This window comes from Mus musculus, chromosome X (assembly GCF_000001635.26).
Source record: "Mus musculus strain C57BL/6J chromosome X, GRCm38.p6 C57BL/6J".
NCBI lineage: Eukaryota > Metazoa > Chordata > Mammalia > Rodentia > Muridae > Mus > Mus musculus.
This window is the reverse complement of record NC_000086.7, coordinates 149,939,073-150,011,161: the sequence shown is the minus strand read 5'-3', so window position 1 is coordinate 150,011,161 and position 72,089 is coordinate 149,939,073. Positions and strand designations below refer to the sequence as shown.

General features: G+C 40.1%; 1 protein-coding gene across 2 annotated transcripts; it reads right to left on the bottom strand.

Annotated features, from left to right (window-relative positions):
- Window positions 1-26,179: 26,179 nt before the first annotated feature.
- Gm15091 (predicted gene 15091) lies at window positions 26,180-69,544 on the bottom strand. Of its 2 annotated transcripts, none has more exons than NM_001122735.1 (7): window positions 69,416-69,507; window positions 49,165-49,290; window positions 48,365-48,444; window positions 43,747-44,705; window positions 34,510-34,591; window positions 33,654-33,703; window positions 26,180-26,816 (listed from the first exon to the last, which is right to left on the bottom strand). In NM_001122735.1, the coding sequence occupies exons 1-7, from the start codon at window positions 69,429-69,431 to the stop codon at window positions 26,780-26,782; spliced, it is 1,350 nt and encodes a 449-aa protein (NP_001116207.1). In that variant the 5' UTR covers window positions 69,432-69,507; the 3' UTR covers window positions 26,180-26,779. The 2 variants fall into 2 exon arrangements, with proteins under 2 accessions (NP_001116207.1, XP_011246137.1); XM_011247835.2 differs by lacking the exon at window positions 26,180-26,816 and adding an exon at window positions 30,470-30,558 and having other exon boundaries at window positions 69,416-69,544.
- Window positions 69,545-72,089: the final 2,545 nt, after the last annotated feature.

The window sequence follows — 72,089 nt, the reverse complement described above, 5'->3', positions numbered from 1 at the left end:
AAGAAACTTTAGTAAAGCTCAAAGCACACATTGCGCCTCACACAATAATAGTGGGAGACTTCAACACACCACTTTCACCAATGGACAGATCATGGAAACAGAAACTAAACAGGGACACACTGAAACTAACAGAAGTGATGAAACAAATGGATCTGACAGATATCTACAGAACATTTTATCCTAAAACAAAAGGATATACCTTCTTCTCAGCACCTCATGGTACCTTCTCCAAAATTGACCACATAATAGGTCACAAATCAGGCCTCAACAGATTCAAAAATATTGAAATTGTCCCATGTATCCTATCAGATCACCATGCACTAAGGCTGATCTTCAATAACAAAATAAATAACAGAAAGCCAACATTCACATGGAAACTGAACAACACTCTTCTCAATGATACCTTGGTCAAGGAAGGAATAAAGAAAGAAATTAAAGACTTTTTAGAGTTTAATGAAAATGAAGCCACAACGTACCCAAACCTTTGGGACACAATGAAAGCATTTCTAAGAGGGAAACTCATAGCTCTGAGTGCCTCCAAGAAGAAACGGGAGAGAGCACATACTAGCAGCTTGACAACACATCTAAAAGCTCTAGAAAAAAAGGAAGCAAATTCACCCAAGAGGAGTAGACGGCAGGAAATAATCAAACTCAGGGGTGAAATCAACCAAGTGGAAACAAGAAGAACTATTCAAAGAATTAACCAAACGAGGAGTTGGTTCTTTGAGAAAAATCAACAAGATAGATAAACCATTAGCTAGACTCACTAGAGGGCACAGGGACAAAATCCTAATTAACAAAATCAGAAATGAAAAGGGAGACATAACAACAGATCCTGAAGAAATCCAAAACACCATCAGATCCTTCTACAAAAGGCTATACTCAACAAAACTGGAAAACCTGGACGAAATGGACAAATTTCTGGACAGATACCAGGTACCAAAGTTGATTCAGGATAAAGTTGACCTTCTAAACAGTCCCATATCCCCTAAAGAAATAGAAGCAGTTATTAATAGTCTCCCAGCCAAAAAAAGCCCAGGACCAGACGGGTTTAGTGCAGAGTTCTATCAGACCTTCAAAGAAGATCTAACTCCAGTTCTGCACAAACTTTTTCACAAGATAGAAGTAGAAGGTATTCTACCCAACTCATTTTATGAAGCCACTATTACTCTGATACCTAAACCACAGAAAGATCCAACAAAGATAGAGAACTTCAGACCAATTTCTCTTATGAACATCGATGCAAAAATCCTTAATAAAATTCTCGCTAACCGAATCCAAGAACACATTAAAGCAATCATCCATCCTGACCAAGTAGGTTTTATTCCAGGGATGCAGGGATGGTTTAATATACGAAAATCCATCAATGTAATCCATTATATAAACAAACTCAAAGACAAAAACCACATGATCATCTCGTTAGATGCAGAAAAAGCATTTGACAAGATCCAACACCCATTCATGATAAAAGTTCTGGAAAGATCAGGAATTCAAGGCCAATACCTAAACATGATAAAAGCAATCTACAGCAAACCAGTAGCCAACATCAAAGTAAATGGAGAGAAGCTGGAAGCAATCCCACTAAAATCAGGGACTAGACAAGGCTGCCCACTTTCTCCCTACCTTTTCAACATAGTACTTGAAGTATTAGCCAGAGCAATTCGACAACAAAAGGAGATCAAGGGGATACAAATTGGAAAAGAGGAAGTCAAAATATCACTTTTTGCAGATGATATGATAGTATATATAAGTGACCCAAAAATTCCAACAGAGAACTCCTAAACCTGATAAACAGCTTCGGTGAAGTAGCTGGATATAAAATTAACTCAAACAAGTCAATGGCCTTTCTCTACACAAAGAATAAACAGGCTGAGAAAGAAATTAGGGAAACAACACCCTTCTCAATAGCCACAAATAATATAAAATATCTCGGCGTGACTCTAACGAAGGAAGTGAAAGATCTGTATGATAAAAACTTCAAGTCCCTGAAGAAAGAAATTAAAGAAGATCTCAGAAGATGGAAAGATCTCCCATGCTCATGGATTGGCAGGACCAACATTGTAAAAATGGCTATCTTGCCAAAAGCAATCTACAGATTCAATGCAATCCCCATTAAAATTCCAACTCAATTCTTCAACGAATTAGAAGGAGCAATTTGCAATTTCATCTGGAATAACAAAAAACCGAGGATAGCAAAAACTCTTCTCAAGGATAAAAGAACCTCTGGTGGAATCACCATGCCTGACCTAAAGCTTTACTACAGAGCAATTGTGATAAAAACTGCATGGTACTGGTATAGAGACAGACAAGTGGACCAATGGAATAGAATTGAAGACCCAGAAATGAACCCACACACCTATGGTCACTTGATCTTCGACAAGGGAGCCAAAACCATCCAGTGGAAGAAAGACAGCATTTTCAACAATTGGTGCTGGCACAACTGGTTGTTATCATGTAGAAGAATGCGAATCGATCCATACTTATCTCCTTGTACTAAGGTCAAATCTAAGTGGATCAAGGAACTTCACATAAAACCAGAGACACTGAAACTTATAGAGGAGAAAGTGGGGAAAAGCCTTGAAGATATGGGCACAGGGGAAAAATTCCTGAACAGAACAGCAATGGCTTGTGCTGTAAGATCGAGAATTGACAAATGGGACCTAATGAAACTCCAAAGTTTCTGCAAGGCAAAAGACACTCTCTATAAGACAAAAAGACCACCAACAGACTGGGAAAGGATCTTTACCTATCCTAAATCAGATAGGGGACTAATATCCAACATATATAAAGAACTCAAGAAGGTGGACCTCAGAAAATCAAATAACCCCCTTAAAAAATGGGGCTCAGAACTGAACAAAGAATTCTCACCTGAGGAATACCGAATGGCAGAGAAGCACCTGAAAAAATGTTCAACATCCTTAATCATCAGGGAAATGCAAATCAAAACAACCCTGAGATTCCACCTCACACCAGTGAGAATGGCTAAGATCAAAAATTCAGGTGACAGCAGATGCTGGCGAGGATGTGGAGAAAGAGGAACACTCCTCCATTGTTGGTGGGATTGCAGGCTTGTACAACCACTCTGGAAATCAGTCTGGCGGTTCCTCAGAAAATTGGACATAGTACTACCGGAGGATCCAGCAATACCTCTCCTGGGCATATATCCAGAAGAAGCCCCAACTGGTAAGAAGGACACATGCTCCACTATGTTCATAGCAGCCTTATTTATAATAGCCAGATGCTGGAAAGAACCTAGATGCCCCTCAACAGAGGAATGGATACAGAAAATGTGGTACATCTACACAATGGAGTACTACTCAGCTATTAAAAAGAATGAATTTATGAAATTCCTAGCCAAATGGATGGACCTGGAGAGCATCATCCTGAGTGAGGTAACACAATCACAAAGGAACTCACACAATATGTACTCACTGATAAGTGGATACTAGCCCAAAACCTAGGATACCCACGATATAAGATACAATTTCCTAAACACATGAAACTCAAGAAAAATGAAGACTGAAGTGTGGACACTATGCCCCTCCTTAGAAGTGGGAACAAAACACTCATGGAAGGAGTTACAGAAACAAAGTATGGAGCTGAGATGAAAGGATGGACCATGTAGAGACTGCCATATCCAGGGATCTACCCCATAATCAGCTTCCAAATGCTGACACCATTGCATACACTAGCAAGATTTTACTGAAAGGACCCAGATGTAGCTGTCTCTTGTGAGACTATGCCGGGGCCTAGCAAACACAGAAGTGGATGCTCACAGTCAGCTAATGGATGGATCACAGGGCTCCCAATGGAGGAGCTAGAGAAAATACCCAAGGAGCTAAAGGGATCTTCAACCCTATAGGTGGAACAACATTATGAACTAACCAGTACCCCTGAGCTCTTGACTCTAGCTGCATATGTATCAAAAGATGGCCTAGTCGGCCATCACTGGAAAGAGAGGCCCATTGGACACGCAGACTTTGTGTGCCCCGGTACAGGGGAACGCCAGGGCCAAAGGGGGGGAGTGGGTGGGTAGGGGAGTGGGGGTGGGTGGGTAAGGGGGACTTTTGGTATAGCATTGGAAATGTAAATGAGCTAAATACCTAATAAAAAATGGAAAAAAAAAAGACACTTGCCACTACAAATGGTACTATATTGTAATGAGAATTGAACTCAGGGTTTCATGCACGCTAGCTAAGTACCCTACCAAATGAGCTACATCTACATTTAAGAATATTCTGTAATACAACTCCTTAAGATCAAATAAAATATTCCAAATTATTCTCTCACCACTGGTCATTAAAAATTTATATTTGAATGTAAACAAATACTTAATTCTAGGGAGAAAAACTATGTGAGTGGAAAAGAAATGCTATAAAGGTAGCAAAAAGTTGGCTTGGTACAATTGAAATAAATGGATCTGGTAATAACTTAGCTTTATTTTCATTCATTTCAGCTCTTAAACCAGAGAGGCAGATTAGTGAATCACTCAAAAGGAGACAGTAAACACTTTGACAAGTGTCTATGATAATCCATAAGAGTAAGTGACTAACATTATACGGACAGTACTAAAAAATCTAGCTTTAAACTAGTATATGTTGCTTAGCAAGCAAAATACCCCTATATTTGGCATTACCATGCCCTGCTAAAACACTTCTAAATGGTCAAAGTAACTGATATTAGGAAGAAAGTGCTAGCACAGAGAATATTATAAATGCAAAACTTGAATATAATTATAAACTAATCATATTTATGTAAGGAATATTTTCTGGGCTGGGATTGTAGCACAGTTGTCCAGTACATACTCAGCATGAAAAGGGCAATGGTTCTCATAAGAAATTATTTACATCAAATCAGGTACTACAAGATTCATAAACTTAAGGAACTAAATTCTAATTTTCTTATAATAGTGAAAACTATTGTGTATTTTATCCATGATATGTGTGGGTGTGTATTCTGTGGTGTGCATGCAGAAGTCAGAAGCCAACGTTGCATGAACCTACTTTCTCCACCAACTTCTACAAGGATCCCAGAGATCCAACTTAATTAGTTAGGCATATGTGGCAAGAACCTCTCAAAACATTTTTATATAGTCAGGGTGTATTAGCTCTTGCCTATAAACCTAGCACTTGTCTCATTGCTACCAGAAATTTGGTTGCATGCAAGGTTCACTATCACCACTTTGGTTTTCTTTACTTTTCTCAGTGATGCAATTCTTGAATGGTTCAAAACTATTTGCAATGCATAGATGATTTCAATTTCAATATATTTTACAATATTTTCAGTTGGGAGTATCTTGGACAACAGCAAAAGTGAACACATTTTTTTCTTTCTAAATTTATCAACTATACCCTAAACTTTGGCCTGGGGATGTAGTTAAATTGGTAGAGTCCTTGTCTATCATACATATCTCCCTTGGCTGGAGCCTAAGCACTCCATAAAACTAGGGGTAGTGGTACAGTGTCTGTAATTCCAGAAGATGGAAAGGAGAGAATCTGGAGTTAATGTCATCACTACATAGGCAGTCTGGCTTCCATGAAATATCATTTCAAACCAACAAAGATGAAAATCAAAAAACCCTTTAAGGAGCCTAGGATGGTTCTCAGTGGTAGAACACTTGCTTAGTGAGTGTAAAGTCCTGGGTCCAATCCATGAAAATAAACAAATAAAACAAACAAACAAAGGAAAACCTAAACCTAAACCAAATCAAACCAAACCAAAATTAGTATCAAAAATCTCATCCTGCAAGTTCTAGACCACTTTCTGTCAAACTCACTTGTTCCAGTCAGAAGGAAGTATTTCATCTCTGCACCACAGAATGGAGACTGTGCTTAAAATTGTAACATATTCCTTCACAAAATAATGTTCCCAGAATTGCCTCTATGTGTGTGTGTGTGTGTGTGTGTGTGTGGGAGAGAGAGAGAGAAAGAGAGAGAGAGAGAGAGAGAGAGAGTGAGAGAGAAAGGGTGAGAGCACATACTTATGAGCTTCAAGGAGGTTGAGTGAAGGTGTCATCAGGTGTCCTGCTCTTACTTTCCAAATTCCTCCCTTGAGATAGGACGTCTTATAGTACTTCGAGCTAAGTCACAGCTAGTCAGATCCTATCTCCATTCTAAGAACACTGGGATTACAGATGTACCCTTGACCAAGACCAAGCTCTGCTTTTTGTATGGGTTCCAGGTCCTCATTCTTCTTTTGCATGTGCTCTTACCCTGTAGGCAATTTTCCTGTTCAAACACTGTTTAATACCAGATGCCTATATAATAGCTTAAAATGCCCTATCCCATTCCCACTCTCCCTCCCTCTATGAGGGTGCTCATCTACCCACCTGAGCACTCCCTTCTTCCTGCTCTGGCATTTCCTTACACCAGAGCAATGAACACCCTCAGGCCCAAAGACTTCTCATCCTTCTCTGCCTCATATGTGACCAGCAACATGGGTTCCTCCATGTGTATTCTTTGCTTGGTGGTCTACTTCCCGGGAGCTATGGGGGTGGGGGTGGTGGAGTCTGGCCTGTTGACACGGTTACTCCATCCATGGGGCTGCAAAACCCCCTCAGCTCCTTCAATGTCTTCTCCAACTCCTCCATCATGGAACCCCAAACTCAGTCCAATGGCTGGCTGTGAGCATCTACCCTACCTCTGTATCAGTCAGGCTCTGGCACAGCCTTTCTGGAGATAGCCATTTCAAGTTAACATCAGCAAACACTTCCCAGCATCCAAGCTGCCTTGGATGCAAGCTGCTTTTCCAGGTGGTTGGCCGTGCTGAGGATAAAACTCAGTACTTTGTGCATGCTCATCAAGCACTCTGCAAACTAAGCTGCACCCTACTTCTGAACAAACACAGTTTACAAATGCAGGCCTTTGACTGTTCTCCTGTTTTTATTTTATTTTATTTTTATTATTCCTTTTATGCATTTACGTTTCAAATCATATCCCCTTCCCTGTTACCCCTCCACAAACTCCACCTCCCCATTCTCCCCACTCTCCTTTGACTTGATGAGGGTGCTCCTCCACATACTCACCCACTCCCACCTCACAGATCTAGCTTCCCACTACACTGGGGCATCAAGCCTCCACAGGACCAATGGCCTCCCTTCCCATTGATATCAGATAAGCCCACCCTCTGCTACATATGTACCTAGTGTCATGGATCCTACAACTGCTGTCCCCAAATCACCGTAGCCACACCATCATTATTTACCCTGGAAGAATAACAGTGTCTTGAAGTACAATCTTTGCATATCTGTTTCTGGAAATAACTATCTGCCATTGTTGAGCTTCAGTTTAAGTCTTAAGAAAAAAGTTCACTACCTTGTATTTAACATTAACTCCAGAATACATTACATTCATTTAATAAACAAAGTGCTCAGGTGGTAGAGACCATATGTTTATCTTCAAGACAAGTATGAAAAATATAATGTTCCTAAGCCTTTGTTCTTTTTGCTGGTGCATAACTCTAGATTGAATAACTTTCCAGTACTTACATTAATCTTTAAAATATAGTACTCCAAATTAAAAGACCTTTAAGAAGCTTAACTTTAAGTGGAAAAGCAAGCAGGGTCATTTTAAGGCAGAATTCATAACACTGGGTAAATGCTAATTTCATGGAAATAACATTGCAACCTTTTTATATCTCTTTGTATTCAACTGATCTATTTCAAAACTTGGGAAAATAAAATTCTATGAGTTCTTTGAACAACTGGGAAATTATTGTACCTACTTAAAATATATTAAAAATTCTGTGCAAAAAAAAAAAAAAAAAAAAAAAAAAAAAAAAAAGGAGAACAGATTAGGATTGGCAAGATGTTGTTTCACAAGCCATACTACGGTCATTTAAAAAGAAAATCAAAAGCAAAACCAAAGAATCCTGTTTTTTAAAATGTATGTTTTGCACATCGTTGAGACCAGGTATCACTTTGCGGTTCAGATTTTACTCAAAATTATATAAACCTGTTTCACCTGCCCCAGTCTTCTGGCTACAGGGTGAGCCTCCACGTCCAGTCTTTTATGAAGAGCCTGAAAACAATCTGTCTGTGGACCTGGAGTAGGAAACTGAGGGTCTTGTGAATACAACATTCAGACCTACACCCACTATGCTCCATTACTGGAAGGGGATTATAAGCATGTACCATTATATTGAATGCAGGTATTTATCTGTGTTAGGCATGTAAAGTACAAGGATAACTACATTTCCAGGTGTGTGCTCTCCATTTTTATACAGGAATGATCCCATACAACATTTATTAAAAACTCAAGCAAAGAAATTTTAGACTTTGGACCCTCTTTGGCTTGTAAATTGTATTAATATTTTTATCTGAAAGCATTAATTTTGTGAGAGCATTATTCAATAATTACAAAATATTAATACAAGACAAGTTTTCTACACACTGAATCACAACTGAGAAAGTACTTCATACAGTGGACACTCTAAAGAATGTGACAGAGGAGATGGGGGAAAATTCATGAGTCTCTGCTCCAGTACATGGGAGACCCTGGGTTTCATCACCTATGATGGGTGGAGACAAGTTAAGTGACAGGTTTCTCTCACTCTCTGAGATTCATGCTATACTTATTTCCAGAAGCCTTAAAAATGGGGATTGTACAGATTTCCTTAGTGGCTTTCTTAACTAGATAATTGGAAATTTAAGAAGAGAGCATTGCTCATTGCTCACATATTATAGTGCCAAGTGTTAAATTAATAGTGTACACTCCATAAATATTTTTGTGACTATAGTTGAGGACATCTGTTATGCTGTCTTGTTAATGCAAGAGAATACCACAGAACTCTGAAACAGGACTTTTTTGTTTTACTGTCCAAAAGATACACTTGGTAAACAGAGAGCCACAATTTTAGGCATTTGTTTGCTTTTAAATCCAATTCTGGTATATTTAACACCTTTTACCGTAAGTAACATTTATAATGTACTTTGGGATATTACTAATATTGGCAAGTATACGAATGACATCTTGGACCTTTTATATATTTATTTTGTAAGTATTTGTATGTGCATATCTATGTGGCCATGTACTTGCATGTGTGTTCTGGAAAGCATTGTATGGATTTTGATACCAGGGACCTGTAGTTAGATAGCCATGTTTTGGATCTCTTGGCCCCAGAACCCAGTAGCAGAAAAAAAAGGGGGGGGGGAAACTGGGGTTGAAGCGTGCTCAATAGGCAGTCTGAAAGGAAAGATATTTTCTAAACGAAAAAAAAAACAAAAAAAACAAAACAAACAAACAAAAAAAAACAGTTACTACCTCTTCATCTATCCATACCCTCCAAAAGGCCCAACTTTAGACTCTCATATTGGCTTGGTACACCGCAAAGAATATAAGACTGAAAGTTCTGCCATTAGTTAAGGAAATTAATACGCTAATATGGCAGACCAGAAAGTGACCCTTTATTCTCTTCCTCCTAAAACAACTTCTAATAATGTTTCCTAAGAACAATCAAGGAAACCAAGGAAATTAATGCTCACTTCTTCTGTCACTTGAAATATAAATATTTAAAATTTTACTTTTAGGCACATGGCTTTAGAGACAAGATTACTCTGCTCCCAGGGGGCAGTTTCACAAAGTTCAACCGCTGGGCTGGAAAACCTGGAAGAACTTCATCATGCCACAAGCTTTTCTACTAGCTCCTTAAATGTATTCTCTGTTGTATGCTAGGGAAATCCTGATCATTACTAATGGGCTCTAAATAATACTGTTCACACTAATTTCAATTTGTTTTATTTCTTTTCATTTTGATTTCTCAGTTCATCTTTTTGGTTATTTTGCCTCCATTTTGCCTGTGACTCAAGTGTGTACCTGATGTCTGTGCAGTCCAGAAGATGGCCATGTGATGGGAATCAATCCATGTTGTTTGAGGAAACAGCCCACCCAATGTTCTTAACTATATGGTGTTAGAGGTGAGAAAAAAATAGGATTGAAAGAAAGATGAAATTTCAAGACTTGTAAGTCATATAAGGTACTCAGAAATTGTTGGTTGTTTGTGAGCCTAGAGGCTGCCTGGGGCTGAGAAAAAGGAAAAACAAGCCCAGGTATGCCCTGTAGTTAAAACATTACTGGGAATAGCTTAACCTTAAAGATAAAGAGGAATGTGAGGACATAACAGGGCTATCTAAACTGAGTCAACAACTCACAGAACTCTGACACCCTGCACATACATGTAATTTTTCTGCTAATGTTTGAATAAGACAATAGTGTGTCACTATGCTCAATTCCACACCCCTAAGCCCCTTACCCCATAAAAACTCCTAGCTTTCAAACCTTGTGGCTGACATCCTTATCTCCTGTGTGGGATGCATGTGAGTTTGGAGCTCCATAATTAAACTACCTCGTCTAATTACATCAAGATGGCCCTTCGTGATTTTTTTTTGGGTGCACACCATATAGGGTATTGAGTAGGGGATTCCCCACTATGTTCTATCATTTGAAGGTCCCACCGAGATCTGCGTGACACCAAGGAACCCTGAAAGACCCCTTGGAGGTACGTTTGTTTGTGTGCGTCTTGTATGTTGTCTGTTGTCTAAGTGTCTAAGTGTGGCACCACTGAATTTGTGTCTTGGTTTTTCAGTTCTGAGATTGTGGGTTTGAGTCCCACCTTGTGTCTTGGTTTTTCAGTTCTGGTATTCTGTATTCTGGCAGCTGCCACTGTGGACTGTGAGGGCCTAGTGGTTGTGGGAGGAAGACATTCTAAGGCTCCTTAGGCTGCATCCTTGGAAGACATTCCAAGGGTGACCCTGGAGGAAGTGCCCAGGGTGAGGGACAGTCAGAAAGGTCTGACTGTCATCTGACAGAGTAAGAAAAATAAGGTGCTTTTTCTGCCAGAAATGGAGTCGATGTGGAATCTGACCCCCGTCAGGAAGTCACGTTTGGCTGGTTGTACAAGTCCAGGCATGGACAAGTGTGCTTAGATATACTGGTGTTTTTTCTTTGTTGCTGTTTTGTTTTTGTTTGTGGTTTTTGTCATGGGACATGGACACTGTACATGGGAGGGAAAGTGGAATCCCTTCCTGCAGGTCTGTTTGTATGTCTGTGTGTCTGTCTGATTTGTTCACTTGTGTGTCCTCCATTATACCACCTTCTGATTCTGTTTTGCTTTTGTTTTGTCTGGTTTCAAGTCTGGTTTTGGTCCCAAGGGGTTGACTAATTATCTTGGTTTTCTTTTAGGCCAGTCTCAGGTTCTGGGGGCCTTCCCATGGAGAGAGGTCCATTTGGGTTGGTTGCAGTGACAGTGAGACATGCCAAAACGCTGGAGGATGCTCTGGTGTCAAGCTGGGAAGTTGGATCTGAAACAGTCCTTCTCAACCCAGCAGCAGCTAGGGTTCAGTATATGCCTGGAACAGATAGTGTCAGGCTATCTCTGGAAACCGAGTGTGAGACGCCCTGTATTGGTCTTGCTTGTGTTTGTCATTTCTGTGGTACTGTGATTCTATGGTGGTTGCTTGAAAACGGTTTCTGTGTGTGTATTGTGTGTCTCTTTGTGTTCGGACTTGGACTAACAACTGACGACTGTTTTTGAGTTATGCCCTCTGAAATAAGCCTAAGAATCCTGTCAGATACCTATGCTGACCACTTCCTTTCAGATCCTCAGCTGCCCTGCCTCCCACTTCAACTCCAGGGAGCAGCCAGCAAGTCACTGTGGTCCTGCCCATGGACCTGGAGCCTAGGGAGAAATAAGATCAGGAAACTCGGAGAAAAAGAGGGGTGGTCCCTGAGAAGTCAGTGGCCCTGGATATTGTGGCTGCCGAAGGGGAGATAGAGGAGGCTGTGGGAGTGGCCAGTCAAGTGCGCCACGGGTTCCCTGGCTGCTTCTCATTCCCCTGTCCCCTGTATCCCGTCTCTTGTTAAAAGAAAAAGTGCTTTCACTTTGAGAGATGGGTGGCCTGGTACAGCCAGCTGTGAGAGCTGTGCTCCCTTCCCTGCCCTACATGTTTTCTCTTCTAGGGAATCCCCGCCCTGAGCTGCTGGCAGTGAGTCTGTTCCAAGCTCCAGTGAGGGAGGAATCTGCCCACTTGGGGTTTCTGTTCAAGGTAAGGAGCACCTGCGAATCTAACTGCCAGGCTCTGATGGGGGTCTCATCTCTATAGGACTAAAAAGTGACCCAACAATCTGACCAAGCTAATAGGAAGTTACAGAAGTTAAGAGAAGGACAGGGTAAGTCGGTAAGAAAGTGCAGAGGAAGAGAAACGAAGGAAGGATAGAGGTCTGCAAAGAAGTGAGCTAAGAGCAAAGCTTCAGCATACTCAGGAGAGATGGATGACAGTGGTAAATAGAGAGCTTAACAGTGAAGAAAAGTAAAAATAGAGATGAAGGAGATTAGAGAAGTCTGAGATGAGAGAGAGAGAGATACTCTAAATGAATAAATATTTAGAGGAAGAACCAGTAAATAAGAGTCAGACAAGAAGAAGAGTTAAGGAAACATGAGGCTGACAAAGACAGAGACCAGAGACAGAATCAGAGATGTGCTGTGAGACAGAAAGATTAACCAGGGTAGAAGAGAACTATGAAAGAAGATAAGTGACAGGATAAAGATGTGATAATTAGATAACATCCAAAGGAAACAAAGACAAAGAGGATATATATATATATATATATATATATATATATATATATATATATAGAGAGAGAGAGAGAGAGAGAGAGAGAGAGAGAGAGAAAACATTACATGAGATCTCCGTTACAGTTAGGAAACAGGAGCAAAGAGAGGTAAATGACAAAGACTAGAACCTAGCAAAGTGGCACATGCTAATAATGCTAGCACTTAGAAATGATCTGTAAGAAACAGGAAGCCAGAGAATTAAAAAGAGAAAAGAGAAATGAAATTCTGGCCACAAAAGTCAGGGAAAATAGAAAACTTAGATAGTACCTGGCAACAAAAGAAAGCTTTTGGCTAAAGATCAATGTGTTTACTGTAAAGAAAATGGCACTGGGTGAGAGACTGCCCCAACAAAAAGAAGAGGAGCCCCCCTCATGTCCAAACCCTTCACCTGTTCGTGGCTAAAAGTAAAGAGATAGCAAAAGGGGTGCTAACACAGAAGCTGAGTCCTTAGAAGAGGCCGGTGGCCTACCTGTGGAAGCAGCTAGAATACAGACTGTGTTTCATATTCCCCCACCGACCAGTGCAAAACAAGTTAGAAAAGTTCCTGGGCACTGCAGGCTTTTGCAGATTGTGGATTTCAGGTTTTGCTGAATTAAAGAGATAAACAGCCCTTCATATAGAGAAATAAGGAACAATAGGCCTTGGATGCCATTAAGACTGACTTAAAGTTGTTCCCAGCTTTGGGACTCCTAGATGTGACTGAGAACAAAGCTATTGCTAAAGAGGTTCTTACTCAAAGATTGGGACACTGGAAAAGACCTGTGGCATACTTGTAAGAAATTAGACCCGGTGGCTGTAGAATGACCTGCTTGTCTGCACATAGTGGCTTCTGGTCAAAGACGCAGATAAATTGACTCTGAGACAAAACTTGGCACATGCCCTAGAAAGTGTGGTTCAGCCCCCCTGACCGATGGCTGACTTCTTGAAAACATTATCCAACCGTTCTCCTGAATGACGGACACATTATCAGTGCTTTTTGTTGACTGAACGAGTGACCTTCACTGCCCTACTGGCTGAGACTTCACCTACTCATCACTGTGATGACATTCTGGCAAAAGAAACTGATACTCGAAATGATCTGAAGGATCAGATCAGCCTTGGCCTGAGAGTTTGAGCTGGTACATGGATGGCAGTAGCCTCGAGGTTGAAGGTAAGCAGAAGGTGGGGACAACAGCTCAGTGGTAGACAGAAAGCTGAACTTGTGGCTTTGATACAAGCTCTATAAATGGTAAAAGAGGAGTCTACACTGACAGCAGGTATGCTTTTGCCACTGTACAGAGCAATATACAGACAAAGAGGGCTGTTGACATCTGCAGAGAAAGGCCTAAGTTGCTGTGGCTAAAAGAAATCAGATGGCAGATCAAACCACCAAACAGGTATGCCAAAAAGCAATGATCCTGGCAGTCTGAAGACTATCAAGTTATAGACAAATTAAGACTGGTAAAAGAAACCCTGTATAGAATAGTAGAAACTGGAGAAAGAAAACTAGTCCTACCATGGGAAGACAGACCCGACATCTACTGAGAGTTAGACTTTACTGAGAAAAATATGTGTATGAATACCTTCTGGTTTTTGTGAACATTCTCAAGATGGATAGAAGCTTTTCCCTGTAAAAATGAGACTGTTCAGATAGTCATCAAGATTATTAAAGAAAAATTTTCCAAGGTTCGGAGTGCCAAAAGCAATAGTGTCAGATAATGGCCCTGTCTTTGTTGCCCAGGTAAGTCAGGATGTGGCCAAGTATTTAGAGGTCAAATGAAAATTACATTGTGTGTGCAGACCTCAGAGCTCAGGACAGATAGAAAGAATGAATAGAACTCTAAAAGAGTTCTTGACAAAATTAATCATGGAGACTGGCACAGACGTGGTGCTCCTTCCCCTTGCCCTATTTGGAACTCGAAATACTCCATCTTGATTCAGCCTTACTCTTTTTGAGATCCTTTATGGGACTTCCATGCCCATCACAGTCTTAAATGATGTGTTTAAACCTATGTTGTTATAATAATTATCTGTATGATAACTTAAAAGGTGGTGCAGAAAGTAGTCTGGTCACAACTAGCTACAGCAAATGAGCCGGGTTCCCCAAAGACATCTCACCAGTTCTAGCCAGAGATCTGATCTATGTATATCTACATCATGCACAGACCCTCAAGCCTCGCTAGAAGGGCCCCTGCCAAGTCCTCTTTACTATTCCTTCATATTCTATTTTTGTTACAACTTATGGTCCTCCAGCATCAGTACCAAGCTATAGTTAAGATAGAAAAAGAATATGATTTCTATTCTCCACATAGAGAAATAGACTTCTGAAATTCTAAGATTAGAATTACTTAGTAGAAGAAGAGGGGAATGAAAGAAAGATGAAATTTCAAGACCTGTAAGTCATATAAAGTACTCAGAAATTGCTGGTTGTTTGTGAGCCTGGGGCTGAGAAAAAGAAAAAGAAAAACAAACCATACATGTAATTTTTTGCTGATGTTTGAATAAGGCAATAGTGTGTCCTATGCTGAATTCCACACCCCTAAGCCCCTTAACCCATAACCACCCCTAGCTTTCAAACCTCATGGCCGACATCCATTATCTCCTGTGTGGGATGCATGTTGGTCCAGAGCTCCGTAATTAAACTACCTCGTGTAATTACATCAGGTCAGTCTATTCATGATTCTTTGGGTGCACGCCTAATCGGGAATTGAGTGGGGGTTTCCCCACAAGGTTCTATCAGAATATGACTCAGGGGTTCCTAGAGGAGGATAGAATGCAGACTATGGTTTTATAATTGGAAAGGGCAACTAAGCCCAAATCCGAAAGAATTTTTAAACTTATGTACTTCCCATTCAAATTGGAAGGAAATTATACATTTGAAGTACATGTTTTATCTACATTTTTGAAGTATTTCTATCTGGTCATGAACTTATGCTGTAGCTTAAGAGGCCATGTAAATAACTCTTATCATCTTGACCTACCCTCATTACGTTTTCTTACCTACACATATTCGAGGATATTATTAGGTTTCCAGTACATTATCCCGGGCATCAAACTCAGATTCTCATGCTTGCAAGCATGCACTATGTCCTAGAACTCAGCCTAGCCAGCAGTCATTTAATGTTCCAGTGTATTACATGAGCATGGTATTGTAGTTTTTAAAAATCAGCTTGTCTATTTTGAAGAGTACTCCAGGTAGGACTGTGTATATGCAAAATCCCAGCACTGTTAAAAGCAGAAGTAGGGGGGATTTACTGTCATCCTCAACCACAATGGGTGTCTCCAGCCAGCAGGCTTTAAAGGAAACACTTTCTTAAAAGCCAAACCAAACAAATGAAAATATCACATCCCCGAATGATCATCACCTGCAGATTTTATCTACAATTTCATGTCTTAAACTGCAGAAGCAGAAGGATTGCATTGGAGGCCAGGCTCAGTAAATACTGGATTTTAGGACAGCCTTTTGACTACAGTATTGTTTCAGGACAGGTTGGCCCTACACTATGAAGTTTCACATAAAAAATCAAGAGGTGAATAAACAAAGTAATGAATACACAAACACATGAACAAATGCAGCACAATTTCAACTGAAAGGTCATTACATTGTAATAGGATAAGTTTTCTTTGCTCTCAAACTCTCACTTTGCCCCTTCTTAGAATTGGGAACAAAACACCCATGATAGCAGTTATAGAGACAATGTTTGGAGCTGTGATGAAAGGAAAGACCATCTAGACACTGCCACATCTGGGTATCCACCACATAATCAGCCTCCAAACGCTGACACCACTGCATACAGTAGCAAGATTTTGCCGAAAGGACCCAGATATAGCTGTCTCTTGTGAGACTATGCCGCGGCCTAGCAAACACAAAAGTGGATGCTCACAGTCAGCTATTGGATGGATCACAGGGCCCACAATGGAGGAGCTAGAGAAAGTACCCAAGAAGCTAAAGGGATCTGCAACCCTCTAGGTGGAACAACATTATGAACTAACCAGTACCCCCGAGCTCTTGACTCTAGCTGCATATGTATCAAAAGATGGCCTAGTCGGCCATCACTGGAAAGAGAGGCCCATTGGACACACAAACTTTATATGCCCCAGTACAGGGGAAGGCCAGGGCCAAAAAGTAGGAGTGGGTTGGAAGGGTAGTGGGGGGGGGGCGGGGAGGGTATGGGGGACTTTTGGGACTGCATTGGAAATGTAAATGAGGAAAATACCTAATAAAAATATTAAAAAGAGAAAATATCTAATAAAAATAAATAAATAAAAATCAAAAAATAAAAAAATTTTAAAAAGAGAGACTTTTCCTGAAAGCTCTAGAATAAAAAGAAGCAAAAACATGCAATAGGTTTAGATGGCAAAAAATAGTCAAACTCAGGGTTGAAAAAATCAATTAGACACAAAGAGAACAAAACAAATACTCAGGAAAATCAAGAGCTGGGTGATTTGTTTTTTGTTTGTAATTAATTTATTTTTTTTATAAAATCAACATGATAGATAAATCCTTAATCAAACTCACTAAAAGGCACTGAAGCAGTATCCAAATTAACAAAATCAGAAATGAAATGGGAGGCATAACAACAGAAAATGAGGAAATTAAAAATTCATTCAAAAGCATGTACTTGACAAAACTGGAAAATCTGAATGAAATGGCTGGTTTTCTAGACAGATACCATGTACCAAAGTTAAATCAAGATTAGGTAACCCGACTAAGCTACCAAACACAGAAACACATGAAGGGACCCATGGCTCCAGCTGCATATGTAGCAGAGGATGGCCTTCTCAGGCACCAGTGGGAGGAGAGGACCTTGGTCCTGTGAATATATCCTCCATTGTAGGGGAATTTTAGGTCAGGGAGTTAGGAGTGGGTGTAGGAACACCCTCATAGAAGTAGGGACAGGGAGGATGGGATAGGGGGTTTCCGGAAAGGGGGGGGCACTGAAAGGGGATAACATTTGAAATGTAAATAAAGAAAATATTCTATAATAAAAAGGGTTAGTTAAACCATCTAAACAGTTCCATAATTCCCCAAGGAAATAGAAGCAGTCATTAAGAACCTCCCAACCAATAAAAGCCCAGGGCCAGATGGTTTTAGTAGAGAATTCTATAAGACTTTAGTGAAGAGCTCAATCAAATCTTGTTTCTTTTGATTTGCATTTCCCTGATGCTTAATTATGTTGAACATTTTTTCAGGTGCTCTCAGTCCTTCGGTATTCCTCAGTTGAGAATTCTTTGTTTAGCTCTGTACCTCATTTTTAAATGGGGTTATTTGATTTTCTGGAGTCTAGCTTCACAAAAGAAGTCACTTGATATGCACTCAGGAATTGTACAGACTAGTGATTGTTACTCTGTTCTGGGTCTCTGCAGTGGAGTTGGAATGTTCCAGAGAACATCCACTTCCTTTATCATGGGTTGTAGAGGGAGAATATATGTGCAGCTCAGTTGAGCAGTGTCCAACTGAGCTGTAGAGTGTGAGCAGTGGAGAAACTTATTGATGTATATGGGACCACTTGTCATTGAAGCTACTCTCTATTACTCTAAATGGGAAGTCAGGCAGGTCCACTCTTGACGCCTACCACAGACTGAGACTGACACTGGAAAAAAAAGTATATTCATAGTTTGGCTCAAATTTAGGGAGTAAAAATTATCTCAATTTTCTTTTGTCTCTAGCACCTTTAGGATGTATAGAAAAGACAACACAGATTTGGGGAAATGGCTCAGTTGGCCAAGTACTTGCCAGTAAGTGTAAGGATCCAAGTTGCACCCAGGGCCCCATTAAGATAAGCCATGATCTGTGGCTGTGAGCCAGAAGTACCCAGGTCCTTTATGGCAGAGTGGTTTTCCATCTTATCTTTTTCCTCCACCCCAACTCCTGCCTTGGAAATACGGTTTTTTTGTTTGTTTGTTTGTTTGTTTTGTTTTGTTTTTTTGTTTTTTCTTGATCAGCCATTCTAGCTTTTTCTGCAATTTGAAGTCTGTAATCGATTACTTGAGGACAGAAGATCCTCAAAATCCTCTGGACGTTCTTCTGAACGTTGCTATCATCTAATATCAGTAGTGTCTAATTTCAAATGCTTAATGTGTGTGTGGAGAGATGGCTGACAAATCTGAAGCTTGGTGGTAGATGGGAGAACTTACCCATGTATGATGTGTGAGTCATGTGTTCAGTCACCAGCACCTTTGGTGGGACACACAGGTGTAGCTTTAAAATGTTTGTGGAGTTTCCACTCCACAGGGAGCAGACAGCTAAGCTCAGTAAGAAGATGACGTTTCCAAATACAGTTGTATTGCAGATGACACTGCTCCTTCACAGGACGACTTATAATATTCACCTGGTATGTCATTTGATGTAGCTTGCCTTCAGTAAAGGCAATGTAGTCTTTGGAAGAGCAAAGTGGGCCCAGATAAACAATATTGAGGTTCAAAAACAAGTTTTCAAGTACATGTGTTTTTCTTCAGAGCTGGGACCGAATCGAAGACCTCACTGATGGGTAGCAAGCACTCTGCCATCTTACAATATTAGTAACAACAAAAATCAAGCAACATGCACCGTCCCCAGACTCTATTATAATTATCTTAAAAAGCAGTTCATCTAAGTTAGGGCCAGGCTAATTTTTTTTTTTTTTTTTTGGATGTTGAATGCTGCCTTCTGCTGGCTGTCATGGAGGAGGGCACCCTTTCAGACACAACAAAACCAAAAACCCACACAGCCTCAGAGGTGAAAGCCAGATTCAACATAATTTTACCCATAAAAATGATTGCTCCTTTTACAATGTAAGTAAAATATGATTCTTTTAAAATGTGTAAAATATAGAAAAAGTGAATATGGAAAAGTATAAATTTCCTATCACCTTAGCCCAACACTTTGGTGATTTTTGTGTTTGCCCATTCCCCTCTTTCATGTTCCCTTTTTCCCTGTGTGTGTGTGTGTGTGTGTGTGTGTGTGTGTGTGAGTGAGTGAGTGTGTGTGTGTATGTATTGTTAGCTTATTTGTTTATTTTGATTTAGAGCTTTGTATATAGCTGAGGCTGACCTTGAAACTGACCTTTCCCTGTCTCTGCTTCAGAGTACTGGGTTAACAGGGGGACATTACCACTACCAGCCACCCAGTCTGTAATGTGTATATTGATTCATGTATTGGATTGAAACATGTTTTCCTTTATCCAAGGCTGCCTTAGACCTTTCTAGTTAGCCTTGAACTTCTGACCCTACAGGTTCTACTTTGAGAATGCTGGGATTTCAGGGGTGTGCCACCATATCCAGTTTACCCAGGCTCACCCATGTGGGCATCCAAGCAATTTAACTCAAATTTGAATCTCCAAACTTTACCTGTTACTCCCATTTTGAGGTGCTGTGCATGAAATTCAGTGGCACAGCATGCTGAGCAAGCACCTTGCCATTGAGCTCCAGCCTCTCTCTCTTGTTTCTATCATACAATATTTGGATTTGTATTCCAAACTCTGTTTTTATGCGAGCATTAGTTGCATTTAACAAACAGTTATTGAAAATTTTCTATATGCTAAGCATTTTATTATGCAACAGGTATAAAACAATGGAAGGCTGGAGATGTGACTCATTTGGTGATGTTAGAGCCCTTTGCCTAGAGGGCACTGGACCCCTTATTAGATTTCCAACCATAAAAATCAAAAATAAGGATGCAGGGATGGTTCAACAGAGGAAAATTTATCAAAGTAACCCACTATATAAACAAACTTAAAAAATCGCATGATCATCTCAGTAGATGCTTACAAGGTACTTCATTCTTAAGCCCAGCATTTTTTCTAGGTTTTAGGACCAAACCCCTAACTTTTCTTGCTAATCATGGTATCACATAGCTGTAAGCACTCATGAGGTAGAGGAAGGTGGATTGCCCCAAGTTTCTGATCTCATAGCACGTTTGAGTCCCAACAGACACACATAGGGAAAAATGCCTATCAAAGCAAAAGCAAACTCCACTGTGAATGTAGAAATGAGCAGAAGAGCACTTGACACCTTAGCTCACAACTTCCTGCAACTCCAGCTCGAAGGAACTCAACACTCCTCCGTGGCCTCTGTGGCTTTCTGTACCCACATTCTCATATCCACATGCACAAACATAATTCCAAATAAAACCATTCTTTTTCATAGGAATTCAAAGCATTGAGAGAGAGGAAGGACACAGAGCCCCACATAGACTATAACTTCAACCATCTCAGTCAATATTCTCAGTTGCTAATCATAATCATTACAGTGTATCACCTGAGAGATTAGGGTTTTTTTTTTTTTAAATGTGGGTTCCTGGGTCCTGTAATTGGAGTCTCTTATTCAAGAGTTATTAAGTGATGCCTGGGATTTTGCAAGTTCCCAGTTGATGCTGTCAATACTGCTCTGAGGATCAACCTTGAAACATTAGGTCCAGGTGAGAGAAGCATAGTGAATTGAAGCAAGTCACTGTTTCTTTGTTCACATTCTAACAAATGGAAGAAAGCTTGGCTCTTTGAAGTGCTTAACACTATAATTTATATTCCCTTGCTTCTGTTATTCAAGGCAAATAAGGAGTGACTTGTGAGTGATGTGGCTGAGGTTTAATCACTCATGGCAAGCAATTCTGCATTCTCAGTCTATTTACATATGAGAAAATATACACTTTTTAGAAGTAGAGCTGTTTGTTAAACAGTTCAGTCTTCCAGTGCTGCAATTTATTATACTATATAGCATTCTACACGTGTACCATTTGGTCCAGCTCTCTTCTAGAAAATTACCATATAGAATGAGCTAAGCATATGTTGTAAATATATACTACATGGAACTTCTCTATGAACATAATTTAGCAAAATCTCTCTGGAAACTGCTTAGCAGCCCAGCAATGGGAAAGTGCATACATACAATGGAGAAATTGATTGTGACCAGAAAAGAAGGATGAAAGTAGAGACAGCAAGTAAGAGGTATTGTTCTTCTCATCCTTCCTCACTGCTCCCACATCCTGTGAGGCCACAAGGCTCACAAGTTGTGCACTGTACATGGGCGTGTCATTGGGAACAGATTGTAAATTTGTGGCACCCATTTTCTTGCTCAGTGATGCCACTCATGTTTGATGCTCTCTTGCCCCAGGAACAGATTTTATTTGTGGGAAATAGATGCATTGTAATGTGGATCCAAGTACTCTAGGGACCAAAATATAAGAGAACATTATGCCACAAAACTGGAAGAGCTGTACAGATTGCAGATACCAACCATAACCTTACTAGAGAAAATGGAGTCAGTACCAGGCTGGTGTCTGCCAAACTGCTGGAACATAGACATAGGGCAATAGCTATGACATAGTTAAGGAAAAATTCCCATTACTTCTGGGTTTGCTTAAACACTTAGTTTTATTATCTTTGAATAATGGTTTAAATTCCAAATATGTTAATCCCCTCCCTTTCATAACAGAGCAAACATTTTTGTTTTATAAGTCAGAATGGTAAAGGACAGCTTTTGAAGATGTGTTTTGTGGATGGCTGTTGGATGTCATGATGCAGGTCAACAAGCTTGAGCCATAGCTCCTCCATCTGTAAGCCAGAAATTGCCCAGAAAGGACTCTTTGCCTGCATCCCAAAGATACTATCTTGTCTGAATCCTGGTCTAAAATTTTGATGTTTCCCAGATATGATACTCAAGGTGAGAGAGGATGGAGATTTGAGGCACTTGGTAGATTGTTTTCCTATCACACATAAACCCTGGTTGGATCCCCAGAGTTGCAAAACTGGGTGTGATCTTGTAGACCTGTAATCACAAGTGGGAGGTAAATGCAAGAGCATCAGAAGGCTCGGTGGGTAAAAGTAATTGGCAGTACAAACTGACGTTCTGAGAAGCTGTATTTGATCCCCAAGAGCCTACAGCGAAAGGAGAGAACCTGAGCCAGGCATGCCCATGCACCCTCACTCACACTCATCATCTACAACATACAAAAGTATGACAGTATTTTTGAACAGTGAGACGGTGCCAGTGAGATGGCTCGGACTTAAAAGAACTTGCCATGCAAACCTGAAGACTTGAAATCAGTCTTCCAGAGGTCCTGTGCTCAATTCCCAGAGTTCAATTCCCAGCAAACACATGGTGGCTCACAACCATCTGTAATGGAATCCAATGCACTCTTCTGTTGTGTCTGAAGACAACAATAGTGTACTCATATACATAAAGTAAATAACCTTTAAAAAAACTCAATCTTCAGATACCAACTATGGTGGTAGATTAACTGGGTCAGCCAAGCTGTCTTTTGATTTCCACATGTGAGTCCCAGTGGCATTTATACTCTTGAGAATATGTAATCACACACACAAATAATACAATTTTAACAATTTTATAATTGAAAAAAAAACCCTTCAGTTTGAAATCTTTGTATTTTGCAGGAGAATGTCCGAAGGACTACATGCATTATTCAATTATCAGTATTAATACAGAAAAGTACCTTATTTCTATTATTCATAATTTAGCAGGCACATGAAGAATAGTTTCCATTATTTAAAAAAGGGCCACTATAAATGTAAGATAGATGCCATACTCTGCATTTTATTTCTTTTTCTTGTTCCTCTTGAATATGAAGGCACTATCAACATTTTTTCCCAGATAATTCCTTGTCATGAAAGATTCTCCTGCACTCAATCATGTTTTAGTATCAGCTCTACAGTCATATTTTAAGCACAACATCATATACCAAATTAGAACAAGGTGCAATATCAATATTGGATTGCTATGATTTATATATTGCCTTTTGGTAGCTTTCTTATTGTGGTCTAGCGAGTTTTTGATTTATTAATTTATTATTAATTTTCTAATTAATATTAATATCGACATAAACAGTAAAGGCAGCTGGTTAATTTTCCACTTTCACTTAGCATAGAAGTTTCAATTAATCTTAGAGAGTGAGAACATTTTTCAACTCTTAGGAATGTATTGGTAAGTGAAGTTTGCCAATAAGTCACACTATGAGTGGAACGTCTCACTACAGTTGTTGTAGCACTGTGCAGAATTATCTTAAGATTTTTTTAATAGGAACAAATTTGTACTTTTTCTATCATGAGGTTCAACAATGCAATGGCTATATGTGGGTATGTATATTTTTGCATTTTATGCCTTTTCAAATTTCTCCAATGACGATGTATTAATTTTGTACCAGAAGAAATATTTTTGGGCTGAAGATGCAGCTCATTTGGTAGAGGGCTTATTTGGCATACACAAAGACTGTAGCACCTATAACCTCAGCACTTGGAAGATGGAGGCAGGAAGCCCAAAAGTTCAAAGTTATCCTTGGTGTCATAGCAAGCAGGAGGCCAGCCTGGAATACATGAGCCCCACGAAAGGATGGACTATCCAGAGAGTGCCCCACCCGGGTATCCATCTCATAATCAGCCACCAGACCCAGACACTATTACATATGCCAGCAAGATTTTGCTGAAGGGTCCCTGATATAGCTGTCTCCTATGAGGCTATGCAATTCCCTGGCAAATATACAGAAGTGGATGCTCACAGTCATCTATAGGATGGAACACAGGGCCCCCAATGGAGGAGGTAGAGAAGGTACACATTGAACTGAAGGGGTCTGCAAACCTATAGGTGTAAGAACAGTATGAACTTAACAGTACCCCAGAGCTCGTGTCTCTAGCTGCATATGTAGCAGATGGCCTAGTCGGCCATCATTGGGAAGAGAGGCCCCTAGGTCTTGGAAACTTTATATACCCCAGTACAGGGGAACACCAGGGTCAAGATGTGGGAGTTGGTGGGTAGGGAAGCAGGGTGGGGGAGGGTGTAGGGAACTGTCTGGATAGCATTTGAAATGTAAATAAAGAAAATATTTAATAAAATAAACAAAAAAGAAAGAAAGAAAGAAAGAAGGAAAGAAGGAAAGGAAGAAAGAAAGAAAGGCAGAAAGAAAGAAAGAAAGAAAGAAAGAAAGAAAGAAAGAAAGAAAGAAAGAAAGAAAGAAAGGAAGGAAGGAAGGAAGGCAGGCAATAACCCTATGTTACTCCCTTTTTCAAGAGCTGAACAAATAAAAGGGAACACATTGACAGCAAAAAAAATTTAGAAAATACATACAAATCTTTCACAATTCATAATATTTTTTAAAGGGAGAATACACATTTGCTCTCAAAGTAATTGGCCATATAAATGATATTAGGGCAGGACAGGGCAAGCCAGAGCCAAGCACATCTACATTCCGTGGATCTTGGAGGCTGAGGCAGGATAACCAAAAACTTGAGGACTGCCTCAATGATCGCTACATTTTTCAGTCCAATAATATAAATAATTTTAAGCCATTGTTAATTTTGTTAAGGAAACAGTGTGAAAGTATAGACTTGAATTGTTCTCATGTCACTACACTGTATCTAATTATCCACAGAGAAGCCACTCAATGTGAGGACAAGACTTCCTTTGTTATTCTTAAAAGTACTGGCTCCTTATTTATATTCATGTCACTGTGCTAAAAAAAAAAAAAGAAAAAGAAAAAAAAAAAAAACAGAAAAAGCTGCACTTGGTGCTGCATGCCCTTAATCCCAGCACTTGGGAGGCAGAGGCAGGTGGATTTCTGAGTTCGAGACCACCCTGGTCTATAGAGTGAGTTTCAGGACAGCCACAGCCATTCAGAGAAACTCTGTCTCGAAACAAACAAACAAACAAACAAAAACAAACAAACAAACAACCGGATAAAAGCAACTTAGGGAAGAAAGAAAGGGGTATTGTAGTTCACTTTTAAGGTTACAGAGTGTCAGGGTGATGAAATCAGAGCAATGGGAACTTGGGACAGGCATGAAAGCTTGTATTCATGCACTTTATCCTTTTCACACAGTAAAATCACAGCCCAGGGAATGATGTCACCCATACTGAGTGGCTCTTCCTACCTTAATGGACATACACAAGACCATCCTCGAGAAGCACATATGCTCTCCTAATTTACTCTAGAGCTCATCAATAACTGAGATGAACCATCATACATACACACCTTTAAAAGAAATAAAATTACAGTGTCACTATTTGGAATGTTTAGCTGGGAGCTGAGGTCCAAAACTTATTTTGATGATTCATCCATGGCAAGATTATTATTACTTACTCCAAATATTCAGTCAGGAAAAAATGGCATTTGTATTTAAATGTTATTTGAGCTGGAGAGAGAGCACAATAGTAAAGAATTACCTGACATGCTTAAGGCCCTGGTTCTTTATAAATTTCATTTATTTTTTTAAATTTTTTAAATTATATATTTTCTTCATTTACATTTCAAATGCTATTAGCTCATTGGTAGAGTGCTTTTCTAGCAAGAGCAAGGCCCTGGGTTCAGTCCTCAGCTCTGGGGAAAAAAAGACAAAATAACAAAAAGACCCCCCAAAAAGGTAAATTACATTTTCTTTAGTGTTTATGTTGTGTGCACATATGTGTGTGTGTGTGTGTGTGTGTGTGTGTGTGTGTGTGTGTGTGTACATGAAGGATGTTAGAGGAAAATTTGTAGGAAAGAGTTCTAAGATTTGGGCAGGCTTGGTGTCAGCAGTGTTATCTCACTGACCCTAAGGCCTGCTTGGGCTCCAGTCCTAGAACTGAAACAAACAAACAAACAAACAAACAAACACAAAAAAAGAAATAACAATGTTCACAACTCTTTATTGAATTTCATGTGTTTGCAAATCCAACAATAAAAGAAGTTACATGTAGAATTCTGACAAAAGTAAGAAAAAATTAATTTGCCTTTCATGTTACAGTAAAATGGAAAAGAAAAAAAAGCTTACTAGTGTAATACTCATACAGTTGCAGTCACTCACATGGATTGCTTTTGTGCATAAAACCTTCTTATCACTTGTATGGGTTCCAGAGCTTAAGGATTATGGTAAATTACACAGTTTCTCTAACATTGAAAAAAAATCCCATGTATTCTGAAAATAGCTGATTTCTTAAAACAACCCCATTGAAACCAGCATTCATCTTGCTCATCTCCTTGTTCTTTTATGCAAACAGTACTAAACACTTTTTCTTCAAATTGCTTAGTATGAACAGAATCCTGACATTTAATCCTAAGAAAGTACATTAACAAGAACAGTCAAAACTCGAACATTATATGAATGTACGAATGCTCTCAAGTGTGGTTCAGTGCAATTAGCTAGCTGCCAACGCTCGAAGGAAAAGGCAGTTTAGTCTTCAGGTCTTCTCATTCTATTATTGCTCATCCTGGCTTCTCGAAGATTCCTTAGTATAGTGTATCTAGCATGGAGCGACAGGTTAGTCTGTGAAAAAGAGAAAAATTCTTTAAGTTGGGGAGCTTAACAATTTAGCAAAAACTCCTGAAATTTGATTATTAAAAATAGACTAGAGAGCACAGTGTAGCCCACAATGAAATCCAGTACTTGGAGTTGGAGGCAGGAGGGCCAGGTATTCAGTCATCCTTGCTACAATACTGAATTAGATAGAGGTCAGCCTGGGCTACCTGTGACTCAAAATTCTAAAAAAGAAAAGAAAAGAAAAAAGAAAAATGAACAAAGGAAGCAATTGAGCAGGCAAGGAGGCAGGCAGGCCTGTTGGTATTCACCTATAAATGCAGGAAATGGAAGTTTGAAATCTGATTGGGCTAAAAAGGGAGTTCAAGGTACCAGAAAAAGACAAAAGGAGCATACTGAGATGGTTTGAGAAGACTCTGAGCGGGGCTGATGTCTGTTTAAGTTTGGAGAATGTACACCAGCTCTCCTTGAGACTCCAGAATCACCGGTGGTTTGCCCGGTCCTTGGTCTAACCCTGAGGTCACTATGTACTTCACCCACAATAAACAGCAAAATCCTAGACCTTTAATGGAAGAACATATTACTACAAAGACCAAGCAGTGGTATCTTTCACTGTAGAACAAATGGCAGGCTTAATTCTACATGCTCAAATTAAAATGACTGCCATATATTCAGGATTTACAATCTATTATGTGAGAGCAATCCTAGATACCAATGTCTTCCTATTGGTCTTACTGTACAGCTGAGGAGAGTACCTCTAAGGCTGCCTTTAGTCATACTTCATTCCAGCGTCATCTTATATACATGACCACAAAGCCAAGGTTTTTCCTCATCATTCAGACATTCCCTTTTCATCTTAAAATCCAAGTTAGAAAGGGTTAGCATTGTTGTGAGATTGAGGTAGTTTGTATGTTTTCTGTTTTCCACTTATGAAACACACACACACACACACACACACACACACACACGTGCACACACACACACACACACACACACACACGTGCACACACACACACACACACACTTTATTTTTTCTGTTTTTATAAGAAAGAACATTTATATAAGAGTTTAGGATGTCCTTGGTCTCATGATTCTCTGCACTAGTCTGCCTTACTTATGTGTTACATACGTCTTCCCCTAATATAATCAGAATCCTGATGGATGAGTATACTTTTCTTACGTCAGCTCATTGCTCAATGAAGAATGTTAGAAAGTTCTTTTAATTTCAATCCCTTTTAAAAGTCTTTTGCCATGTATTAATTTGCTTTTTTGCTCTAGTACATAGTCTACTAAACATGCTTGCTTTCTTTTGTGAGAATCACTCTAAGCCTGTATGTGGCTGAGCATTTAAGTATAAAGGATTATGGGCTAAATTTGTGTTTCAACAGAGGTTTGTTTGAAAATCAGTCTGGAGAGGGGGCTCAGCACGTAGTTACCTGAGGTTATTTCCAGGCGCTTACCTTAGGTAGCTCACATGTGGCTGCAGCTGCAGTTCCAGGGATCAGGAAGACATGTGGACATGCACATGCACACATCCATGCTCACAGTGTGAGAGGGAGGATGATAGTGTAGACAGATGGATAGACAGGTAGCTGGATATATAGACAGACATACTGACTGACTGACTGAGAAAGAAACAGAGACAGACTCAGAGACAGATGCACAAAGACAGACAGCCAGACAAAGATAATTATAAACACACATAAAATGGGTTGGTTTATTTTCCTAACATTTCTGTCTCTCACAAAGGCAGAGAATGGGAAAAAATTTCATGTGTATTAAGGGGTTCTCATGTTTCCTATATGTAAAAGATAACATTATTGATTTCAAGTTGACCTGAAATGAACATGGCTTCTTTAATATCTAATGAGTAAGCAATTCTGCCATTTCGTCATAAGTACCCGGATAGTCTGCACTACAACATCGAAGTTTAGTCTCACTCTTTTTGGGTGACATGTTAGAGTCTTAATTGTGGTGTATGTACCATCAACAAATACAGCATCAACTTCAGGTCTCCAGCAACTGTCAATTAAGGCACAATAATTAGTAAGTCGCTATAGTGGCTTCCTATCAGATAAGCAACTTTAGGGCCTTCAACTTTGTGTCTGAAGGCCTCAGAAAAAAAAAAGAGGTCTAAAAGGAGAAGGTGCAGTCAATTAATATCTATGCTCCCTGTAGAACCCATATTCTGAGTCATGGTGTATGTCTGCAGGCTTTTCCCTGCTGTTGAGAAAACTCAGGCTTCTAATGCATTATCTGTGTGCTTTACCACTGAATTATACTCCTAACGCTAGGTATTATTATCAATTTACTTTACATCTTTAGGTGAGTTTTCACCTGTTAGATAGGAATCCAGTTCTACTCCTTTTTATGTGTAGTATATTTTGGAACAAAAGTAATCTAAATGTCCATAGGATGAAAATAGATTTGTGAGTGTCTTGGACTAGGATGCAGAGAACATGGGGCAAGAAAGGTCTGCATGAAGAGTGTCTCGGTAGGAGCATGGCATTTTGGAGGCAAACAGTGAAAATGTTCAAAAATTACATCAGGATGAAGACTGCACACCTCATAATCTACTAAAAGCCACAGAACTGTGTAGTCTAACTACATAATATAAAAATTGTAGCTTAGTAAAATTCATCAAAGCTGTGCCTTATAATTTTACTTCTTGGTAGGTGGAGGCAGTGTCTTAGTCAGAGTTTCTATTCCTGCATAAACATCATGAACAAGAAACAAGTTGAGGTGAAAAAGGTTTATTTGGCTTACACTTCCATACTGCTGTTCATCACCAAGGAAGTCAGGACTGGAACTCAAGCAGGTCAGGAAGCAAGAGCTGATGCAGAGGCCATGGAGAAATATTCTTTACTGGCTTGCCTCCTCTGGCTTGCTCAGGCTGCTCTCTTATAGAACCCAAGACTACAAGCCCATAGATGGTCCCACCCACAACGGGCCTTTCCCCCTTGATCACTAATTGAGAAAATGCCTTACAGTTGGATCTCATGGAGGCATTTCCTCAACTGAAGCTCCTTTCTCTGTGATAACTCCAGCTGTGTCAAATTAACACAAAACTAGCCAGTACAGTCAGATTGATCAGGAGCTCATGAATATCCTTGGAAACAGTGTTTGAGGACAGCCTTGTCTATGAAACCCTCTCAAAAAAAAGAACAAAAATAACAACAACAACAACAACAACAACAACAAAACACCAACCAACCAACCAACCAAACCAAAGAAACAAAGCAGTTGCTTGCTGATATGTACGACTATACCTAACTACTTTTCTGAGTCCTAACTTCAAAAGTGTTAACGTTTCCTTTCCTCATTTATATTACTTTTTAAATAGTGCTTAAACTCTTAAGCCTGTTCAGAGAGTCTGGCCACTCTTATTCTTTCTCCGCATTCTTCCCCACACAGCTGATGAGTATGTAGGCTTTCTTGGACCCTATGTTAAAAGTCAGGAGGACTTCCTTTCTTTTGCTTTTCCATCTCCCTCCTCCTGGCAGCTGCTGATTTTTGCAACTCATCTGCCCTGTCTCTATGTCATTTTTCTAACTCATAAAATGATTCTCAAAGTTAAGCAAAAAGGAAGAAAATTGCAAAAATGTTAGCTGGAGTGTTGAGAGTGCAGAGAAGTGGTAGAGCAGTTGCTAGCTTGTGTGAAACCGGAGTCCCATTCTTAGCATCATAAATACTCCAATGAACATGGGACCAAAAATTGAAAGTAGGAGCACATATCTAGAATCCCCTAAACCTGGAGATTGATGCAGAAGGATTTGCATTTAATGGCAGCCTGATTAGATAGAAGGTTGAAGCCATCCTATAATATCACGACCTTGAGGTCTCTCACCCAATAAAAAGACAATGGAAAAAAATGTGGTAGCACATACCAAGAATCCCTCAAACCAAGATTTGGGGCAGGAGGATCTTGATTTAAAGGTAGCCTGGTTATACAGGAATTAGTACAAAAGCCAGTCCGGCTTCCTTTGATATTTGTTGCAAAAGGCCTCAGGTATGGCTGCTAGTGGGTCTGGTTTATGCTTTGTTATAATAGGGCTTCATGTCAGTAATCAGTACAGAAAAAAATTGAGACATTGTCTCATGTATCCAAGGCTGGAATTAATATCATTATATACATGAAGATGGCTTTAAACTTTGGATACTATTGCCTCTACCTCCTGAGTCCTGTGGTTGTAGACATAGATCAGTAAACCTGCTATTATGCATTTCTGGGTAACGAACCAAGGGATACATACATGTTAGACATTAAAAAACTGGACTATTTCCCAGTCTAAGAAGGAAGATTTTACTGGGGAGGTAAATTAATCCCAGGGAAAAGGTTTATCATATACAGTCTCACTTTGCCATAAAACAACAAATGTCCAAAGGCTGTGTTGCTTTTGGAATAGTTATTTTAGTTGTTATAGTCAGTAGTTCTGCATAACCAAGTTGCTTTCTGTATTGTTATAAATACTGTTACTTTTAGGCCTTGAGTGGACTAAACAGTGTTTGAGGAGGGGATGAAAGTTCAATGTTAGTTCAATGTTAGTAATATTTATAAATTAGATCAATATTACATTCCTTCCTCACCTTCCTTTACCTCTCCCTCCATCCTTGCCTCCCTCCCTTCCTTTTGCAGTGCTAGTCATGGAACTCAGCACTAAAAAATTCTACACAGGCACTCTACTGACTACTTTCATATTAGTTTCCTTATAAAAATTTCCCTTCCTCCCTCCCTTCCTCCCTCCCTCCCTCCCTCCCTCCCTCCCTCCCTCCCTCCCTCCTTCCTTCCTTCCTTCCTTCCTTCCTTTCTTCCTTCCTTTCTTCCTCAATATACCACCAAGCTGTAGTGGTAGTACATGCCTTTAACCCAAGCACATGGGAGGTAGAGACAGGCATATCTTTGAATTCATAGCCAGGCTGGCCTACAGAGTGAATTCTAGGAAGTCAAGCCTACATAGCGAAACCCTGCCTCAAAACTAAATAAAAGAAAACAAAACAACAAACCAAAGAAAAAACCCACCGAACCCTTCCCCCAAATCAAAAGCCAAAGGAAAACAATACAACAATATATTCCTGGGTTAGCCTAATGCAATCTATAGGACAAAGATAGAAGTGGAAGCCAGGAAGGACAGTAAGAAGGTTGCAATTTCAGAAGAAATATGTCTTAGTTTTGTTGAAGACAGAACTGGTCTCTTACAGGAGGGAGAGAGAGGTAGTTCAGGTTTTGGTTTTAAAAGAATGGACTCTGACAAGCAGCAAGATTCTGCCAAGAGCTAGAATGATCTAGGAAGTAGATACTTCCCCATAACCTTCTAGCAAGAGGGAACTCAGGGCAAAACTACAATTTCAGGCATGTGTGTCTCTAGCAGACAGCAGCCAACAAACCTGGACATGCAACCTACCAAGCTGGGAGATGATGGATGGGTCCTGTACTAAAGTGTTAAGTGAGGTAATGGTAGATGCCAGGCAGGCATGTTTTGCGGCATACTCCTCATGTGTGGGGGTGGTGAGAGGGCTACTAATGTTTTATCTCGTTAAATAACTCGAGCTTTCAAATCTGGTTGTTGAGCTACTGGTTGAGCTTAAGCCTTTAGAGAAATTTTTAGTCTGTGACTCATTTACTTCAGTTGACCCTGGGAACATTTTTTTTTATATTGTACTAAATTCTCCACCTAGCGACATTTTGACAGCATTTTCATTTTGTGTTTTAACATATGATACATCATGATCTTTGATTGAGCATGTTTTCTAATATGCTAGGCTCTTAAAACCGCAAGTCTGAGAATGTTTTTTCTGGAGACCAAGAACATCAGAAGAGATTTATATTTCCTGGTTTCTTAGTATCTCTTAGTCCTGCCTAGAAGCTCTGCAGGAAGAAGTGACTTGAGACTGTGAGGATGTGCCAGACACCTCATATTGGGTGCCCTACTGGACTTACAGTTGTATTTCCCTACTTATACCTCACACCATCTTTTGTCCTAAGTTCTTAAACTAGTCCCCAGACTACCATTTCAATGGTCCTGTGTCGCTGGATGCACACCCTTCCTCTATAGGAACCATGCATTCCTCTAAGCTGGCCACAATAAAATGCTTCATCCTAAACCTCCCCTGCAACCCCAAGGCCCAGGAATTTCATTTTTCAAATCTGCAAGACAAGATCTAGAAATCACCTGTCTTTGGAGGATACTGAGTTTTCTTACCTGTCTAAAGCTGAGTTCACCAAGAACTGAGAAAGGCTGCACTCCCAAAGACACGACAAACATTTCCTCTATAACTTACCTGTCTGAATAATCAACCCCTTTCCACTCTTGCTCCCTGGTTGTGATTATCCTTTTCCTACTCACCAAGACTGAATCCACTGTCTACAGCTATAGAAACTGTTTAAGCAACAAAATGTACTGAGCATTCTAGTATTGTAAGAATCATACCTTCTCTGTAATTGTAGGTGTGGAAAGGCAATATGGACAGTAAAATACCCATATATATTTGTAGAAACACAAACTGTGTTTGAATATATCTTCAAGCTTTTATTGATTGTATGATTTGGGTGAAGTTAAAAGCCAAAACAACACAAAAGAAAACACCCCCTTCCTCGGCTGGAGTAGAGTTCATGCACAGTTCCGTGATATATCTTTTCACTCAGTGTGTGCACGTGATGCTACAATTCGTTCCCAGTAGTGCCAGAAACAAGCAACAACCAGCACCAGTTCCTCAGTTTCAATCTATCCTTCTGTAATATGGAAATGGTAGTATCTACCCACAAAGGCCATGTGCTGATTTAATATTCAAGGCCCTTTTTAAATATTTTTTTCCTCTAAGCACTATACAAAGTCTGTGTAAAGTTACCTGTCAAAACTTTCATCACTCTCTTCAGCACTGCTGTAGCCGTCTTCTAGCTAAATGGAAAACATTGAGATAAACGATTGAAAATACATCCTTACTCAGTATGAGGTGATTTTTAAAAAATTCTCAATAGCAAGTCTTAGCATTTAAACAATATTCCCTTCTTTCCTTGGTTCTTAATATTCTTAACTATGGGCTTGGCCATTTTGTAAAGCTTCTGTATCTTGGTTAACCACAACAATACCCAAATCTCACCCCTATAACTAAAGTAAGTTGCTTTTCTATATTCCTGTCTCTCTTATTATTTCTACTCCCCAGTCATGGCTATTCAAGTCATAATGATCCTCTGGCATTCTGTAACTTAACATTGACTGGCTAGTCTTGCAATGGCCAAGATCCCATCAAAAGGGAAAATTTTCTGTCCCCTTCTCCCTTTCCCACCCTCTAACTACTCTTGTGTCTAAGAGGGCTTCTGGCTCTCTAATGTCTTGAACTAGAAATCTCCTCACTACACATCCTTTCCCAAATAAAGCCTGTGCTATTATAGAGTCCCTTGCTCCTGTATTTCACTTTTATTCTTACTGATCTTACAAGTGTAACACTCAATTTCTGATATTGTACACACATGCAAGAACATCCAAGGCAGTGTGCCCTTAGAGATAAATCAGTCTAAGCCTGCTTAACATGTCAGAAAACTGTAGCCCAGAAGGTGACATCCCCAAGTCACAATCATGAATACAAATAAATACTAAAATTTTGAAGAAGGAAAGAAGATCCAAAAGAAGAGCCTAGTTGAAAGAAAATAATACATGGAACCTCATAGCATTTTGAGGTAGAAAATAGAAAATATTGTACTTACCCCTACATTCAGTTCAACTGTCTCATTTCTTCGATGTTCCTGTACCCATAAATAGTCAGTCCTTTCTCTTATTGCAGACGATCTGGTATATGTCATAAAGGGTGAAAAATTAGAAAAAAAATTAAAAACGCCTATTACTAACAGATTTCACATATGCAAATGATTTATTTAATTTCATGTATACATCATATCTGTGCTGATGGATATTCCTCTAGATACATGCAGAGTCAAGAAGAGGGCAGCATGTTTCCTCCATTATCACTTTCCAACTTGTAGGTGGGTTTCTCCTTGACAGTATACCTTGCATTTTCTTGGCTAGTTCGGAAGCTAGGAAGGCCCAGTGACTATCCTGTCTTCCCCATTTCAGCAATTGGGCTAGAGGTTTGTGTAGCATCACTGATTCATTGTGTGGATGATGGGACTTGAACTCTAGTCTCCATGCTAGTACATCAAGTGCTCTAACTCCTAAGTTGCCTCTCTAGACCCCTATTTAAAACTTCTGCATTACAAATTATTTATCTTTAGAGTATTAATATGTAATCAGTTAGAGCTGTATGCTACATTTATGAATTGTGCAAGCAAATGGATGAATACACTAAGAAATATTAGTTTGTGGATTATCTGAATCTGTAGATGTGATTGTATAACCTCAGAAACCATGAAAGTACAAGGGAACATAGTGGGAGTAGGAACTCTAGAGAGCAGTGAAATAGGACAAGGGTGCTATGAAGGGATAATAAGAAAACAGGGTTGAGATTTAACTGAAAAGGAGGAAGGAAACACAGATCAAGAAGTAAGGAACCCTAAATAACACCAAGAATGGTTAATAAAAACATCAATTTTGTTTACTTCACATACATATGTTGTGTCTGAACCTGTGCTCTGAGCAGAACATGGACACTAACTCCATACCGAGTCACACAACATCCAAAAGAAGGTCAATTCCCAGGTGTTTTAACATACATAGGATCATAGGAATTCAGGAGCTAGGTCACACCAGGATTTCAGGATCCCAAAGGCAGCTTGACTCCCAGGAGCTCTGACACACGCACAATCAAAGGAACTCAGGAGCTTGGTCACGCCAGGATTTCAGGATCCCTGAAGCACCTTGATTCCTAGGATCTATGACATCCAGAGGATCTCAGGATCTCAGGATCTCAGGATCTCAGGATCTCAGGATCTCAGGGTCTCAGGGTCTCAGGGTCTCAGGGTCTCAGGATACAAGGATACCAGGATACTAGAGACAGCAAGAATCTGAGGAGTTCTGACACAACCAGGAACACAGAAGGGACAGGCTCATGTCCCAGAGAAAACAAGGGCAGGTAGCACTAGAGATAACCAGAGGCAAGCATAAGATCATAAGCAATAGAAACCAAGGTTACTTGACATCATCAGAACCCAACTCTCCCAACACAGCAAGTCCTGGAAACACTATCATACCAGAAAAGCAAGATTCAGATCTAAACATCACTTCTCATGATGATGAAAGAGGACTTTAAGAAGGATATAAATTAACAGCCTTAAAGAAACACAGGAGAACACAGGTAATCAGGTAGAAGCCCTTAAAGAGGAAAGACAAAAATCCCATACAGAATTACAGGAAAACACAACCAAACAGGAGAAGGAATTGAACAAGGCCATCCAGGATCTAAAAATGAAAACAGAAACAATAAAGAAAGCACAAAGGGAGGAAATGCTGGAGATAGAACACCTAGGAAAGACATCAGGAGTCATAAACACAAGTGTCAGCAAGAGATAGAAGAGAGAATGTCAGTTGCATTAAATACCATAGAAAACATGAACACTGTCAAAGAAAATGCAAAATGCAAAAATCTCCTAACTCCAAACATACAGGAAATCCAGGACACAATGAGAAGACCAAACCTAAGGATAATAGGTATAGAAGAGAGCAAAGATTCCCATCATTGTAAATACCTTCTACAAAAGTATAGAAGAAAACTACCCTAACCGAAAGAAAGAGATGGCCATGCACATAAAAGTTGCCTACAGAACTCCAAATAGATTGGACCAGAAAAGAAATTCCTCTGGTCACATAATAATCAAAATACCAAATGCACAAAACAAAGAAAGAATATTACAAGCAGTAAGGGAAAATATCAAGTAACATAAAAGGCAGACATAATAAGAATTATACCAGACTTCTCGCCAGAGACTATGAAAGCCAGAAGATCCTGGGCAGATGTCATACAGAACCTAAGAGATTACAATGTCAGTCCAGGCTACTATACCCTGCAAAACTCTCAATTACCATAGATGAGGAAATCAAATTATTTAAATGACAAAAACAAATTTACACAGTATCTTTCCACAAATCTAGCCTTACAAAGGATAATATATGGAAAACTCCAACACAAGGAGGGAAACAACACTCTTAGCCACATAAGCATAATTCCAATTCTAACTACTAAAATGACAGGAAGCAACAATCACTTTTCCTTACTAACTCCTTACATCAATGTACCTAATTCCTCATTAAAAACATAAACTAAGAGACTCCATAAGTAAATAGGACCCACCATTTTGCTTCATAAAGGAATCACAACTCAGTGACAAAGAAAAACTCTACTCAGAGTTAAAGGCTGAAAAGAAATTTCCAACTAAATGGTCCCAAGAAAAAAGCTGGAGTAGCCATTCTAATACTGAATACAATTGACTTTCAACAAAAAGTTATCAAAAAAGATAAGGACACTTCACACTCATCAAAGGAAAAATCTACCAAGATGAACTCTCAATTCTGAACATCTATGCTTCAAATTCAAGGGCTTCCACATTCATTAAGAAACTTTAGGATCTTGGTTATGGGATTCCACAGAAAGTAGTCTGCACAGGTGAGAGTGTGGAATACAGAAGCTAACAGCTTCTGGGACAGACGAGAGCCACAGACCTTCTGAGGCAGCACCATTTTCAGGCTCCAGACATCCGGCCACATTCCCGGCCAGAGGACAGGTGTCTGCCTGGCCTGGGAGGCCTTTGCCTCAGGATCCACGGAAGCCATCTTGGTTCCGGGACTCTGAAGAAAGTAGTCTGTACAGGTGAGAGTGTGGACTACTGAAACTAACAGCTTCTGTGACAGGCCAAAGCAACACAGCTTCTGGGAAAGGTCCTGTTTTGGGCCTTCATCTTCAGCCAAGAGGAGGTCCAAACACCAGATAACAGTGGACTTTCCCTGTAAGAGGAGAGCTTCCCTGCAAAGACTGCTCTGACCACTGAAACTCAGAGGAGAGAGCTAGTCTCCCAGGTCTGCTGATAGAGGGTAACAGAATCACCAGAGGAACAATCTCTAAATGGCAAAAGGTAAACATAAGAATCTTACTAAAAGAAACCAAGACCACTCACCATCATTAGAACCCAGCACTCCCACTTCGCCCAGTCCAGGGCACCCCAACATAACAGAAAAGCTAGACCGAGATTAAAAGCATATCTCATGATGATGGTAGAGGACATCAAGAAGGACTTTAATAACTCACTTAAAGAAATACAGGAGAACACTGCTAAACAGGTAGAAGACATAAAAGAGGAAGCACAAAAATCCCTTAACGAATTGCATGAAAATACAACCAAACAGGTGATGGAATTGAATAAAACCATCCAAAACTTAAAAAGGGAAGTAGACACAATAAAGAAAACCCAAAGTGAGGTAAAACTGGAGATAGAAACCCTAGGAAAGAAATCTGGAACCATAGATGCGAGCATCAGCAACAGAATACAAGAGAGAATCTCAGGTGCAGAAGATTCCATAGAGAACATCGTCACAACAATCAAAGAAAATGGAAAATGCAAAAAGATCCTAACTCAAAACATCCAGGAAATCCAGGACACAATGAGAAGACCAAACCTACAGATAATAGGAGTGGATAAGAATGAAGATTTTCAACTTAAAGGACTGGCAAATATCTTCAACAAAATTGTAGAAAAAAACTTCCCAAATCTAAAGAAATAGATGCCCATGAACATACATGAAGCCTGCAGAACTCCAAATAGACTGGACCAGAAAAGAAATTCCTCCTGACACATAATAATCAGAACAACAAATGCACTAAATAAAGATAGAATACTAAAAGCAGTAAGGGAAAAAAAAGGTCAAGTAAAATATAAAGATGGGCCTATCAAAATTAAACCAGATTTTTCACCAGAGACTATGAAAGCCAGAAGAGCCTGGACAGATGTTATACAGACACTAAGAGAACACAAATTCCAGCCCAGGCTACTATGCCCATCCAAATTCTCAATTACCATAGATGGAGAAACCAAAGTATTCCACGACAAAACAAAATTCACACATTACCTTTCCACAAATCCATCCCTTCACTGGATAATAACAGAAAAAAAAAAAAAACAATACAAGGAAGGAAACCACGCCCTAGAAAAAGCAAGAAGGTCAACAAACCTAAAAGAAGACAGCCACAAGAACAGAATGCTAACTTTAACAACAAAAATAATAGGAAGCAACAATTACTTTTCCTTAATATCTCTTAATATCAGTGGACTCAACTCCCCAATAAAAAGACATAGATTAACAAACTGGCTACACAAACAAAACCCAACATTTTGGTGCTTAGAGGAAAGTCATCTCAGGGAAAAAGACACTACCTCAGAACGAAAGGCTGGAAAAGAATTTTCCAAGCAAAAGGTATGAAGAAACAAGCTGGAGTAGTCATTTTAATATCTAATAAAGTCGACTTCCAACAGAAAGTCATCAAAAAAGACAAGGAGGGGCACTTCATTGTCATCAAAGGAAAAATCCTCCAAGAGGAACTATCAATTCTGCATATCTATGCTCCAAATAAAAAGGCAGCCACATTTATTAAAGAAACTTTAGTAAAGCTCAAAGCACACATTGCACCTCACACAGTAATAGTGGGAGATTTCAACACACCACTTTCACCAATGGACAGATCATGGAAACAGAAACTGAACAGGGACACAGTGAAACTAACAGAAGTTATGAAACAAATGGATCTGACAAATATCTACCGAACATTTCATCGTAAAACAAAAGGATATACCTTCTTCTCATCACCTCATGTGACCTTCTCCAAAATTGAACACACAATTGGTCACAAAACAAGTCTCAACATGTACAAAAACATTGAAATTGCCCCATGCATCCTATCAGATCACCATGGACTAAGGCTGATCTTCAATAAAAAAATAAATAATAGAAAGCCAACTTTCACGTGGAAACTGAACAACACTCTTCTCAATGATACCTTGGTCAAGGAAGGAATAAAGAAAGTAATTATGGACTTTTTGGAGTATAATGAAAATGAAGTCACAACATACCCAAACTTATGGAACACAATGAAAGCATTTCTAAGAGGAAAACTTATAGCTCTCCCACAATACCTTTCCTCGGCATATATGCAGAAGATGTTCCAACCGGTAAGAAGGACACATGGTCCACTATGTTGATAGCAGCCTTACTTATAATAGACAGAAGCTGGAAAGAACCTAGATGCCCCTCAACAGAGGAATGTATACAGAAAATGTGGTACATTAACACAATGGAGTACTACTCAGCTATTAAAAAGAACGAATTTATGAAATTCCTAGGGAAATGGATGGACCTGGAGGGCATCATTGTGAGTGAGGTAACTCAATCGCAAAAGAACTCACATGATATATACTCACTGATAAGTGGATATTAGCCCAGAAACTTAGAATACCCAAGATATAAGATACAATTTGCAAAACACATGAAGCTTGGGGAGAACGAAGACCAAGGTGTGGATACTTTGCCCCTTCTTTGAATTGGGAGCAAGGCACCCATAGAAGTAGCTACAGAGAAAGATTTTGGAGCTGAGACGAAAGGATGCACCATCTAGAGGCTGCCATACCCGGGGATCCATCCCATAATCAGCCTCCAAACGCTGACACCATTGCATACAATAGCAAGATTTTGCTGAAAGGACCCTGATATAGCTGTCTCTTGTGAGAATATTCTGGGGCCTATAAAAACACAGAAGTGGATGCTCACAGTCACCTACTGGATGGATCACAGGGCCCCCAAAGGAGGAGCTGGAGGAAGTACCCAGGAAGCTGGGGGATCTGCAACACTATAGGTGGAACAACATATGAACTAACCAGAACCCCTCAGAGCTCGTGTCTCTAGCTGCATATGTATCAGAAGATGGCCTGGTTGGCCATCCGTGGAAAGAGAGGCCCATTGGTCCTGCAGACTTTATATGCCTCAGTACAGGGGAGTGCCAGGGCCAAGAGGCGGGAGTGTGTGGGTGTGGGAGGGTGTGGGGGACTTTTGGGATAGCATTGGAAATGTAAATGAAATAAATACCCAATAATAAAAAATAAATAAAATAAAATATTATGTATACTGATGAGCTGGAAAAAAATAAATTCCATAAGTGAAAGTATGACTCTACACATTGCATGCCAATAGCCATAATATTCCTTATATTTTGAAAGTTTGAAGAAGTATGTAAATACTAGAAACTCACAATTGAAAGTATACTACTCAGTCAGCTTTAAAAATGTGCAACATTAAGGAGGTAAGAGAAAAATCAATAAGGAAGTTGTCTCAGCCCCTAATTCCTTCATTGTGTCATTGTAGATAGTCCCTATTTAGACTTCTATGTAAACAAACCATGAAAATATTTTGCTGTTTGTATCAGACACTATCCTCTTATCAAAATGTTTTGAAGATATTTTAATGCTGGTATTACATGATACCATTATTTAAAAAGATTGATATCCATGTTAGTAAAAATTGATAGTACTTTCTTAGGGTCATGGAATATTAGGTTTTGAGTCCTTATTCTAGAGGTAACTGTGAAATTACCATGTGAAAAAGAAAGAAAGAAAGGAAGAAAGAAAGAAAGAAAGAAAGAAGGAAGGAAGGAAGGAAGGAAGGAAGGAAGGAAGGAAGGAAGGAAGGAAAGAAAGAAAGAGAGAGAGAAAGAAAGAAAGAAAAAGAGACATAACAACAGAAACTGTAAAAATCGAAAAAATAATCAGATCCTACTACAAAAGCCTATATACAACTAAATTGGAAAATAGGGTTTGAAATGGAAAATATTCTAAGCAGATACAATGTGACAAATCTAACCCATCTACACAGCCCCATAACCCCTTAAGAAACAGAAGCAGTCATTAAAAGGATGTGGAGAAAGAGTAACTCTCCTCCATTTTTGGTGGGATTGCAAGCTGATACAACCACACTGGAAACCAGTCTGGCAGTTCCTTAGAAAAATGGGACATTGTAGTTACTACCTGAGGATCCAGCTATACCACTCCTGGGAATATACCGAAAAGGTGTTCTAACATATAACAAGGACACTTGCTCCACCATATTCTGAGAAGCCATATTTATAATAGCCAGAAGCTGAAAAGAACCCACATGTCTTTCAACAGAGGAATGAATACAGACATTGTGGTACATCTACACAATACTACTCAGGGTATTAAAAACAATGACTTCATGAAATTCTTAGGCAAATGTTTGGAACTAAAAAAAAAAATAATCCTGAGTGAGTTAATAACACAACCACTAAAAGAACATATATGGTATACACTTACTGATAATACCCAAGATATAATTCATGTTCATATTACCCAAGATGTAATTCACAGACTACATGAACCTCAAGAAGCAGGAAGACAAAAGTGTGGATACTTCGCTCCTTAGAAGGTGGAACAAAATACCCATGGGAGGAGTTACATACACAAAGTGTGGAGCTGATGGAAAGGCTATCCAGTGACTGCCCCACCTGGGGATCCATCCCAAATACAGTTACCAAATCTAGACACTATTTCAGGATGCCAAGAAGTGCTTGCTGACAGGATCCAGATATAGCTGTCTCCTGAGAGGCTCTGCCAATGCCTGACAAACACAGAGGGGGATGCTCACAGCCAACCATGGAACTGAGCATAGGTTCCCCAATGGAGGAGATAGATAAAGTACTGAAGGAGTTGAATGGGGTTGCAGCCCCATAGGAGGAACAACAATATGAACCAACCAGATCCTCCAGAGTTCCCGGGGACTAAACCACCAAACAAAGAGTACACATGGTGGGAAGCATGGCTCTAGCTGCATATGTAGCCAAGGATGGCCTTGTTGGACATCAGTGGTAGTCCTTTGGTCCTGTGAAGTCTCGATGCCCCAGTGTAGGGTAATTGGAGGGCAGGTAAGTGGGAGTGGGTGGATGGGTGGGGGAACACTATCATAGGAGCAGGGGAGGGTGGATAGGATGGGGGTTCTGGGGGTGACTGAGAATGGGGACATTTAAAATGTAAATAAAGAAAATATCCAGTAAGAAATTAAAAATATTAATAAAATACTTATGTCATATATGTGCATATTTAAACATATGTATGTATGTAGTTTAAATGAAGTTTTACAATTCTAAGTGCCAGCTCTCAGCACAAGGATTATAGACTACATAACATAAACCCTGTGCTAGGTACAGGAAACCTGCTCTTCAAGTGTTAGACACAGCAATAGAAGAGACTCCCAAAATAATATTGGCTACTGCTGTTGCCCTGTTTGCTTCACATAATTTGAAGGCAAGTTTCTACAGCTAAAGACAGCATACACTTTGGAGAGTGGATTTGGAGAAACTGCTGTAAGATATACTTGTTGGGCTTAGACATAAATCACTTGACTAATGTGTACAGGCTCTATCACAATTTGCACAACAACATACAACCTCACACACATACAAACATGCACTCTCTCTCACACAGATACATACACACACATACATGAAAACACACAAAGAAGGGGAGATAATTTGTCTGATGAAGCCTTTAAGGCTCCTAAGGAAGGAAATAAAGGAAAGAAACAGGTTGATTACCATTAGTTATATCCTATCATATCAATTTCGCACAATTTGTTGGTATATTTTCTTGCTTACTAGCTTGAAAGATGCAAAAGGAGTAGCTACTCTGAGTCATGCATAGGCCTAGTAAGAAAGGCCAGAAACTGGGAAACAATCTTAGGCCATCGCATATGCATGTGAGTTGATATCATGAGCCACAAAATTGTTCCCATACACTCCTGAATTGTACCAGTGTCTGAAAGACTATCCTTTCAGGGATCATTTCTATAGTTTGTTACCAGACAAGTTTCTCCTACTGTGTGCAGCAGTGTCTGAATTGGGAAAATACTAATTTAGTTATTAAGACACAGAAATTCTTATACTTTTCTATATCATTCCAAACGTTGTACTAACATTGATAAAGTACTGATTTTGTTTCTACCTGACAATTTCTGGCTCAGATCCTGGTGGTGATGCATCCCTTGGTCCATTTCTTCCTCTTGGACCATGGTATCTTTCTCTTTCATGAAGCATCCATGACTGGATGCTACTAGATCTCAATGAGGTGTGATAACGATCTCTCCGTGACCGGATGTTATGAGCTCTCCATGACTGATCATTATGACCTCTCTGTGACTGGTTGTCATGACCTCTCTGTGACTGGTTGTCATGACCTCTACGTGACTGGTTGTCATGACCTCTCTGTGACTGGTTGTCATGACCTCTTTTTGACTGGTTGTTCCGACCTCTCCATGACTGGTTAAGATCTCTCCATGACTGGTTGTTATCAGATCTCCATGACTGGTTGTTATGAGCTCTCCTTGCATGGCCATGATAAGCTCTCCCTGAGTGGTCATGATGAGATCTGCCATCATGGTTGTGATGAGCTAACCCTGATTGGTTATCATGAGCTCTCCCTCTTTGGACTTGATTATCTCTCTCTGTGTGGCCAGGATGAGCTATCCCTGAGTGGCTAGGAAGAACTCTCTCTGTATGGGTAAGATGATATCTATCTGAGTGGCCATGTTGAAGCCTAACTGCATGGTTTTGATGTGGTCTACCTGAGTAGTCATGAAGTGGTCTACCTGAGAGGTCAGGATGTGGTCTCACTGAGAGTTGATTGTGTGGTCTATCTGAGAGGTCATGGTGTGGTCTATCTGTATAGTTATTAGTTCTACCTGAGTAGACATGAGATCTCTCTGAGTGAACAGGAGCTCTCCTGAATCGATTACGTGATCTTCTGGAATCGTGGCCATGAGATCTGCCAATGTGGTGGTCATGAGATTGGGAGAGGCCATGTAAACTCCTGAAGAACAATTGGATTCTTTCTTGTTGTAGCTGTCTCTCTTCTGATTGGTTTCCATTCCTCCTTGTTAGACTTTCTAGGTTGACTTGTCTTGTCTGCAAAAGATCCCAGTTATATAATATAAATGAGACAGTCTATGATTAGATTAAGCCACAAGTGTATTTTTAAAGCCCCTCCTTCCTTTTTTCCTTCCTCTATTCCTCCCCTACTTTGCTTTTTGAGAGGTCCTAATTATATTGTTTAGGTTAGCCTGAAACACGTGATTTTCCCGAAGTTTGGATTTATAGGCTTGTGCCACCACATCAGCTTCTCAAGACTATTTCTATCAGTGATTTTATCCTAGAATGAATGACAATATTTTTATGTAATAGTTTACGGAGCTATCCTATATACCATGTCACTTTCACAAGGAAAATTACTTGTATGTATCATAAAAATAATGAAAATTAGCTGTCTTGTGTATTTTACCAACTAAACCATTTGACATCGTACTTGAGAGTAAAGAGATATTTTGGGGGGAACTTGCAGAATTTCATGATAGCCAGTAACTTACTACATATACAACTGTGATCTTGAACTTATAAACTCCTCCATCAACCTCTTCAACACTAGGATTAAAGACACATGCCACTACAAATGGTACTATATGGCAATGAGGTTTGAACTCAGGGTTTTATGCATGCTAGCTAAGTACCCTACCAACTGAGTTACATCTACATTTAAGAATGTTCTGTAATACAACTCTTTAAGATCAAAGAAAAATATTCCAAATTATTCTACTGAGTATTTCTCTACCCAGTGGTCATTAAAATTCATATTTGAATGTAAACAAATATTTAATTCTAGGGAGAATAACTAAGTGAGTGGAATACAAATGCTATAAAGGTAGCAAAGAGTTGGCTTGGTACAATTCAAATAAATGGATCTGGTAATAACTTAGCTTTATTTTCATTCTTTTTATCTCTTTAACCAAAGAGGTATAATAGTGAGTCACTCGAAAGGAGACAGTAAAAACTTTGACAGTGTCTATGATAATCCTTAAGAGTAAGTGAGCAACATTATACAGACAGTACTAAAAAAAGGTAGCTTTACACTAGTATATTTTGCTTAGAAAGCAAAAGACCCCTATATTTGGTATTTCCATGTCCTGCTACAACACTTCTGAATGGTCAAAGTAACTGACATTAGGAAGAAGGTGCTACAACAAGGACTATTTAAATGCAAACTTGCATACTATTGTAAAATAATCATTTGTGTAAGGAATATTTTCTGTATTGGGATTGTAGCTCAGTTGTCCAGTACATACTCAGCATGAGCAGGGCTGTGGTTCTCATAAGAAATCATTTACATGAAATTAGGTACTACATGATTTGTAAACTTAAGGAAAGAAATACTAATTTTCTTTTAATAGTGAAAACTATTGTGTATTTTGTCCATGATATGTGTGGGTGTGTATGCTGTGGTGTGCATGCAGAAGTCAGAAGGCAACCTTGCATGAACCTACTTTCTCCATCCACTTCTACAAGCATCCCAGAGATCCAACTTAATTGGCTAGGCTTTTGTGACAAGAATCTCTCAAAATATTTTTATATAGTCAGGGTGTAATATCTCTTGCCTATATTCCCAGTACTTGTCTCAATGCTATCAGAAATTGGTTTGCATGAATGGTCCACTGTCCCCACTTTGGTTTTCTTTACTTTTCTCAGTGATTTCTGGTATGAAATTCTTGAACGGTTCAAAACTATTTGCAATGGATAGATGATTTCAATTTCAATATACTTTAAAATATTTTCAGTTGGGAGTATCTTGGACGACAGCAAAAGGGAACATATTTTTTCTTTCTTTCTATATTTATCACTTGTACCCCAAACTTTGGACAGGGGATCTAGTTAAATTGGTAGAGTCCTTGTCTATCATACATATCTCCCTTGACTTAAGCCTATACATTCCATAAAACTAGGCGAAGTGTCTATAATTCCAGAAGATAGAAAGGAGAGAATCTTGAGTTAATGTCATCCCTATATAGGCAACCTGACTTTCATGAAATATCATTTCAAACAAACAAAGACAAAAATCAAAAACCCTTTAAGGAATCTAGGATGTTGCTCATTGGTTGAATACTTGTTTAGCATGTGCAAACTACTGGGTGCATTCCATGAAAATAAACAAACAAAACAAACAAAGAAAAACCTAAACCTAAACGAAATAAAACCAAACCAGAAGTAGTATCACAAATATCATCCTGCAAGATCTAGACCTCTTTCGGTCAAATTCAATTCTTCAAAACAGAAGGAAGTATTTCATCTCTGCAACACAGAATGGAGACTATGCTAAAAAATGTAACCTATTCCTTCACAAAATAATGTTCCCTGAATTGCCACTGTGTGTGTGAGTGTGTGTGAGTGTGTGTGTGTGACAGAGAGAGAGAGAGAGAGAGAGAGAGAGAGAGAGAGAGAGAGAGAGAGAGAGAGAGAGAGAAAGTGTGAGTACACATAATTTTGAGCTTCAAGGAGCTTGAGTGAAGTTGTCATCAGGTGTCCTGCTCTTACTTTCCAAATTACTACCTTGAGATAGGGCCTCTTACAGTACTTGGAGCTAAGTCACAGCTAGTCAGATCCTATATCCATTCCAACAACACTGGGATTACAGGTGTACCCTTGACCAAGACCAAGTTCTGCTTTTTGTGTGGGTTCCATGTCCCCATTCTCCTTTGCAAGTGCTCTTACCCTGCAGACAATTTTCCTGTTCAACCACTGTTTAACACCAGATGCTTATATAACAGCTAAAGAATAACTAGTTCTTACTGTTAAGCTGAACTACTGATACATATCAAAATTCTTGTCCCATGACCCAGTTACCTATGCCAGTTTCGAAGTACAGGGAAGTATAAATTTTTCCTCTGGAAAGTTCCAGAATGTGTTTCATATCCCATTTCACTTAATTTCTATCTTCACATGATTTTTTAATGTGTATAGGTTTGTGTGTGTGTGTGTGTGTGTGTGTGTGTGTGTGTGTGTGTGTGTGTGTTTATGTGTGTGTTTTATGTGAGATTATGCCCCATGTGTGTGGTGTTTACAGAAGCCAGAGGAGGGGTTAAAGCCCTTGAAACTGCATTTAAGTTATAGGACCACTGATGTGGGTGTTGAGAGCTGACCTTGGGTCATCTGGAACACTAGCAAGCACTTTTAAATACTAGGGTATCTCTCTACTCCAGATTTCTGGTTCATACCATTAGTTTTTGAGGGTAGTAAACTATTTTTACACTATAGCTTAAGATAAAAATTTATAAGAGGACAAAATGAGAATAATATTTACAATTAATGACAATCACAAACTATCTATTTTTGTACCTTATAAATTCAAAATTCCCAATGATTAAAATAAAAAATAAAATGTTTTCTGAAATAGTTGAAGGGGCCTTCCTCCTGCTGCAATACACTGCCCACCCCATGATGATCAAGGTTTCTGACCCTCTTCCTTTTGTACACTGCCTTGATCATAGTGTTTTTTTACAAAGAAAAGTAATTATGATACCTAACATATAACACCTTCTTTTAGTTTCATCACTGGAAGACTGAGACAGGACGAACATCAGAAATTCTTTACCAACCTAGGCTACATAGAAAGTGATATACTACCTTGTACTATGGAACTTGTAAGACCTTGTCTTCAAAGAAACAAACACACTCATCTCTAAAAGAACTATGTTACATCTCAGACTCTTGATTTCTGTTAACCCTTAGTGTTCACTTACCAGATGAAGTAGAGGATGATTTGCTGAAAATCTTTGTCTGAAAAAATGGCCATTTCTTCCCCTACTGTCACGTCTGTGTCCTGTGTATTATTTTGAGAAAATTTATTTTCCATATTTTCAGCAGTGAATTCAGTATCTTTTAGAAACAGTTTTTAAAAGATAGGCCTTGTTTTGAAAAATGACTTAGTATTTCAACACTCTAACGTTGTCTGCTTGTCTCACTGAATGCTATACAAGAGTGATTGTCCATTCTATCTATACTCAGCATTTCAAAGTGGCGGTCTTCAGTTTATGTGGAATTCAACATTTGGTTGTATATGGTACCAAACTGGAAACCTATCTAGAAATAATATAAAGACTACGACAACATAAAAATTCTGTTACAATATGTTCCCTACTCCAAACAATACTGTTAGCTTTAAAGAAGACATTCTTCCCATTCAACCTTATTCCATTCACTCAGTGACATTGTTTTCTAACAAAATGTCTTTGTTATGGTGATTAGGCTATTGATCATGCACTTAACACCCCTGTATTGCCTCCCAGTAGTGGATCAACCTGGCAAATTTAAAACAATTACCTCCATTGTTAATTTCTACCCCTGCTCTCCATTAGAAAAGCAGCTCTTATAAATGAAACCTTTTTTTTTTTCATCTGAACTGGAATTAAACGCTTACCAACCTTGTACAAGTCCATGTCTGAAAAATATGAAGCATGTAACATAATATAACATTAGAACAGTGCAAGTTCAAAAATCTGCCTGCTCGTTTTTACCACCTGTGCTGTTCAGTGTACTTTACCTCTCCCTCGCGGATGTCCACGGAAAAATGCCTGCCCTCTGGAGCTTTCTGACTGTATGTCATTCTCCTCATTGTATTCTTTTTCAGAATTAGCAGCTTCTAGATATCTCAGCTGTCTAATTTCGTCTGTACAAGATATTACAGAAAAATTAAAGAAATGAGAAGTCAAATGACAATAACGTCTTCTTAGCCAGAAATTGACATTATATTTCATCATATTATGGAATATATAGAACTGTTAATCCTTTAAAAATCCTAACACTATAGTAAAAGAAAGAATAATTTGTAACAAACTTGCACAACGATAGCAAGATTAAGAGGTTTTATTGTTTCTCTTTACACCACACACACACACACACACACACACACACACACACACACACACACACACACACATTAGCAGGTGTGTTAGAAAGAAATGTTACGTCTCTTCTCCTGGAGCTGGAGCTAGAGTTAGAGTTGCAGGCAGGCATGAAGCAACCAGCTTATATGTAGGAATTGAACTCTGATCTTCTGAAAGAAAAAATACTCTTGAAAAAAAAGTTAAATGTTTTTTAAAAATTAATTCTTGGAGAATTTCATACAATCTATTTTGATCATAATCACCCTACTCATCCCAGATCTAACTCTTCTTCCTTACCCATTCAACTGTGAATCCACCTATTTTTAAAACTCATTAAGTCCAATCTATGTTGCCTATATACTCTTGGATATGCAGCTATCCACTTGAGTGTGGGTAACATGCTAGCATCACAACGTTAAAGAATACAGACTATTCCCATCTAAGCAGCTAACAGTTGCCAGGAGAAATTTCCCAACTCTCCTCAACATGCCAGGAGCTTGTTTGACTTGAGGTACTGGTTGTTCTAGTACTACAATTTCTCCATCTCCATGAGAGTCAACAAGCTATTTCAAAGTATTTATCAGTTTCCACACTAATCTTAAATTTGAATAAGAGCTGATATTTTATTTGGTCAATTGACAATGATCCTGTGAAAGGCATCCTTACAACACAGAAACCTTTGAGAAACATCAAACATATTTAGCAATAATCAGCAATTCTACATGTTACTGAATCAACTAGGGCAATTCAGTAGCTTTTCTATATACCATCAATAAACATACAGATAATAAATATGTGTTATATGTACATTATGCAATATTATTCAGTTGTAAAGAAAAATGATATCATGGAAACTTTGCAGGCAAATAGATGAAGGTAAAAGAGATCATTGTGAGTAAAGTAACTCAGACTCAGAAAGATTAATGTTTCATATTCTCACTTTCTGTCTCTTCTGAGGTTCCTAACTATAAATATGCAGATATGAATATATATCCTAGAGTAACTACAGAGACTTAGGAAGGCAAAAGTCATCCCTCCAATAGTAGGAGCATGGAGAAGCTAAAGAGAGGAGGCTGTTAGTATCATAGAAATGATCTGATCAGGGAAATTCAAAACAGATCTCTAATTACTGAAAATGAGTGAGGTAAATATAGAAGGGGTACAATAACATTAGAGATGTTTAGAAGAAGCACGAGGAATAACTTGAAACTATGTAAAGAAACACTTATGACAATAAAATTCTCTGATATATATATATATATATATATACATACATATATACATATATATACAGACATACATATATAAATATATATATACACAGACATACATATGTATGTGTGTGTGTATATATATATATATATATATATACAATTTAAATGACAAATTTTCATCTCTGTTGAAAATGCTACTTGTAAGAGCCAAAGACAAGCAAGCAAATTCACTAACTCCCACTGAGAGAACCCCTTTTTTGAGGTCTTTGTCAGGGTTGTTCAAGAAACTCTCAAAATATTTCAAGCTGTTTCTATTGCCCTTGATTGCGATTGGGAGTGTAAGGAAAGTCCATATTGGAGAAGTGAACATGCACATCAGATGCTGGCCCAGAGACCTCTGAGTTGGAACTGACCTGAAAGCCTCCTCCCTGAGAACTTGCACTCATGATACCATAAGGACATACAGGTTTCCAATGGATGGAAGCAACCAACACTCCTACTCACTTATGATACCTAAATTCCAGACCAATCAGCATTGCATAATAGCACTAGCAGTATAGTTTTAGCACCAATCCTTGCAGTAATCAACTGCTCTTTAACTGGACTTAAAGACTCATTCAACAGGTGGGAAATCACGGTTGGTACGTTAAACTAGCCAAGTACCCAGGTCTAATGAAGCCATGGATTGTGAAGAAGAATGTACAAATACTACATTACTTAACCAGACAAATAATTTCTTTTTCAACGTTTTTTATATACCCCCAGAGAAATAGAGTCTGTTGCAAAGAGAGGACAAAAACTTCTCTTTGTACCAGATTGAAACAATTACAGAAAACTAGAAGTAATCCAAGTATTTCTTGATCCCAGTCTAATGCATTAATACACCAATAAAACAAAGTGCCTACTTGAATATTATGCAACTTCAGGCAAGAGAAGGATGAATGGTTTTTAGAGCCAGAGGTATAATGAGTTTGCTCTCATAATGTATCTCCCCGGAATGCCAGAAGTGAAATTCATAGTCTCACCAACCTGACTTATAGGAGACCTGAACAAGAGTGTTGCCAATGGACATGCTAATGTGGACATTGAACACTCAAGAGAGCTTAACACTACCTAAAGAACTTTAGGCAACTGAAGAACACTGAGAGGAAGACAAAGTCTCCTCCCCAGGGAAGAGCACACCAATTGTTTACCACAAAGCAAATGGTCAGCCCTAAAAACATAAACATAGAAGATATATTAAATAGACTTTTCATGTTTCATTTATATTTTAGGAATACACATTAACACATATACATACCTGTGATGGGGTAGGGTAAGAAGGAGTTATGTGACAACTATTTAATGAATAAAGAGTACAATATACTTGGAAACAGCAAAGAGGAGCAATATGGTAGGTTTGGTAGGAAGAAAGGGAAGGGAGAAATAGTGTAATTATAATGTCAAAACTGTTAAAATATATGGAAAATATTAATCTGAAGCAAACAAATGTACAATCTAAACTGATGGATGATCCTGGCATTACCAGTGATAAGCACAATCTCAGCACTTAGAAGGGTAAGGCACATGGGCTTCTACACATCAAATTATCTCAAAAATGTGAAAGAAAAATAAATAAATTCAGCAATATTTCAATTGAAATGAAAGGAAAATGATTATTAAAAATGGTATCTACGTTCCCATATTAGAAATGTCTGATGACTAAAAAGAAATATTTAAAATTGATTCTTGAAAATATATCAAGTATTTTAACAGTGACATCCCTTTAATTTTTATAAAATGGTTTATTTATTTTTTAGATCCTGCTAGCTAGACAATAAAATAGAAGGGGACAGAAATACTTCTGTTTTGTTTCTTATAGCATCTGTTTGATGGCAGGATCCATATGTCACAGTTGGTAAACACTTGCTATGCAAGTTTTAGGACCTGAACTGGAACCTCACAACCTTCCCTTTTGTGAGGACCTGTGAGATGGTTTAGTGTGTAAATACAGTTCTTGCCATGCCTGACCCTTGTGACCTCCGTGTTGAAAGGAGAGGAGCAGCTACTCTAAGTCAAACTCTGACTACCACAGGTACACTGTAACATGACACACAAGCCCTGAACACACACAAAGCAAATTAACAGAAAACTTGAAAATGTTTGAACCAAAGGGTATATAAATTATGAACTTTTAGAAGGAAAAAAGACAGGAGAAGCCCTAGCACTTACTGGACAGTCAATCTAGCCTAATCAATAAATTCCAAGTCTCAGGGAGAGACTTCTTTCAAAACAACAACAACAACAACAACAAAACAAAACACACAGGAAGATGGCTCCTGGGGAATAAGACTCAAATTTGACATCTAGGGTTTTTTCAATCTTGTACAAGAATTCCTACACATGTAACAGCTACATGTACACACAAAAATGCTTACACACATGTATATATACACCTGCAAATGCACTTGTCTACACACATACATACACCAATTTGTTAGGAAAAGAGCAAAAGAAAATTTCTCACATTATGCAGTTTGTATTTGATTACTACAGTAAATGAAATTGGTATGAAATTGAAATAGTTTGTTTTTTTTTTTTACAGAAAACTTTTTTTCTCAAATGTATCCATGTGGCCTGTGAAAATTACTGTATATTATTTGTGACCCAGGAACAGCACACAACCCATTTCATAGGAGATAAAGGTAACACAAAGCACCAACTTCCTGGTTTGGTGGCTTACAGTAACAAATTCTGACACTAGAGGGCAGAAACGAGAAAAGGAAAACAAGGGGCAGCCGGTGCTATGCAGACAGATCCTGTCTAACTAAAAATAGGAGAAGATACAGGATCAGAGATCAAGTCCAAGTAGATCAAGGACCTTCACATGAAACCAGATACACTGATAGAAGAAAAGTTAGGAAAGAGCCTCTAACACATCTGCACAGGGGAAAATTTCCTGAACAGAACACTAATGGCTCAGGCTCTAAGATCAACAAATGAAAATGTGACTTTATAAAATTGAAAAGCTTCTGAAAGGCAAAGGACACTGTTAAAAGGAGAAAACGGGAACCAACAGATTGGCCAAAGATCTTCACCAACCCTACATTCTATAGAGTGCTAATAACCAAAATATACAAAGAATTCAAGAAGTTAGACTCTAGAGAACCAAATAACCTTATTAAAAAATGGGGTACAGATCTTCTGTATTCATTTCTTTGTTGAGGGAAATCTGGGCAGTTTCCAGCTTCTGGCTACTATAAATATAGCTGCAATGAACATAGTGGAGCATGTGTCCGTATGACATGTGGCAACACCTTCTGTGTATATGGCCAGGAGTGGTATAGCTGGATCTTCATTACTATGTCCAATTTTCTGAGGTCCTGCAAGACTGATTTCCATATGGGTTGTACTAGCTTGCAATCCCACCAGCAATGAAGGAGTGTTCTTCTATCTCCACATCCTCACCAACATCTGCTGTTAGCTGAGAGTTTTTATTATTGGATATTTTTTCATTTACATTTCAAAAGTTTTCTCTTCTCCTGGTTTCCCCTCCAAAAAACACCTTCCCCCTACTCAGCAACCCACCCACTCCCACTTTCTGGCCCTGGCATTCCCCCAAACTGGGGCATAGAGCCTTCAAAGGACAAATGGCCTATCCTCCCATTGATGGACATCCTACTAGCCCATCCTCTGCTGCACATGCAGGTCAGCTGAGTTTTTGATCTTAGCAATTCTGACTGGTGTGAGGTGTAATGTCATGGTCTTTTTGATTTGCATTTCCCTGATATCTAAGAATGTTGAGATTTTCTTTAGGTGTTTCTCAGAGCCATTTGAGATTCCTCAGTTGAAAACTCCTTGTTTAGAGCTGTATCCCATTTTTATTGGATATTTTCTTTATTTACATTTCAAATATTTTCCCCTTTCTGGGTCTGTCTCCCCTTCTGAAATGCTCTATCCCATCTCCACTCTCCCTGCATCTATGAGGGTGCTCACCCACCCACCTGACCACTCCCTTCTTCCTGCTCTGGCATTTCCTTACACAAAGGCAATGAACAGCCTCAGGCCCAAAGACCTCTCATCCTACTCTGCCTCATATGTGACCAGCAACATGGGTTCCTCCATGTGTATTCTTTGCTTGGTGGTCTACTTCCTGGGAGCTTCGGGGTCGGGGGGGGGGGGAGTCTGGTCTGTTCACACTGTTATTCCCTCTATGGGGCTGAAAACCCCTCAGCTCCTTGAATCACTTCTCCAATTCCTCCATCAGGGAACCCCAAACTCAGTCCAATGGCTGGCTGTGAGCATCTACCTCTGTATCAGTCAGGCTCTGGCACAGTCTTTCTGGAGACAGCCATATCAAGTTAACATCAGCAAGCACTTCCCAACATCCAAGCTGTCTTGGATGCAAGCTGCTTTTCATGGTGGTTTGCTGTGCTGAGGATCAAACTCAGTACTTTGTGCATGCTGGTCAAGCACTCTGCCAACTAAGCTGGACCCTACTTCTTAACAAACACAGTTTACAAATAAAGGCCTTTGACAGTTCTCCTGTTTTTATTTTATTTTATTCATTTCATTTTATTTTTATTGTCCCTTTCATGCATCCCCCTTCCCTGTTACCCCTCCACAAACTCCACCTCCCCCCTCTCCCCACTCTCCTTTGACTTGATGAGGGTGCTCCTCCAGCTACTCACCCACTCCCACCTCACAGATCTAGCTTCCCACTACACTGGGGCACCAAACCTCCACAGGACCAATGGCTTCCCTTCCCATTGATATCAGATAAGCCCACCCTATGCTACATATGTACCTAGAGCCATGGATCCTACAAACGCTGTCCCCAAATCACCGTAGCCACAGCATCCAAAGGAGCACAGATTTGGATTGGCAAGATGTTGTTTTACAAGCCATACTATGGTCATTTAAAAAGAAAAGAAAAGCAAAACCAAAGAACCCTGTTTTTAAAAGTGTATGTTTTGCACATCATTGAGACCAGGTATCACTTTGCAGCTCAGATTTTACTCAAAATTATATAAACCTGTTTCACCTGCCCCAGTCTTCTGGCTACAGGGTGAGCCTCCACGTCCAGTCTTTTATGAAGAGCCTGAAAACAATCTGTTTGTGGACCTGGAGTAGGAAACTGAGGGTCTTGTGAATACAACATTCAGACCTACACCCACTAAGTTCCATTACTGGAAGGGGATTATAAGCATGTACCATTATATTGAATGCAGGTATTTATCTGTGTTAGGCATGTACAGTACAAGGTTAACTACATCTCCAGGTGTGTGCTCTCCATTTTTATACAGGAATGATCCCATACAACATTTATTAAAAACTCAAGCAAAGAAATTTTAGACTTTGGACCCTCGTTGGCTTGTAAATTGTATTAATATTTTTATCTGAAAGCATTAATTTTGTGAGAGCATTATTCAATAATTACAAAATATTAAAACAAGACAAGTTTTCTACACACTGAATCACAACTGAGAAAGTACTTCATACAGTGGACACTCTAAAGAATGTGACAGAGGAGATGGGGGAAAATTCATGAGTCTCGCTCCAGTGCATGGGAGACCCTCGGTGTCATCACCTGTGATGGGTGGAGACAAGTTAAGTAACAGGTTCCTCTCACTCTCTGAGATTCAAGCTATACTTACTTCCAGAAGCCTTTAAAATGGGGATTCTACAGATTTCCTTAGTGTCTTTCTTTTTTTTTTTTTTTTTTTTTTTTTTTTTTCCATTTTTTTATTAGGTATTTAACTCATTTACATTTCCAATGCTATACCAAAAGTCCCCCATATCCACCCACCCCCACTCCCCTGCCCACCCACTCCCCCTTTTTGGCCCTGGTATTCCCCTGTACTGGGGCATATAAAGTTTGCAAGTCCAATGGGCCTCTCTTTCCAGTGATGGCCGACTAGGCCATCTTTTGATATATATGCAGCTAGAGTCAAGAGCTCCGGGGTACTGGTTAGCTCATAATGTTGTTCCACCTATAGGGTTGCAGATCCCTTTAGCTCCTTGGCTACTTTCTCTAGCTCCTCCATTGGGAGCCCTATGATCCATCCATTAGCTGACTGTGAGCATCCACTTCTGTGTTTGCTGGGCCCCGGCATAGTCTCACAAGAGACAGCTACATCTGCGTCCTTTCAATAAAATCTTGCTAGTGTATGCAATGGTGTCAGCGTTTGGATGCTGATTATGGGGTGGATCCCTGGCTATGGCAGTCTCTACATGGTCCATCCTTTCATCTCAGCTCCAAACTCCGTCTCTGTAACTCCTTCCATGGGTGTTTTGTTCCCAAATCTAAGGAGGGGCATAGTGTCCACACTTCAGTCTTCATTCTCCTTGAGTTTCATGTGTTTAGCAAATTATATCTTATATCTTGGGTATCCTAGGTTTGGGGCTAATATCCACTTATCAGTGAATACATATTGTGTGAGTTTCTTTGTGAATGTGTTACCTCACTCAGGATGATGCCCTCCAGGTCCATCCATTTGGCTAGGAATTTCATAAATTCATTCTTTTTAATAGCTGAGTAGTACTCCATTGTGTAGATGTACCACATTTTCTGTATCCATTCCTCTGTTGAGGGGCATCTAGGTTCTTTCCAGCTTCTGGCTATTATAAATAAGGCTGCTATGAACATAGTGGAGCATGTGTCCTTCTTACCTGTTGGGGCATCTTCTGGATATATGCCCAGGAGAGGTATTGCTGGATCCTCCGGTAGTACTATGTCCAGTTTTCTGAGGAACCGCCAGACTGATTTCCAGAGTGGTTGTACAAGCCTGCACTCCCACCAACAATGGAGGAGTGTTCCTCTTTCTCCACATCCTCGCCAGCATCTGCTGTCACCTGAATTTTTGATCTTAGCCATTCTGACTGGTGTGAGGTGGAATCTCAGGGTTGTTTTGATTTGCATTTCCCTGATGATTAAGGATGTTGAACATTTTTTCAAGTGCTTCTCTGCCATTCGGTATTCCTCAGGTGAGAATTCTTTGTTCAGTTCTGAGCCCCATTTTTTAATGGGGTTATTTGATTTTCTGAAGTCCACCTTCTTGAGTTCTTTATATATGTTGGATATTAGTCCCCTATCTGATTTAGGATAGGTAAAGATCCTTTCCCAATCTGTTGGTGGTCTTTTTGTCTTATTGACGGTGTCTTTTGCCTTGCAGAAACTTTGGAGTTTCATTAGGTCCCATTTGTCAATTCTCGATCTTACAGCACAAGCCATTGCTGTTCTGTTCAGGAATTTTTCCCCTGTGCCCATATCTTCAAGGCTTTTCCCCACTTTCTCCTCTATAAGTTTCAGTGTCTCTGGTTTTATGTGAAGTTCCTTGATCCACTTAGATTTGACCTTAGTACAAGGAGATAAGTATGGATCGATTCGCATTCTTCTACACGATAACAACCAGTTGTGCCAGCACCAATTGTTGAAAATGCTGTCTTTCTTCCACTGGATGGTTTTAGCTCCCTTGTCGAAGATCAAGTGACCATAGGTGTGTGGGTTCATTTCTGGATCTTCAATTCTATTCCATTGGTCTACTTGTCTGTCTCTATACCAGTACCATGCAGTTTTTATCACAATTGCTCTGTAGTAAAGCTTTAGGTCTGGCATGGTGATTCCGCCAGAGTCTTGCCCAACACCCGCAAGGGCCCACACGGGACTCCCCACGGGACCCTAAGACCTCTGGTGAGTGGACCACAGTGCCTGCCCCAATCCAATCGCGCGGAACTTGAGACTGCGGTACATAGGGAAGCAGGCTACCCGGGCCTGATCTGGGGCACAAGTCCCTTCCGCTCCACTCGAGACTCGAGCCCCGGGCTACCTTGCCAGCAGAGTCTTGCCCAACACCCGCAAGGGTCCACACGGGACTCCCCACGGGACCCTAAGACCTCTGGTGAGTGGACCACAGTGCCTGCCCCAATCCAATCGTGCGGAACTCGAGACTGCGGTACATAGGGAAGCAGGCTACCCGGGCCTGATCTGGGGCACAAGTCCCTTCCGCTCCACTCGAGACTCGAGCCCCGGGCTACCTTGACAGCAGAGTCTTGCCCAACACCCGCAAGGGCCCACACGGGACTCCCCACGGGACCCTAAGACCTCTGGTGAGTGGACCACAGTGCCTGCCCCAATCCAATCGCGCGGAACTTGAGACTGCGGTACATAGGGAAGCAGGCTACCCGGGCCTGATCTGGGGCACAAGTCCCTTCCGCTCCACTCGAGACTCGAGCCCCGGGCTACCTTGACAGCAGAGTCTTGCCCAACACCCGCAAGGGCCCACACGGGACTCCCCACGGGACCCTAAGACCTCTGGTGAGTGGAACACAGCGCCTACCCCAATCCAATCGCGCGGAACTTGAGACTGCGGTACATAGGGAAGCAGGCTACCCGGGCTTGATCTGGGGCACAAACCCCTTCCACTCCACTCGAGCCCCGGCTACCTTGCCAGCTGAGTCGCCTGACACCCGCAAGGGCCCACACAGGATTCCACACGTGATCCTAAGACCTCTAGTGAGTGGAACACAACTTCTGCCAGGAGTCTGGTTCGAACACCAGATATCTGGGTACCTGCCTTGCAAGAAGAGAGCTTGCCTGCAGAGAATACTCTGCCCACTGAAACTAAGGAGAGTGCTACCCTCCAGGTCTGCTCATAGAGGCTAACAGAGTCACCTGAAGAACAAGCTCTTAACAGTGACAACTAAAACAGCTAGCTTCAGAGATTACCAGATGGCGAAAGGCAAACGTAAGAATCCTTAGTGTCTTTCTTAACTAGATAATTGGAAATTTAAGAAGAGAGCATTGCTCACATATTAGAGTGCCAAGTGTTAAATTAATACTGTACACTCCATAAATCTTTGTGTGACTATAGTTGAGGACATCTGTTAGGCTGTCTTGGAAATGCAAGAGAATATCACAGAACTCTGAACCAGGCCTTTTTTTTTTTTTTTTTTTGTCTTATTGTCTAAAAGTTAGACATGGCAAACAGAGAGCCACAATTTTAGGCATGTGTTTGCTTTTAAATCCAATTCTGGTATACTTAACACCTTTTACCTTAAGTAAGATTTATAATGTAGTTTGGGATATTAATATTAATGACAAGTATAAAAATGACATCTTGGCCCTTTTATATATTTATTTTGTAATTATTTGTATGTGCTTATCTATATGGCCATGTACTTGCATGTGTGTTCTGGAAAGCAGAGTATGGACTTGGATACCAGGGACCTGTAGTTAGTCATGTTTTAGATCTCTTGGCCCCAGAACCCAGTACCATAATAAAAGGGGAAACTGGGGTTAAAGGGTGCTCAATTGGCAGTCTGAAAGGAAAGATCCTTTCTAACCGAAAAAAAAAAAAAACCAAAAAACAAAACAAAACAAAACAAAAAAAAAACAAAACAGAAAAAAAACAAAAAAAAAAAAAACACCCAACTCAGTTACTACCTCTTCATCTATCCATACCATCCCCAAGGCCCAACTTTAGACTCTCATATTGGCTTGGTACACCACAAAGAACATCAGACTGAAAGTTCTGCCATTAGTTAAGGAAATTAATACACTAATATTGCAGGCCAGAAAGTGACCCTTTATTTGCTTCCTCCTCAAACAACTTCTAATAATGATTTCTAAGAACAATCAAGGAAACCAACGAAATTAATGCTCACTCTCTCACTTCAAATATAGATATTTAAATTTTTACTTTTAGGCACATGGCTTTGGAGACAAGATTATCTGCTTTTGGTCACCCCTTATCAGACTTTCTTTTCCTATCTCTGGTCTGGTGCTCTTTTCTGTAATCTGAATCCTCTATACCATATATTTTTAAGCTTTGGGTTTTTTGTTTGTTTGTTTTTTGTTTTCATAGACAGGATCTATCTGAGTGACACCTCAGTCTGGGCTCAAATACATAAATATTTAATTGTCTCTACCTCACACGTGATGAGACTTAAGTCATGTGTTATCAGGCCCTGCAACCTCTCCCCATTTCTTTCACTCTTTCTGTGTCTTCCTGTTTCCAGCTCTGGGTATAAGTATATTCTCTATTCTGTGCTTCCAGTCAGTTACTCCTTTCTCAACAGTGTGCAGATCCACTTGTTCCTGCAGCAGAGGTTGCTTGTTAAACAGTTTATGCCATATTCAAAAATATACTATCACAGACAGACACTCACAGTCACAAAAACACCCAGAAACACAGTTGCACACACTCACAGACACACACAGACTCAGGCACACAGACACAGAAACTCACACAGACACACACACCCCATACACACACACACACACACACACACACACACACACACATATTTTTCTGTTACTTTGAAGCCCTTGTTAATGATAACAAAGTGCTGCTTAGTGAGGATGTTCAGGGAGTAAAAGAAGGAAAGGACTGGGCAGGGAGGGGCTGCAGTATTAAGCTGTGGCTTGTGGGATAACTGAAATCTATATCCAGGCATGGGACAATAGTGATTTATACAAACAATCAAGGACACCCATCCAACAAATGTTCATGCTCTACTTTTTCTGTCGTTTTAATTTGAGGATCCCTGGAAAGCTAGCCTAACATCCACGAATGAAGCCCATCCCACACCCTCCCAGCCACGTCTCCTTAAAAAAAAAATCCTCTGTTATACCCTTCTGGCATTCTAATTCCCAGATTCCTAGAAGGCAATCCCTAGGCTCGAGGTATGTGATCCTGGAGGTGGGAACTCTGCAAGCTCCCTGTCCTCACTCAAAAACAAGGGCCGTTTTACTGTTGCCCCATCCAATATCCATCAATCACTAGGATGTTTATAGTTTCCCTTCCAGAATAGAGGGTTTGATGGGGTAGAGGGGCACTGCGCCAAAACGTCTAAAAGCCCCTCCTCGAATGAGGAAGTCAGGAGAGACAGAGCCTGAGCCCTCTCGGGAATTCTCCACACCTCCAGGCGCCATTTTGAGCCGCTAGGATTATGAAGAGGTCTCCCAGTCAACAACCTTTTCTGACCAGTGGGAACCCTGAGCAGGGATAGGGGTCGCGCTGCTACTCTCAAACTAGAGAGAACTGGTTACCTTCACGGTTCACCATCAGGTTGCCACCTCCTGTGAGAGTCCCAGCACCTCAAAGCCCAGAGATCCACTTGCTGAGGTGTGTCTTCCCCAGACCAGTCTGAGGCTCTCAACAGTTTCCTAAAGGCGTTCTCCAATCACTGTGCTTCCTGCACTGTTGCAGAGGCTCAGTGGCCAGAGTTCAGCCTATGCATAAATTATGTGAAATGTATAACCTGAAAGTAAGAATGCTTTTCCCCCCAACAACTGGTCCCTTGATTTTCTGTGTACCCAGCTTGATGACTTGCTGGCTGGATTAGAAATCAAAATGGGAATTATTTTCCTGCTTTTTTTTTCTCTGTTAAAACAACTGGAGACATATAACAGGTGTTAAACTCTTTCCATGGAGGCCTTAGGACATGAATTTGATGCCCAGATTCCCTGCAGAAACCACACACTCAAGGGCCAGTGAAATGGCTCAGTGAGTCACTGTAGTTGCTGTCTTTTGAACAACCTAAGCTGGATCCCTGGGAATGGCATGGTGAAAATAATGAACCAACTCCTGCACCTGATGCTCTAATCCACACATATATGCACCATAGCATGCCACATGACATCTGACTCCATACCAAAAGAAACAATATATGGAAATAATATGTAGAGCACCATGATTTAAAACAGTAATCCCTCCTGTGTGAAGGCAGAACTCAGAGAATCCCTAGGATGTTATAGTGGACAACTACCTTGGCCTGACTGCTAAGCCCCAGGTCCCTCTGAGAGACTGATCTCAGCAGACATGAGGAGGATTTCTGATGAACAAGTGTCAGAGGTACCAGTTAGCCTCCACATGGAATTAGACACACCTAACAGCATTACTGTTACATACAGTACATAAAAATGTGTACGTGTTCACATAGTAACAGAAGCACACAGAGATGTAGCCACACCTTCACCATCATACACACACACACACACACACACACACAAGAGATTCTGGCAGAGAAGAAAAGAAAAAATAGATTATTTGCACAGTGAGCATGTAATTATTCCTTAAACTCTTGCTCTGGGATCATTTTAAACCTCAAAATGTTTGCTACTATTTCTCCATGAGGCCATTCAAAGGTACTTAGTAACTGATTTTCTCTGTAGCTCTAGAATATAATTCAATCCACTTTATGGAAAGACAAACTTAAAGCAAAGTGAACAACAAACCTGTGTGGTGGCTGACACTAAAATCTTGCTCTAGCGGAAGACCACAGCAATGTAAGACAGAGAGGGCCAGCCAGTGCTGTGTATCCAAAATCTATCTATATACATAAAAATCACCCAAGGTCACAACTTGTTCAGAACTCCTGAGGTTTACTTTATCATAGAGTGCTTGACTAGATTGCAACAAACACTGAATTTGATATCCAGGGCAACATCCTATCCAGACAGACTGTACCAGTCTTGAATCCAGTTTATTGCTTGCTTCATGACTCAATGGAAGATAACCATGTTAAAAAAATATAACATGTTAAATTAAAAAAAATTAAAATTTTACTTAAGGCACATGGCTTTGGAGACAAGACTACCTGCTGTTTTTCAGACCCTAGTTTTTCAGACCTTCTTTCCCATGCCTGTCCTGGTTCTGTTTTCTCTAATCTGAATCCTCTATATCATTTCTTTTTTAATCTTTGGTTTTGTTTTAGGAGAAAGGGTCTTTCTGTATGAAAGCTCGGTCTGGGCTCACATCCACAAATATGCCCTTGCCTCTGCCTCACCACTGCTAAGAATCAAGTCATTTGCTACCATGCCCTGAACCTCTCATTTCTTTCACTCCTTCTGTGTCTTCCTGTTTCCAGCTCTGGGTCTAACTGTTTTTTTTAATTCTGTGCTTCTAGTCAGTTACTCCCTTCTCACCAAAGTGCAGACACTCCTTTAACCTGCACCCTACGCAACTTGTTAAATATTTTATGCCATATTCACATTCATACTCTCAAAGACAGACTCACAAGGACACAAACAAAACCAGAGACAGTCCCACACACTCACACACACACACACACACACACACAGAATACACAGACCCTCAGACACACAGACACACAGACATAGGCACGCACACACAAACACACAGACACACACACACACACACACACACACACACACACACACACTTTCACTGTTGCTTTGAAGCCCTTGTTAATACCAACAAATTGCTGCTTAGTGGATAGCCAGGGAATGTTCAGGGAGTGAAAGAAGGAAAGGCCTGGGCAGGGAGGGGCTGCACGATTAAGCTGTAGTTTGTGGGATAACTGAAGTCTATATCCAGGCATGGGACAATAGTGATTTATACAAACAATCAAGGAAACCCATACAACAAATGTTCATGCTCCATTTAATTTGAGGATCCCTGGAAAGCTAGCCTTACATCCATGAAGGAAGCCCATCACACATGCTCACAGCCACGCCCCCTAAAAAATCATGTGCTATACCCTTCTGGCATTCTAATTCCCAGATTCCTAGAAGACTAACACTAGGCTTTAGTTATGTGATACTGGAGGTGGGAACTCACCAAGCCCATTGTGCTTACTCAAAAATAAGAGCCATTTTACTGTTGCCGCATCCAATAACCATCAATAGCTAGGATAATAAAGTTTCCCTTCTAGAATAGATACTTTGATGGGGTAGAGGGGCACAGTGCCAGAACGGCTAAAAGCCCCTCCTTGAATGAGGAAGACAGGAGAGATAGTGCCCTAGCCCTTTCTGGAAATCTCCACACCTCCAGATGCCATTTTGAGGCACCGGGGTTATGCAGAGGTCTCCCAGTCAACATCCTTTTCTGACCAGTGGGAACCCTGAGGAGGGAGAGGGTTCACGCTGCTACTTTCCAACTAGAGAGAACTGGTTACCTTCACAGTTCGCCATCAGGTTGACACATCCTGTGGGAGTCCCAGCCACCTCAAAGCACAGAGATCCACATGCTGAGGTGTGTCTTCCCCGGCCCAACCCGAGGCTCTCAACACTTCCCTAAATGTGACCTCCAATCACTGTCCTTCCTGCACAGTTGCAGAGGCTCAGGGGCCAGAGTTCAGCCTATGCTAGGCCACACAACGCCTCCAATCCCAAGTGAGGGGCAGGGAAAGCATCTATCTTCACATGCCTGCTACTCTGCTACCGAGGGGCATTTTCACAAAGTTCAACCGCTGGGATGGAAAACCTGGAAAAACTTCATCATGCCATAAGCTTTTCTACCAGCTCCTTAAATGTATTCTCTGTTGTATACTAGAAAAATCCAGATCATTACTAACGGGCTCTAAATAGTTCTGTTCACACTGATCTCAACTTGTTTTATTTCTTTTCATTTTGATTTCTCAGTTCATCTTTTTGGTTATTTTGCCTCCGTGTTGCCTGTGACTCAAGTGTGTGCATGATGCCTGTGCAGTCCATAAGAGGGCTCAGTTCTCCTGGAATCCATGGTTGTGAGCAATGTGCTGGGAATCAATCCGTGTTGTTTGAAGAAACAGCCCACCCAATATTCTTAACTATATGGTGTCAGAGGTGAGGAAAAAATATGATAGAAAGAAAGATGAAATTTTAAGACCTGTAAGTCATGCAAAGAACTCAGAAATTTCTAGTAGTTTGTGAGCCTAGAGGCTGCCTGGGGGTGAGAAAAAAAGAAAAAACAACCTGGATATTCCCCTTACTTAAAACATTCCTGGGAACAGCTTAACCTTAAACATAGAGGAATGTGAGGACATAACAGGGCTATCTAAACTGAGTCAACTATTCACAGAACTCTGACACCCTGCACGTACATGTAATTTTTCTGCTGATGTTTGAATAAGCCAATAATGTGCCGCTATGCTGAATTCCAGACCCCTAAGCCCCTTACCCCATGAAAACCCCGAGCTTTTGAGCCTTGTGGACAACATCCTTTATCTCCTGTGTGGGGATTCATGTTGGTCCAGAACTCTGTAATTAAACTACCTTGTCTAATTACATCAAGATGGTCCTTCGTGATTTTTTGGATGCATGCTGAATGGGGAATTGAGTGAGGGTTTCCCCACTAGGTTTTATCAGGATATGACTCAAGGGTTCCTAAAGGAGTATAGAATGCAGACTATGTTTTTATAATTGGAAAGGGTAATTAAGACCAAATCTTGAAGGATTTTTAAACTTAAATGTACTTCCCATTAAAATTGGAAGGAAATTATACATTTGTAGCACATGTTTTATCTACATTTCTGATATATTCCTGTCTGGTTCTGAAATTGGGCTGTAGCTGAAGTGTCCATGTAAATAACTCTTATCTTCCTGACCTAGCCTCATTACATTTGATTACCTACACATATTCTCAGATATTATTATGTTTCTAGTCCATTATTCTTGACATCAAACTCAGATTCTCATGCTTGCAAGCATGCACTATGTCCCAGAACTCAGCCTAGCCAGCAGTCATTTAATGTTCCAGTGTATTACATGAGCCTGGTATTGAAGTTTTGAAAAAACAGTTTGTCTATTTTGAAGAATACTCCAGGTAGGACTGTGTATATGCAAAATCCCAGCACTGTTAAAAGCAGAAGAATGGGGAATTTACTGTCACCCTCAGTGACAATGGTTGTTTCCAGCCAGCAGGCTTTAAAGGAAACACTTTCTTAAAAACCAAACGAAACAAATGAAATTATCACATCCCTGAATGAGCATTGCCTGACAGATTATATCTAAAATTTCATGTCTTAAACTGCAGAAGCAGAAAGATTGCATTGGAATGCCAGTTCAGTGAACACTGGATTTTAGGACAGACCATTGACCACAATATTGTTTCAAGACAGGTTGCCCCTACACTATGAAGTTTCACAGAAAAAAAATCAAGAGGTAAATAAACGAAGTTATGAATACACAAACACATAAACAAATGCAGCATAATATCAACTGAAAGGTCAGAAAATCATAATAGGATAAGTTTTCTTTGCTTCCAAACTCTAAATGCACCGATGATAAATGCATATGTTATTTGAAAGTAAGAATTTTTCCCCCACGCACCAACCCACAACTGGTTCTTTGATTTTCTGTGTACGCAGCTTAATATCTTGATGGCTGGATTAGAAACTCAGAATGGGAATAATTTTTCTGTCTTTCTTTTTTTTCTGTTAAAAGATCTTGTCTTTTTTTTTTTTTTTTTTGTCTGTTAAATAAGCTGGAGACATATAGCAGTTGGTAAACTCTTTCCATGGATTCCTTAGGACCTGAATTAGATGCCCAGATTCCCTGAAGAACCACACACTCAAGGGCCAGTGAAATGCCTCAGTGAGTCACTGTAGTTGCTCTTTTTCTGGGCGAACTATGTTGGATCCCTAGGAATGGCATTGTGAAAAGAATGAGCAAACTCCTGCACCATATGCTCTAATCCACACATATTTGCACCATAACATGCCACATGACACCTGACTCCATACCAAAAGAAACAATATACATAAATAATATGTGGAGCACCATGATTTATAACAGTAATCCCTAGTGTGTAAAGGCCGAGCTCAGAGAATCCCTAGGATGTTGTAGTGGACAACTACCCTGGCCTGACTCCTAAGCCCCAGATACCTATGAGAGTCTGGTCAGAAGACAGGAGGAGTATTCCTGATGAACAAGAGTCAAAGGTAACAACCTCCACATGGAAGTAGACACACCTAATAGCACAAATACACAAATATGTGCACCTGTTCACATACCAACAAAAGCACACAAATATGTAACAACGCCTTTACCATCATACACACACAAGCGATTCTGGCAGAGAAGAAAGGAAATATTATGTTAGGTGTGCAGTAAGTAATTATTCCTTAACCTCTTGCTCTGGGATCATTTTAGACCTCAAACCGTTTGCTCCTGTTTCTCCATGAAGCCAGTCAAAGGTACTTCGTAACTGATTTTATCTGTAGCTCAGGAAATGAATACAATCGGTTTTTTGGAAGGACAAACCAAAAGCAGAGTGAACAACAAGCCAGGTGTGGTGGCTGACACTAAAATCTTGCACTGGCAGCAGACCCCAGCAATGTAAGACAAAGAAGGCCAGCCTGTGCTGTGTATCCAGAATCTGCCGACATATATAAAAACCACTCAAGGTCTTAACTTGTTCAGAAGACGGGAAAGTTACTTTTTCATAGAGTGCTTGACTAGATTGCACCAAAGCACTGAATTTGATACCCAGGGCAGCATCTGATTCAGACAGACTGTACCAGCCTTGAATTTAAGTTATCCCATGCTTCAAGACCCAATGGAAGATATCCTGCAGTGAGACCTTGTTAAAAAACAATACCTTGGTAAGTAAAAAATTTAAATTTTACATTAGGCACATGGCTTTGGAGACAAGATTAACTGCTGTTTGTCAGACCCTAGTCAGACCTTTTCTCATGAATGTTCTGGTTCTTATTTCTTATTTCTCTATTCTGAATCTGCTATATAATTTCTTTTTTAATCTTGTTTTGTTTTAGGAGAATGGGTCTGTCTGTATGACAGATCAGTCTGGGCTCACATCCAGAAATATGCACTTGCCTCTGCCTCACCACTGATAAGACTGAAGTCATGGGCTACCATGCCCTGCAACTTCTCCCCACTTCTTTTGCTCCTTCTGTGTCTTCCTGTTTCTAGCTCTGGATGTGACTGTATTCTTAATTCTGTGCTTCCAGTCACTTACTCCCTTCTCAACAGTGTGCAGACATTCCTGTAACCTACAGCCTATGTAACTTGTTAAACATTTTATGCCATATTCACATACATACTCTCATAGACAGACTCACACAGACAGAAACACACCCAGAGACAGTCCCCCCAACACACACACAGAATACAAAGACCCTCAGACACACAGACACTGACACAGACAGACAGACAGACAGACAGACAGACACAGAAAACACACACACACACACACACACACACAAACACACACACACACACACATTTTCACGGTTAATTTGAAGCCCTTGTTAATGATAACAAAGTGCTGCTTAGTGAGAATGTTCAGGGAGTAAAAGAAGGAAAGGACTGGGCAGGGAGGGGCTGCATTATTAAGCTGTGGCTTGTGGGATAATTGAAGTCTATATCCAGGCATGGGACAATAGTGATTTATACAAACAATCAAGGACACCCATCCAACAAATGTTCATGCTCTACTTTTTCTGGCGTTTTAATTTGAGGATCCCTTGAAAGCTAGCCTTACATCCATGAATGAAGCCCATCCCACACCATCCCAGCCACATCCCCCTAAATGAAATCCTCTGTTATACTCTTCTGGCATTCTAATTCCCAGATTCCTAGAAGGCGATCCCTAGGCTCTAGGTATGTGATCCTGGAGGTGGGAATTCTGCAAGCCCCCTGTCCTCACTTGAAAATAAGGGCCGTTTTACTGTCGCCCCATCCAATAACCATCAATCGCCAGGATGTGTAAAGTTTCCCTTCTAGAATAGAGGGGTTAATGGGGTAGAGGGGCACTGCGCCAAAACGTCTAAAAGCCCCTCCTCGAATGAGGAAGTCAGGAGAGACAGAGCCCGAGCCCTCTAGGGAATTCTCCACACCTCCAGGCGCCATTTTGAGCCGCCGGGAATATGCAGAGGTCTCCCAGTCAACATCCTTTTCTGACCAGTGGGAACCCTGAGCAGGGATAGGGGTCGCGCTGCTACTCTCAAACTAGAGAGAACTGGTTACCTTCATGGTTCGCCATCACTTTGCCACCTCCTGTGGGAGTCCCAGCCACCTCAAAGCACAGAGATCCACTTGCTGAGGTGTGTCTTTCACGGACCAGCCTGAGGCTCTCAACACTCCCCTAAAGGCGTCCTCCAATCACTATCCTTCCTGCACTGTTGCAGAGGCTCAGTGGCCAGATTTCAGCCTATGCCAGGCCACACCACGCATCCAATCCCAAGTGAGGGGCGGGGAAAGCAGCTATCTTCACATGCCTGCTACTCTGCTCCCGAGGGGCATTTTCACAGAGTTCCACAGCTGGCCTGGATAACTTCTAAGAACTTCATCATGCCACAAGCTTTCCTACCAGCTACTTAAATCTATTCTCTGTTGTATACTAGGGAAATCCTGATCATTATAAACGGGCTCTAAATAATTCTGTTCACACTAATCTCAATGTGTTTCATTTCTTTTCTTTTTTTTTTTTTTTTTCAATCTGAAGTTTTTTATTATATATTGTCATTTGTATTTCTTTCTTTTTTTTTTTTTTTCCTTTTTTTTTTCCATTTTTTATTAGGTATTTCGCTCATTTACATTTGCAATGCTATACCAAAAGTCCCCCATAGCCACCTACCCCCTCTCCCCTACCCACCCACTCCTCTTTTATGGCCCTGGCGTTCCCCTGTACTGGGGCATATAAAGTTTGCGTGTCCAATGGGCCTCTCTTTCCAGTGATGGCCGACTAGGCCATCTTTTGATGCATATGCAGCTAGAGTCAAGAGCTCCAGGGTACTGGTTAGTTCATAATGTTGTTCCACCTATAGGGTTGCAGATCCCTTTAGCTTCTTTGGTACTTTCTCTAGCTCCTTCATTGGGGGCCATGTGATCCATCCAATAGCCGACTGTGAGCATCCACTTCTATGTTTGCTAGGCCCAGGCATACTCTGACAAGAGACAGCTATATCAGGGTCCTTTCAGCATAATCTTGCTAGTGTATGCAATGGTGTCAGCATTTGGAAGCTGATTATGGGATGGATGCCCGGATATGCTAGTGTCTACATGGTCCATCCTTTTATCTCAGCTCCAAACTTTGTCTCTGTAACTCCTTCCAAGGGTGTTTTGTTCCCACTTCTAAGGAGGGGCATAGTGTTCACACTTCAGTCTTCATTTTTCTTGAGTTTCATGTGTTTAGGAAATTGTATCTTATATCTTGGGTATCTTAGGTTTTGGGCTAATATCCACTTATCAGTGAGTACATATTGTGTGAGTTCCTTTGTGAATGTGTTACCTCACTCAGGATGATGCCCTCCAGGTCCATCCATTTGGCTAGGAATTTCATAAATTCATTCTTTTTAATAGCTGAGTAGTACTCCATTGTGTAGATGTACCACATTTTCTGTATCCATTCCTCTGTTGAGGGGCATCTGGGTTCCTTCCAGCTTCTGGCTATTATAAATAAGGCTGCTATGAACATAGTGGAGCATGTGTCCTTCTTACCAGTTGGGGCATCTTCTGGATATATGCCCAGGAGAGGTATTGCTGGATCCTCCGGTAGTACTATATCCAGTTTTCTGAGGAACCGCCAGACTGATTTCCATAGTGGTTGTACAAGCCTGCAATCCCACCAACAATGGAGGAGTGTTCCTCTTTCTCCACATCCACGCCAGCATCTGCTGTCACCTGAATTTTTGATCTTAGCCATTCTGACTGGTGTGAGGTGGAATCTCAGGGTTGTTTTGATTTGCATTTCCCTGATGATTAAGGATGTTGAGCATTTTTTCAGGTGCTTCTCTGCCATTCCGTATTCCTCAGGTGAGAATTCTTTGTTCAGTTCTGAGCCCCATTTTTAATGGGGTTATTTGATTTTCTGAAGTCCACCTTCTTGAGTTCTTTATATATGTTGGATATTAGTCCCCTATCTGATTTAGGATAGGTAAAGATCCTTTCCCAATCTGTTGGTGGTCTTTTTGTCTTATTGACGGTGTCTTTTGCCTTGCAGAAACTTTGGAGTTTCATTAGGTCCCATTTGTCAATTCTCGATCTTACATAGCAAACCATTGCTGTTCTGTTCAGGAATTTTCCCCCTGTACCCATATCTTCAAGGCTTTTCCCCACTTTCTCCTCTATAAGTTTCAGTGTCTCTGGTTTTATGTGAAGTTCCTTGATCCACTTAGATTTGACCTTAGTACAAGGAGATAAGTATGGATCGATTTGCATTCTTCTACATGATAACAACCAGTTGTGCCAGCACCAATTGTTGAAAATGCTGTCTTTCTTCCACTGGATGGTTTTAGCTCCCTTGTCGAAGATCAAGTGACCATAGGTGTGTGGGTTCATTTCTGGGTCTTCAATTCTATTCCATTGGTCTACTTGTCTGTCTCTATACCAGTACCATGCAGTTTTTATCACAATTGCCCTGTAGTAAAGCTTTAGGTCAGGCATGGTGATTCCACCAGAGGTTCTTTTATCCTTGAGAAGAGTTTTTGCTATCCTAGGTTTTTTGTTATTCCAGATGAATTTGCAAATTGCTCCTTCTAATTCGTTGAAGAATTGAGTTGGAATTTTGATGGGGATTGCATTGAATCTGTAGATTACTTTTGGCAAGATAGCCATTTTTACAATGTTGATCCTGCCAATCCATGAGCATGGGAGATCTTTCCATTTTCTGAGATCTTCTTTAATTTCTTTCTTCAGAGAC

Bases quoted from the DNA above. Each gene is read 5' to 3' on its own strand.
- Gm15091 (NM_001122735.1), bottom strand. The intron at 48,445-49,164 runs GTAAAGTACACT...AATAATACACAG, and splicing joins TGGACATCCGCGAGGGAGAG to GACACAGACGTGACAGTAGG. The intron at 34,592-43,746 runs GTAGAAACAAAA...GACATATACCAG, and splicing joins TCTGAGCCAGAAATTGTCAG to ATCGTCTGCAATAAGAGAAA.